At 46.1% G+C, this 72,089-nt stretch overlaps 2 protein-coding genes and 1 non-coding gene across 4 annotated transcripts; 2 read left to right on the top strand and 1 right to left on the bottom strand.

Annotated features, from left to right (window-relative positions):
- The first annotated feature begins 7,251 nt into the window (after nucleotides 1-7,251).
- Nucleotides 7,252-7,443, top strand: LOC134341768 (U2 spliceosomal RNA). Its single transcript, XR_010016855.1, has one exon. It is a non-coding gene; the product is annotated as a U2 spliceosomal RNA (small nuclear RNA).
- A 30,809-nt stretch (nucleotides 7,444-38,252) lies between these two features.
- LOC134341766 (oocyte zinc finger protein XlCOF6-like) lies at nucleotides 38,253-65,333 on the bottom strand. Its single transcript, XM_063039684.1, has 2 exons — nucleotides 64,007-65,333; nucleotides 38,253-40,083 (listed from the first exon to the last, which is right to left on the bottom strand). The coding sequence occupies exons 1-2, from the start codon at nucleotides 65,183-65,185 to the stop codon at nucleotides 39,202-39,204; spliced, it is 2,061 nt and encodes a 686-aa protein (XP_062895754.1). The 5' UTR covers nucleotides 65,186-65,333; the 3' UTR covers nucleotides 38,253-39,201.
- Nucleotides 50,212-71,441, top strand: LOC134341763 (oocyte zinc finger protein XlCOF6-like). 2 transcript variants are annotated; one of them, XM_063039677.1, is made up of 3 exons: nucleotides 50,212-50,569; nucleotides 55,900-57,721; nucleotides 59,693-60,024. In XM_063039677.1, exons 2-3 carry the CDS (start codon nucleotides 56,302-56,304, stop codon nucleotides 59,941-59,943), a joined length of 1,671 nt encoding a protein of 556 aa, XP_062895747.1. In that variant the 5' UTR covers nucleotides 50,212-50,569; nucleotides 55,900-56,301; the 3' UTR covers nucleotides 59,944-60,024. The 2 variants fall into 2 exon arrangements, with proteins under 2 accessions (XP_062895747.1, XP_062895748.1); XM_063039678.1 differs by lacking the exon at nucleotides 59,693-60,024 and adding an exon at nucleotides 69,014-71,441 and having other exon boundaries at nucleotides 50,213-50,569.
- The last annotated feature ends 648 nt before the right edge of the window (nucleotides 71,442-72,089 follow it).

The raw sequence follows: 72,089 nt of genomic DNA, 5'->3' as shown, positions 1-72,089 counted from the left end.
CTGCAGGAGGCTGTGGAGTCTGTGGCCTTTTCGTTGTACAGACCGGCATAGAAGGACCTGCAGATCCTCAGTGAGTCAGTCTGCGAGGATGCGACGGAGCCGTCCTCTTCCATAAGGCTGTGGATCACAGAGCACCCCCTGTGCACCTTTTGGAAGAAGCGTGAGCACGTCTCGTCCTGCTCCACGGTTCGGACCCTTGATCGGAAGATGATCTTGGAGGATTCGGTGGCAAGGTGCTGGGCTTGCCGGCCCTTCACCTCTCGCAATTCCTCCCTGACATCCACCCCCTTCGACTGCAGAAGGAGAAGTTGCTGCAACTCTGTCTGGAGTTTACGCAGTTCCATATAACCATATAACAATTACAGCACAGAAACAGGCCATCTTGGACCTTCTAGTCCATGCTGAACTCTTACTCTCACCTAGTCACACCGACCTGCACTCAGCCCATAACCCTCCATTCCTTTCCTGTCCATATAGCTATCCAATTTAACTTTAAATGACAACATCGAACCTGCCTCAACCAGTTCCCTCTGCTCCTGGCTTGCTTTCTGGATACCCTTGCGTATGAAGAACTTCTTGATGTTCTCCTTGGTGGCTTCCCACCAGAGAACTGGGGAATCAAAGGTTTTCAAGGTTCTCCAACCCGTGTACTCCTTCTCTAGTCCTACCAACATGGAATATGAGGTGTTAATCCCCTAATCTGTGTCCAGCCTCAACTTCTCAGTACAGAAAGCCATGGGCAGCATGTCAGTATGTGAATGGGGAATGGTGACTGGCCACCAAGATATACTGGTTATTGTAGCAGAAAGAGTGAAGGTGTATCAATTAGTCAGCCAGACAGCATCTCTAGGGAGAGGTACAGTCAACGTTTCAGGCCAAGACACTTCTTTCAGTTAGTCCTGACGAAGGGTCTCGGCCTGAAACGTTGACTGTACCTCTTCCTAGAGATGCTGCCTGGCCTGCTGCGTTCACCAGCAACTTTGATGTGTGTTGCTTGAATTTCCAGCATCTGCAGAATTCCTCGTGTTTGTGCATCAATTAGTGATCCCCAAACTGAGTTGGGTCTCACTGATGTAGAGGAGGCTACACTGGGAGGAAGAGTGATTAAGGAAGAGGTGTAGGGATAGATGTAACACTTATTGTGGTTGCAGGGTGTTTGGCGGACGAGAGTCACAGTGAGAGTGATCCCTGTGATAAATGGAGACGGACGTGGAGAGGAAGATGTGCCTCGTGGTGAGATCCTGGTGGAGTTAGTGGAAATTGCAGAGAATATGTTGAATGCAGAGACTCAGTGAATGTCAGATGCAGAAAAGGTAATCCTATCCTTATTATGTCGTGGAGGGGACATGGGGAGAGGGCAGATGTGCAGGAAATGGAGGAGTTACGGGTGAGTTCTGTATTGATTGCAGTGGGCAGGAAACCCCTTTATTGATTGAAAAAAGATTTCTTGGATGTCCTAGCATGAAAAACCTCCTCATAAAATCAGATGCAGCAGAGACAGAGAAACTGAGAGAAGGGAATAGTATCCTTGAAAGTGACAGTGCGAGCAGAGTTTCCATAGGTCCATTTAATGTCAGAAAGTAACTGTTGTGGACAAGGTAACTGTGGGAGTCAGTAGGTTTGTTAAAGAGGCCAGAAGGTAATCTGTTTCTGGAGACAGAGAGAGACAGATCAGGAAAGGGGAGTGAGATCATGAAAATGGACCAAGCAAATTTGAGAGAGGGGGTTTATGTTGGTGGGAAAGTTGATAAATCTGACGACAACATGAGGAAATCTGCAGATGCTGGAATTTTAAGCAACACTCAAAGTTGCTGGTGAACGCAGCAGGCCAGGCAGCATCTCTAGGAAGAGGTACAGTCGACGTTTTGGGCTGAGACCCTTTGTCAGGGCTCACTCCACACTAAATCTGACGAGCTCCACACGGAAGCTGGAAACAGCATCAATGTGGTGGAGAAAGTTTTACCTGTCTACCTTTTAACGCTCCAAAAACAGCCCAAAATTTTAAAACAACACCAAATTACTTCACTATACTCAATGCTGCACTAGCCAAACGGCAGATTCCAAATCATTTCCTTACTCAATGAGAAAGGTTCAATCTTCTTCCATGGTGTCAGGTAGTTTCTTTTCATCCCAATTGCAGTACTCTTGGCAACTCACAGCAGGCTGGTCCCAGGGTAACTCTGTAACCCAAAATCATAGTCATACTTTATTGATCCTGGGGGAAATTGGTTTTCATTACAGTTGCACCATAAATAATATAGTAATAAAACCATAAATAGTTAAATAGTAATATGTAAATTATGCCAGGAATTAAGTCCAGGACCAGCCCATTGGTTCAGGGTGTCTGACCCTCCAGGGGAAGAGTTGTAAAATTTGATGGCCACAGGCAGGAATGACTTCCTATGACCCTCTGTGCTGCATCTCGGAGGAATGAGTCTCTGGCTGAATGTACTCCTGTGCCCACCCAGTACATTATGTAGTGGATGGGAGACATTGTCCAAGATGGCATGCAACTTAGACAGCATCCTCTTTTCAGACACCACCGTCAGAGAGTCCAGTTCCATCCCCACAACATCACTGGCCTTACGGATGAGTTTGTTGATTCTGTTCACACAAAATAATCTGCAGATGCTGGGGTTGTTGATTCTGTCGGTGTCTGCTACCCTCAGCCTGTTACCTCAGAACACAACAGCAAACATGATAGCACTGGCCACCGTAGACTCGTAGAACATGCATCATAAAGACCTGTGGCTAGTACATTCTACCCAGGAGATGTGCCCTGGCACTGAAGAGCAATCTCCCCATTCAATCACAGCTACACTACCATTTAAAAGAAAACAATTAAAATAAATTTGAGAAACTTTAGCCTTGAAAACAGCCAAGCTTTAAAGTTTCCAAACCACAGGGGGAAAAAAAGCAAAGAAGTCAGAATGTTACAGTGCAGGTTATTTAACATTCTGTAATCTACAACTTAGTATTCTTCTATCACACCAATGAATAGCGTTCACTGCACAGGGTTATTGAAACACTAATCTGCGGCTGGTCCTGCAAAAACAACACATTGCTCCCCAGGGATGGACGAAAGGAGCTGGGAGAATAATATAATGACGGAATGGCAACCTTTTCAAATAAAATAAGTGCTGGGAATACTTGGCACTTCAGTCAGCATTTTGCAGAGAAACAGAGCAAATGTATCAGGTTAATGGCTCTTAGAACTGATGAAAGATCACTGCCATGATTAAGAATCACATCACATCTGCTTCTTTCTCTACAGAATGCTGCATTACCACCAAATCCTTTTCAGCATTTTATGCCTCTTTTCCCCAGATTTCCACCTTTTTTTTTCTCCTTGGAGACGTAGTAAGTGATACAAGCGATAGGTTGGAGAATGTTGTTAAATGCTGGATGGAGCTGCACAAATTTAGGCAAATGTGGAATATTCACAATTACTTCCAGTATTTGGCTAGTAGGATACGGCAGAAAGGCCTTCGGATGTCAGGAAAGTAGTAGTCACTGCAGTGTACCCACATTCTCCCCTGATTATCGCCGATTTTTTAATGGAACTAGTTCTGGTCAACAAGCTTTCGTTTAACAATGAAGTCCAGCCGGACGTTGAGATTATTTTCGGTGGAAATAATCCATTGGCTGCAATGCCGTTATTTGCCACATGCCAGCTCACACTTAAATATTGTCCGAGTTGCAACCCTACCCCCTCCCTTTCGTCCGACTCTATCCCGTCCCTCTCCCCCGACCAACTCAACTACCCATCGTCCCCCATCAAACGGCCTCACTTACCCCATTTACAACCCTCCCCTTCTTCGCACTCCCCAGCCATCGCTTCCACCCGATGGTCCTAGCCACCCTCCTCCCCAATCACCTGCCCCACCAGGCTCGCCGAACGACCCGGCCCCAACTTTGCTTCTCTAGCTGCAATGCCTTCCGTAAACGTCATCACGCTTGCAATGACATCAGACGCTAGAGAGGGCGGGCAGAGCAGTTCGACAGGACTATCAGCTGAGAGGAGGAGTATGCATGCAAACCAGGGCCGCCTCTCTCATTTGGTTGGCGGAATATCCGCTATTTTACATGATCAGCTGTATTCTGAAAGAGATTTCGCAACAAGGGGGAAAAATACAACTTATGTCAAAGACTGTGCGAAATTACACCAAACCTACTTCAAAAGTTGAAGAGAGGTAGGATAAATCGGTGTCCTGTAGACAGTCGGTCCAACTTAATAGAGGGAAGACTAGCAGGATCCGAAAGGGTCCGGACAATTAGGGTATCGCTTTTCGGCCTTTTGGCTAAGATCAAGTGTAGTATCCAGACCAAACCTGTGCTGTACCAGGCAGGAAGATCTCAGACAGCCTCGCGCTGCTGAGGGACACCATCGCCTACGTGCAGGACAGGAGGGTGGACGCCTGCCTGGTCAGCTTGGACCAGGAGAAAGCCTTCGACAGGATATCGCACACGTACATGGCGGACGTGCTCTCCAAAATGGGATTTGGGGAGGGAATCCGGAATTGGATCAGACTGCTCTACACAGACATCCGTAGTGCAGTCCAGGTCAACGGGTGGGAAACAGACAGCTTCCCCATCAGGTCTGGAGTCAGGCAGGGCTGTCCCCTCTCCCCTGTCTTGTTTGTCTGCTGCATAGAACCCTTTGCGGAAGCCATTAGGAGGGATGAGGGCATAAGAGGGGTGACGCTGCCAGGCAGTGGAGGGACCCAAGTGAAAACCTCCCTGTACATGGACGACGTCACCGTCTTCTGCTCTGATCCGAGGTCAGTTCGCAGGTTGATTGGCACCTGCGAACAGTTTGAGCTAGCGTCGGGGGCCAGGGTCAACCGCACGAAGAGCGAAGCCATGCTCTTCGGCAACTGGCCCGACCGATCCAGCGTCCCCTTCAACATCAGGTCTGACCACGTGAAGGTGTTGGGGATATGGTTCGGAGGGGCGGAGGCGTGCAACAAGAACTGGCAGGAGCGGACTGCCAAGGTGAAACAGAAACTGGGACTGTGGGGAGGGCGCTCCCTGTCGATAACGGGCAAGAACCTGGTCATCAGGTGTGAGGTGCTCTCAGGGCTGCTGTACTTGGCGCAGGTCTGGCCCGTCCCCCGCTCCTACAGCTCGGAAATCACCCGGGCTGTCTTCAGATTCGTCTGGGGATCCAAGATGGAGCGGGTGGGACGGACCGCCATGCACAAGTCCCTGGACAACGGGGGCAAGAACGTCCCGTAACTTGATGATCTACCAGCACATGGAGATGTCCGTGGGAGAATGCTGCCGACTGGCACATTCTCGACTGCAGGAGTACGTGCTGAGGGACGCACTGAAACTTGGTGCAGCCACCGCAAGGGCCCGGTGGGGAAGGACCACAGTATAGGTTTCTCCACCCGTGGGAGTGGGAGGGGTCGGAGGGCGGGGAGTATACCCCTCAACAATGAAATGATGTGGTATAAATACGGATATGTACTGTGTATAATGCAAACGTATGTAAAGGATGAAAAGTTATTGAATGGTTTATTGTATATATTTATTTTTGAATAAAGTATATTTTGAAATAAAAAAAAAATCTGTATAATGCAAACGTATGTAAAGGATGAAAAGTTATTGAATGGTTTATTGTATATATTTATTTTTGAATAAAGTATATTTTGAAATTTTTAAAAAAAAATCTGTTCTTCAATACCAACCTCCGGTGCTGCTGGCAGATCATCAACTCGGTGAAAGATGCTATTTGGTCGGCCCGAAACTTGATGATCTACCAGCACATGGAGATGTCCGTGGGAGAATGCTGCCGGCTGGCACATTCTCGGCTGCAGGAGTACGTGCTGAGGGACACACTGTAACTCGGTGCAGCCACCGCAAGGGCCCGGTGGGGAAGGACCACAGTATAGGTTTCTCCACCCGTGGGAGTGAGAGGGGTCGGAGGGCGGGAAGTATACCCCTCAACAATGAAATGATATGGTAAGCTGAACTACTGGAGTGCCACGTGGGTGGCTATAAATACGGATATGTACTGTGTATAATGCAAACGTATGTAAAGGATGAAAAGTTATTGAATGGTTTATTGTATATATTTATTTTTGAATAAAGTATATTTTGAAATAAAAAAAATCTGTTCTTCAATCACCCGGGCTGTCTTCAGATTCGTCTGGGGATCCAAGATGGAGCGGGTGAGACGGACCGCCATGCACAAATCCCTGGACAATGGGGGCAAGAATGTCCCCAATGTCGCCCTCACCCTGATGGCCAGCTTCGTGTGTGGCTGCATCAGGTTGTGTGTAGAGCCCAGGTATGTGGGCACCAAGTACCACTATGTGCCCAGGTTCTACTTGTCGCCCTGGCTACGAACGATGGGTCTGGCCCCACTCCCTCGCAACGCCCCAGTCAGCTGGTCATTGCCGGCATACCTGTCCTACGTAGCAAAGTTCTTCCAGGAGAACGCCTTTGACCACAGGGCCATCAGGCAGTGGTCGGCACGTAGTGTCCTGCAGGCACTGCAGGAGAAGGACGTGATGGACACAGTGGGGTGGTTCCCTGAGCAGACTGTCCAGTTCATCTGGCAAAATGCCTCATCGCCAGATCTAACCAACAGGCACCAAGACCTCGCCTGGCTGGCGGTGAGAGAGGCCCTCCCAGTCAGAGCCCTCCTGTACACCCGGGACGTCGTCTCCACACACCACTGCCCACGGGAGGACTGCGGGGAGGAGGAGTCTGTGACCCACCTCTTTGCACACTGCCAGTTCGCAAAGAGGGTGTGGAGGAGGATGGACGGGCTAGTGTCACGTTTTATTCCCAGCAGCTGCGTAACAGAGGACTCTCTGATCTACGGGCTGTTCCCGGGGACACACACGGAGACCAACATCCGGTGCTGCTGGCAGATCATCAACTCGGTGAAAGACGCTCTTTGGTCGGCCCGAAACTTGATGATCTACCAGCACATGGAGATGTCCGTGGGAGAATGCTGCCGACTGGCACATTCTCGGCTGCAGGAGTACGTGCTGAGGGACGCACTGAAACTCGGTGCAGCCACCGCAAGGGCCCGGTGGGGAAGGACCACGGTATAGGTTTCTCCACCCGTGGGAGTGGGAGGGGTCGGAGGGCGGGGAGTATACCCCTCAACAATGAAATGATATGGTAAGCTGAACTACTGGAGTGCCACGTGGGTGGCTATAAATACGGATATGTACCGAGTATAATGCAAACGTATGTAAAGGATGAAAAGTTATTGAATGGTTTATTGTATATATTTATTTTTGAATAAAGCGTATTTTGAAATTAAAAAAATCTGTTCTTATCAGTTTAATATCTGATACGTCCCCTATCTGGGGACCATATATTAAATTGATTTTTGGAACAGGGAGATGGAATAGGGGCTTGTTCCGTCCACTCTGTGCATCGACCCAGTATTGCAGTGCCTCCGGGATCGGTGCACCTCCCCTCGGGGAGACTAACAACAAATAAAGAATAGAATCCGGTTGTCCGCATGTACCAGCTATGCTTCTTCTCTCTGCCTCATACTTTTCGCAGGTTATGTTTGTTTTTAATGAGGGGACACAGCAGTTCATAGGCAACCATGGGAAAATGGCAACAAAAACAACACGCACACAATTTACAGCAGTCGTGGATAAAGTCGGGTCGGCAGTAAAACACAGGCAATTAATAACGAACGTGGGAATAAAGTACACACACACACATCCAAGGGAAAAGTCAATACGATGCTCGAGCCCCTTCACGGTACAGGCACGGCTCAATGCTATCAGGGACAATCACCAACCCTATTCAATGCACAGCTTACCAACAATTTTCTCCAGCGCTGTTCCACGGTTCTCAGCCTGGAAGGAAGCAGAGTGGTCCCTCGGAAATGGCAAATAGCGCGTCCAGCCCCTTTACTGCAGGAAGGCTGAAGTGCCCGGCCCAGGTAATTCACAGGAACGCTAACGGCTCGGTGCCGGCAGGGTTCAGCTGATTACAAAGGCCATGTACAAGGCTAATTAAAGAGGCCGGTGGTTGGGTGTGCAGTGATGGGCGAGGAGGGGTCAATCCTTGATTGGCAGGGGGCGTGTCTTCTGACCAGGAGTGGGCAGGACAGTCCACCCCTCGGTAGCCACGCCACTCGCCAAGCGTTACCACAGTGAAAAGGAAAGGAATACATCTTAATGGAAGTCTTACACTATTTATAAGGTGAACGCTATATGTGACTATACAGAACTAAAGAAAGACAGACGTGCTCTTAATAATTTGTCAGACGACATAATATACACACAGCGATGATAAATAACGAGAATGAGTGCAATCGCCCACCACCCCACCGCCCCAAAGCTCCTTCCACAGGGTGTAGAGGTCAGGGTTGGGGATCCATGTCCATGTACAGCTGCCTGCGCGTAAATCGGGGAGGGGTTGTCTCCAGCCCTTGCCTCTGCCCCCACTGCATCTATTCAAACCCTTCCAGGAGGGGGATAACATCCCGCACGGTCCTCCCGTTAGCTGGTGTCATGAGGGGCAGGATCACTGACTATATCGGGGGCGCGGTGGTGACCAGGTATCCTGTTAGGGTACCGGTCACCCGGGTGTTTTATAAAAAATTACGGTCGGAGGCTCCCTGGTAGATGCCGTTAACCAGCGCCCACTCTCTAACAACCCGGGTGCCCTCACTGACCGTAACCCACTGCGGGCGCCGCTGTAGATCCCACTCCAGGAGGACCCTCACAGCGGTCACCACCCGATCCCACAGGGTAGAGCCTACCCGGATCTCCGGCTGCGGCGCCCGTGGGGCGTTGTTGATCAGACAGGCTCCCCGGGGCGCTCGCCTCTTGATGAGAGAGGCTCATGTTGGGGCCCCCCTCATCCCACAGTCGGAGCAGCCCCGCGGCCAGGTGCTCGCAACGTGGGGCCAGCTGCTCGGGCCAGTCCACCGGTTTACCGTGGTCCGCCAGGCCTCAAATCCCTCTGTCGTCGGTCCAGCCGGGAATCCTATGCTCGGTGTCTGTACTGGCCTTTTTGCCCCTGTTCCAGAGCACTTTCCCCACGCAGCGCCAGTTGTTGTAAGTGAGGAAACAGATTCTGCAGGTCTCAAAGTCAAGGGCTCTGGGCTCACAGTCTGGGTAGTGAAGGGTTTTATTTACAGAAGGCAAACGGAAGCAACACGCGCACAATTTACAGTAGTCGGATCAGCAATAAATCACATTAAATCGCGTGGGGACAAAGTGCACACAGACACACACAACCACCCTTGACTTTGTGCAGGCACGTCTCTTCTGCTTAGGGACAATATCCACACTCCCAACCCTATTCAAAGCACAACTCACAGACAGCAGGGTGGTCCCTCGGAGGGAGCAAAAAAGAGAGAGGGGCGAGTACACGTGGACTCCTTTATAGGTCTGGAAGGTCCAGCCCCGGTGATTCACAGGGAAGCCAATGGCTCGGTGCCAGCAGGTTTAAACTGATTACAAAGGCCAATTACCCGAGGCCAAGTACAAGGCTAATTAAAGAGGCCAATGGTGAGGTGGGCATTGATGGGCGAGGAAGGGTCAAACCTTGATTGGCAGGTGACGTGTCTTCCGACCAGGTAAATAGGACGGTCCCGACCCCTCCAGTCCAGATGCCAACTGCGTTTCATTGGCTTTGTATCTGTAGTCGGCACAATGACAAAGTTGCATCTAGTCTGATCTAATCACTCAATTCAGACCCAAACAGGAAATGTGTAGGTTTCATTTAAATCCGTCCGTGTGTATAAACACTAATTTCTATTCACATTCCTCCAGCCTCACTGGACACGAACACTGAAACATCAAGTGAGAAACAGCAGGAGGTGGCCATTCAGCCCCTCTAACCATCAAGATGACGGCTGCTCTCCCATCTCAGCCACATGTTTCTGCCCGATCCTCATTTCCTCGATCCCTTCGGTCTCCACACATCTGCCGGCCTCTGTTTTATGTGAGGACGATCACTGAGTCTTCACCGCCCTCTGTGGTGGGGATTTACAGACATTCACCACCCTCGGAGTGGAGACATTTCCCCTCATCTCAGTCCCGGACAGTCCACCCCCTTTTTCAGAGACTGGGATCCCTGGTTCAACCGGTAATGATGTTGTGCATTTCAATGTGTTCACCTCTCAGTCCTCGATTCTCTAAATGAAAGGGTTATCGCATTTGATCTTTCTTCATATGATGACCCCACCACTCCAGGGATCAGTCTGGTGAATCTTCATTGCACTCTCCATAACAAATACTCTCTAATCTCTTTGTTAATCCTCTATGGAATTAATTTCCATCTTCTGCAGCCCCGTGTTGCCCCAACCACTCACCTCCCACCCCCGTCACTATTTCCACCTTCCCACCTCCCCCTCACCTGGATCCACCTCTCACTCCCCAGCTCTTGCCCCATCCCCACCCCTCACCTCTTTTCTCTGACTATTTCCCGTCCACTCTCAGTCCAGAGGGAGGGTCTCGGCCCGAAATGTTGACGGTCCATTTCCCTCCACAGATGCTGCCCGACCCACTGAGTTCCTCCGGCAGTTTGTTCTTTGGTCTGTATGACCCGTGTTAGTGTGGGGAGCGGGATTTTACACCATATTCCAGGTACAGTCTCAACAAAACACAAATAATTGTCACTTTGCCCGGACCATTGGCCCCGCTTGCAGGGCAACAGTCTGCCGGTGTTTGCCCCCCAATGTGGTGAATCCCTCTGCTCGCCACCACCGTGGGCTCAGACATTTCCACAGATGAGCCCCTCCTGTCCCCACCGGGACAAACATCCTGTCCGCCCCCTCTCTCACCGTCTTCATCCTTTCAATAAAATCCCCCTCTCCCTCCCCGGGGAACCGGCATCAAACCGACGGGCCGAGCGGTCTCCTCCTACCTCTCAGCGACACATCAGACTCCGGCCGCAGGAGACGCTTCACAAACGCCCCAACTTCCCTCGGAGGGAAATGGAAATAAATCAGAAAGCGGACATTTACTTTGGGATTTGCTCCGTTTTGACTCGGGAACAAAGATCAACGGCGAATCGGAAGACGGAACCAGCGGGGGTACCGCCCTCTTCGCTGGGCCGCTTCTGCTATTGGGTGTAACCAGTGATTGACATTCCAGCCCACCATTGGCAATAGCGCAGCCCCTGACGCCTTGGTTTTCAGCGGCGGAGGCGGGGGGCGGGGAGTGGTGGTCACGCGATTAGCAGTTCAGCCGTTTAACCGACCAAGCTCGAGGTGCGGGGAAACCCATGTGTGACGTCAGGCGCGTTGGGGGGGCTGTGTGACGTCACCTGTGAGAGAGTATTTAAAAGCACCTTAAATCAAATCAAATCTATACTTTATTGTCGCCAAACTATTGATACTAGAACGTACAATCATCACAGCGATATTTGATTCCGCGCTTCCCGCTCCCTGGATTACAAATCGATAGTAAATATATTTTAAAAATATTAAAAATTTGTGAATATTAAACATTTAAATTATAAATCATAAATAGAAAATAGAAAAATGGAAAGTAAAGTAGTGCAAAAAAAAACCAAGAGGCAAAATATTTGGAGGGTACGGCCCAAATCCGGGTCAGGATCCGTTCAGCAGTCTTATCACAGTTGGAAAGAAGCTGGTCCCAAATCTGGCCATACCAGTCTTCAAGCTCCTGAACCTTCTTCCGGAGGGAAGAGGGACAAAAAGTGTGTTGGCTGGGTGGGTCGTGTCCTTGATTATCCTGGCAGCACTGCCTCGACAGCGTACGGTGTAAAGTGAGTCCACAGACGGAAGATCGGTTTGTGTGATGTGCTGCGCCGTGTTCACGATCTTCTGCAGCTTTTTTCGGTCTTGGACAGGACAACTTCCATACCAGGTTGTGATGCACCCTAGACAAATGCTTTCTATGGTGCATCTATAAAAATTAGTGAGGGTTTTAGGGGACAGGCCAAATTTCTTTAGTTTTCTCTGCAAGTAAAGGCGCTGGTGGGCCTTCTTGGCAGTGAACTCTGCTTGGTTGGACCAAGTCAGGTCATTTGTGATAAAGTTTCTTGAATCTTTGAATCTTTAAGTACAGCTAAATCAATCATCAAGAAATGAAAAGAATATGCAAAAGCTATAAATCTGCCTACAGCAGGCTGTCCTCAAAAACTGAGTGACCATGCAAGATGGGGACTAGTGAGGGAGGCTACCAAGAGACCTATGCCAAGCTTCATTGGCTGAGATGGGAGAAGCTGCACATACAACAACTCTTGCCCCGGTGCTTCACTCGTCACAGCTTTATGGGAGAGAGGCAAAGAGAAAGCCATTATTGAAAAAAAACTCACATAAAATCTCGGCTAGAGTTTGCTAGAAGGCAAGTGGGAGACTCTGAAGACAGCTGGAAGAAGGTTCTATGGTCTGATGAAACCAAAATTCATTTTTTTTGGCCATCAGACTAAACGCTGTTTGGCATTAGCCAAACGCTGCACATCATCAGAAAAGCACCATCCCTGCATGGTGGTGGCTGCATCATGCTGTGGGGATGCAGCTGGCCCTGGAGGGCTTCTGAAGGTAGAAGGCAAAATGAATGCAGCAAACTACAAGAAATCCTGGAGGAAAACCTGATGCAGTCTGCAAGAAAACTATGACCTGGGAGAAGATTTGTTTTCCAGCGAAACAACAACCCCGAGCACAATGCCCAATCTGCAGAGGAATGGCTTAAAAACAACAAAGTTAATATCCTGGAGCAGCCAAGTACTGCTGCCTGCTGCTGCTGCAACATTACAGATTTCATGACATATGCCAGTGATATTAAAACTTCTTCTGTTTCTGATTCAACTTACTATCCTGCTCAACCATGCATTCATCAAGGGCAAGAAATCTCAGTTTCTTCTGGAGGCTAAAGAAATCTTGCATGTCCCATCTCACCATCTCTAGATTTTATTGATACACCACAGAAGGCATCCTTTCCAGAAGTATCACAGGCTGGCGGTGGCAACTGCTCTCCCCATAATCAGCAGAAAATGCAGAGTTGTGAACAAAGTTTAGCACAGTACAAAAACCAGTGTCCTCTCCATGAACAATGTCTACACTTTATGCTGCCTTGACAAAGAAGCCAGTATAATCTAAGGCCACACCAACCTCAGAGCTCCTCTCTTCTCTGTCATCCCAAGTTCAAGAACAGCTTCTGTCCTGCTGTTAGAGGAGAACTGAATGGTCCCATAATAAGATGAGGTGATCGCTTGACCTCAATCTACTTCCTCAGTGCAGTGCAGGTTAACAATTTATAGGTAACTGTAACACTGTTCTGCATTTGTCATTGTTCTACCATGTACTACCTCAAAGCACTGTTGTAATAAAATTATTTGTGTGGATCGAACACAGGACATGTTTTTTTCACTCTATCTCAGTACATGTGACAATATTAAATTGATTAACGATTCTTACAACAGGTCCCTTGGGTTTCGGGCCTTAAAGGAGCAACACAGAAGCAGAGCAGCTGCAGCTGGGAGTGTGGGCTGCACTGGCTGGAGAGGACAGGATGTATGGACTGCTGACGGGGGAGTATTCGAGCAAGATGTCCTGGATGGTATGGAGCTTCTTTAATGCTGATGGAGATGCCCTCATTCAGGCAAGCGGGGAGTATTCTATCTTTGGAAGATGGTTAAGTTTTTAAGTGAGTCACTTGCCATTGCATAGCCAGAGTCTGACCAGCTCTTTTATCAAAGTAGTTCTGCAGCTGATCCAGTTTGGTACTTGGTCTGTGGTGACTCCCGGGATGTTGATGGTAGGACTCAATGATAGTGGTCTTGAATACAAGGAAAAATCTGCATGGCATCTTGTTGGAGATCCCTGCCACCAGGCACTTTGGTGATGTTAATGTTACCGGCTACTTATTGCAGAATGTTTTGTGGAGCTTGTTGTATCAAGGCATGGGCTATTTCATTTACTGAGTAGAAAACGTATTTCAGCATTGTACTAGCAGTAGAGAGCACCCTCACATCTGACAATCAAAAACACTTGCAAATGCTGGAAATCTCATAAACAGAATGCTGGAATTACTCAATGGCTCAGGCTGTAAGAAGAAATCTCACATATGTGACCTGTGTCCTGATTCCCTGAGTATTTCCAAATTCTCTGAATTAAATTGGGAAATTAGCATATTGTTGTGTGTTTTATCCCATATCTGACAGTCTGACCAGTCCTTTGAAACTTTGCAGTACACCTTCAGAACTAGTATGTCTTTTTTTAGAAAGCAATGAAACCAAAATTATGCACTCAACATTTCCCATTCTCACACCATTTAAAAATACTCAGCATTCATGTCTTTTTTTAAATCAAAGGGGACAATTTTCCACATGTCAAATTGTTGCCCGCTCACCCAGATTTACCTTATCAAAAGTCTATTGAAAATCCCATGCACAAACAGACAGACATATTTGCTTAGTTCCTCTGGCATTTCATTATTCCCCTTTAGAAATTCTCATATCTTTTTTCATGGAGAATGTACATTGGTCTTGCCATTTTTTTTTCATTCCATCTGCAGCAAGTTTGTGAATGCCTGTGGTTTGCTTCACTATTGAATGGGCACACTAAAAGAAATAGAGCTTTGTCCATATACATCCATTTACCAGATTCAAAGATCTTCCCACTGACAGTTCAAAATGCTATTAGTTACGCAGTGGGAACTAATAGCAGAATCAGCAGGCAGAAGGACCCCAGGGAGCATGAAGTGCACATTACTGTTGTAGTCCAATATTTTTTAATATAATGTTGACTTAAGTTATTGATGTAATTTCGCCCTCAGTTTTCCATCAATACACATATGCATAGAATTCAAGTTATAATAGATATGGATTTGATTTCAACGTCAGAAACATTAATTTCCGAAAAGTAAGAACATTATTTATCAAAACAGCATAACAGGGAAAAGGAAGCATAAATGTTGAACTTCGATTAACAAGACGAGAGTTCTACAGAGTTATTATTGAGCAAAATTGGAGAATTTTTGTATACATTGGATAAGCAGAAGGGAGGCTCAGACAAACAGATGTTTAGTAGGTGTTTATCTTAACTCTCGAACACAGGATGGTGGCTGCCCACTTTTGGAAAGTGTGCCCAACCTATCAAGCATTCAGCCTATCACAATCCAGTTTTAGTCTGAGTTGAGCCCTATTGCAGCCTACAAAAGTGAAGTCAAAACTCCACATCAACACAGCTTTCTTGTGCAAGTACTGAGAGTGAGAGCTTAACAACCAAAATGGTGAAATTAACAGATAAACAGGAACAATACATCAAGATTACATGGGCTCATTTGGATAAGAAAAAGATAACTGCTCAAGCTTTGGCAAGGTATGATGAAAATGTATTTTCTAATTTATATTTAATTCATGCATTATATTTTCAACTATAGTTATAGGGTAAGTACTTTAACTTTCTATGCTTGCCTTGGTATTGTGGTAGGGTGAGGCAACTACAATGGCATGCAAACGTTTGGGCACCCCGGTCAAAATTTCTGTTGCTCTGAATAGTTAAGTGCGTAGCAGATGACCTGATCTCCAAAAGTCATAAAGTTAAAGATGAAACATTCTTTTCAACATTTTAAGCAAGATAAGTGTATTATTTTTGTTTTGTACAATTTTAGAGTGGAAAAAAAAGGAAAGGAGCACCATGCAAAGGTTTGAGCACCCCAAAAGATTTGAGCTCTCACATAACTTTTACCAAGATCTCAGACCTTAATTAGCTTGTTAGGGCTATGGCTCATTCGCAATCATCGTTATGAAAGGCCAGGTTATGCAAATTTCAAAGCCTTATAAATACCCTGACTCCTCAAACCTTGTCCCAACATCAGCAGCCATGGGCTCCTCTAAGCAGTTGCCTAGAAATCTGAAAAACAAAGCAGGAGAAGGCTATAAGAAGATAGCAAAGCGTTTTCAGGTAGCCATTTCCTCAGATCGTAATGTAATTAAGAAATGGCAGGTAACAGGAACGGTACAGGTCACGTTGAGGTCTGGAAGACCAAGAAAACTTTCCAAGAGAACTGCTCGTAGGATTGCTATAAAGGCAAATCAAAACCCAGGTTTAACTGCAAAAGACCTTCGGGAAGACTTAGCAGACTCTGGAGCAGTGGTGCACAGTTCTACTGTACAGCGGCAGCTGCAGAAGAAAAACCTTCCTGCGTCCTCACAATAAAATTCAGCGTCAGAAATTTACAAAGGAACATCTGAAGAACCCTGATTCATTTTGGAAACAAGTCCTGTGGACTGATGAAGTTAATCTAGAACAGTTTGGCCGCAATGAGCAAAGGTATGTTTGGAGGGGAAAAGGGTGAGAATTTCATGAAAAGAACACCTCTTCAACTGTTAAGCATGGGGATGGATCGATCATGCTTTGGGCTTGTGTTGCAGCCAGTGACACGGGGAGCATTTCACTGGTAGAGGGAAGACTGAATTCAATTAAATACCAGCAAATTCTGGAAGCATACATGACACCGTCTGTAAAAAGCTGAAGATGAAAAGAGGATGGCTTCTACAACAGGATAATGATCCTAAACACACCTCAAAATCCACAATGGACTACCTCAAGAGGAGCAAGTTGAAGATTTTGCCATGGCCCTCTCAGTACGGAACTAGAAGCCATTTTCAAGGAAGAATGAGCGAATATTCCACAAGCAAGAATTGAAAGACTCTTAGCTGGCTACAAAAAGCGTTTACAAGCTGTAATACTTGCCAAAGGGGGTGTTACTAAGTGCTGACCGTGCAGGGTGCCTAGACTTTTGCTTCGGGCCCTTTTCATTTCTTGTTATTAAAAAACTGTAAAAGATGGAAATTTAAAAAAAGTAATCTTGCTTAAAATATTCAAGAAATGTGTCATCTTTCACTTTATACCTTTTGGAAATCAGTTCATATTTTACTCGCTTAGCTATTCACAATAACAGAAATTTTGGCCAGGGGTGCCCAAACTTTTGCATGCCACTATAGTATTAAATTCTGCACTGAAGTTCTAGTCAAACCCTCAGATCTCAACTCTACTTGAGAAAAAAATTCTTCAATGACAAGCTTTAAGAAATACTTAAATTCAAGAATATCACAAAATAAACTGGACATTTTGTTTTCTCTGTTTCTAGGGTATTCGCAGTCTATCCCTGGACTACCAGGCTGTTTAAAAATTTCAATGGCTGTTATGGAGCCTCTGACCCTGGTGTTCTGGTTCATGCAGAGAAGGTGCAATTGGCTCTGAGAGCAGCAGTTGTGGATTTGAGGAGGGTCGAAATTTCTTTCAACAACCTCAGCCGTCGACATCAAGAAATCGGAGTGGACACTGAAAACTTCAAGGTAGAACCAATCTTTTAAGGATGTGTGCATTCTCATTGAAAGGGTGCTATAAATATTACCAATTTTCAGAATCAGCACGAACACAACAGCCAAGCTGAGTGGACTGAAACTGCAGGAAAAGGGAGGACATATGGTTGCTGTAGAAAAGGCAGACCCACTCTAATTTTCCTGGAAGTTAGACCTGAACAATTCAGAAAGTTTAAGCACTTTAATAAGAGCTATTTGCACAGGATGTTCACTCAAGAATTTATGCATTAGATTAAGAACACAAGTTGATTCCAAGTTTCTTTATTCACCATCTAACAGTGGCAGAATTTTCTTTTCTGGATCACTGGACAGGAGAAAAAGTGGGGCTGATTTCTTTTGCACCACTGGGAATAGACATCAACTCATAGGACAAAATGGACTTCTGGGTTATTCCGGTCAGTGGAGGTTTGAGTTTTTGCTTTCCAGTTTTGTTTCAATGTTGCATAACTATTGTTTTTCTTCACAGCTTTTTGGCCAGGCGTTCATTATTGAACTGGCTCTTCATGCTAAAAAGGCATTTGGGCCAGAGGAACATGAAGCTGCCTACAAGTTTTTTCAATTGGTGACAGAAGCTCTCTCCAGCAACTATCATTAGATCGATAACCTGTATTCTTCACCCCCTTCAGAAATGCAATAAAACATGTATTATCAGCATCTACAATGCGTTGTTTGCTTAAAGGACCTGTGTAACATCAAGTTCAAGTCATGCTAACGTAAAGCTGGTATAATATTCCTCTTTACATCATCATTTTTCCTCATTCTTTGGAAAATGGACGAATTCCATTTTCTTCGACAAAGAAACAATATGTCTCTCACAACTGCAGGTAAATCCTTTATTTCAAAATAATGAAAATCAAAAGACTTAGCCAATGGTGTGATCGCCAATAGTTCGTTATTAAAAACATATATATTACTGTAGGTCATTTCACTGTACTAGATGGGCAAAAGAATTTTTCATTTCTTTCACAAACAATAGAAAATATGCAGATACTGGAAATCCAAGTAACACACAAAAAATGCTGGAGGAACTCAGCTGACCAGGCAGCATTTATGGAAAAGAATATAGAAACATAGAAAATAGGTGCAGGAGTAGGCCATTCGGCCCTTCGAGCCTGCACCGCCATTTATTATGATCATGGCTGATCATCCAACTCAGAACCCAGCCTTCCCTCCATACCCCCTGACCCCCGTAGCCACAAGGGCCATATCTAACTCCCTCTTAAACATAGCCAATGAACTGGCCTCAACAGTTTGCTGTGGCAGAGAATTCCACAGATTCACCACTCTCTGCGTGAAGAAGTTTTTCCTAATCTCGGTCCTAAAAGTCTTCTCCTCTATCCTCAAACTGTGACCCCTCGTTCTGGACCTCCCCAACATCGGGAACAATCTTCCCGCATCTAGCCTGTCCAATCCCTTTAGGATCTTATACGTTTCAATCAGATCCCCCCTCAATCTTCTAAATTCCAACGAGTACAAGCCCAGTTCATCCAGTCTTTCTTCATATGAAAGACCTGCCATCCCAGGAATCAATCTGGTGAACCTTCTTTGTACTCCCTCTATGGCAAAGATGTCTTTCCTCAGATTAGGAGACCAAAACTGCACACAATACTCCAGGTGTGGTCTCACCAAGGCCTTGTACAACTGCAGTAGCACCTCCCTGCTCCTGTACTCGAATCCTCTCGCTATAAATGCCAGCATACCGTTCGCCTTTTTCACCGTCTGCTGTACCTGCATGCCCACTTTCAATGACTGGTGTATAATGACATCCAGGTCTCGTTGCACCTCCCCTTTTCCTAATCGGCCACCATTCAGATAATAATATGTTTTCCTATTTTTGCCACCAAAGTGGATAACTTCACATTTATCCACATTAAATTGCATCTGCCATGAGTTTGCCCACTCACCCAACCTATCCATGTCACCCTGCATCCTCTTAGCATCCTCCTCACTGCTAACACTGCCACCCAGCTTCGTGTCATCCGCAAACTTGGAGATGCTGCATTTAATTCCCTCATCCAAGTCATTAATATATATTGTAAACAACTGGGGTCCCAGCACTGAGCCTTGCGGTACCCCACTAGTCACCGCCTGCCATTCTGAAAAGGTCCCGTTTATTCCCACTCTTTGCTTCCTGTCTGCTAACCAATTCTCCACCCACACCAATACCTTACCCCCAATACCGTGTGCTTTAAGTTTGCCCACTAATCTCCTGTGTGGGACCTTGTCAAAAGCCTTTTGAAAATCCAAATATACCACATCCACTGGTTCTCCCCTATCCACTCTACTAGTTACATCCTCAAAAAATTCTATGAGATTCGTCAGACATGTATAGTGAACGTTTTGGGACAAGATCCTTCAGCAGGACCAAAGGAAAAAGAAAGATGAGGAGTAGAGTTAAAAAGTGGGGGGAGGAAAGCGAGAAACACAAGGTGGTAGGTGATACCCTGAGAGAGAGAGTGCTGAAGTAAAGGACTGGGAAGTTGATTGGTAGAGAGTTACAGCGCTGGAGAAGAGAAAATCTAATAGGAGAAGACAGAAGGCCATGGAAGAAAGAAAAGGGTGGAGGGGCACCAGATGGAGGTGATGGGCAGGCAAGGAGATAAGGTGAGAAAGGGAAAAGGGGATGCGGAATGGTGAAGGGGGTGGGGGCATTACCTGAAGATTGAGAAATCGATGTTCCTGCCATCAGGTTGGAGGATACTCAGAGGAAGATAAGGTGTTCCTCCTCCAACCTGAGTATGGCCTCATCATGACAGTAGAGAAGGCCACGCATGGACGTATTGGAATGGGTATGGGAAGTAGAATTAAAATGGGTGGCCATTGGGAGATCCCGCTTCTTCTGGTGGATGGAATGTAGATGCTCGACGAAGCAGTCTCCCAATCTACTCCGGGTCTCATGGATATACAGGAGGCTACACTGGGAGCACCGGACACAGTATATGACTTCAACAGGCTCACAGGTGAAGTTTCACCTCTCCTGGAAGGAATGTTTGGGACTATTTCACAAACGTCTCCTCTCAACCCATCTTCCCACCACTCTATCAGGGATAGAGTTCCTTTTCCCCTCACCTACCAACCCACCAGCCTCCACGGCCAGCACATATTCTCCGCAACTTCTGCCATCTCCAAAGGGATCGCACCACCAAGTGCTGTACATGAATTGAATTGACTTTATTTCTTACATCGTTCACGTACAGGATGAGTAAAAATCTTTATGCTACTTCTCCATCTAAATATGCAATATGCAATCATAGTAATTTATAATAAATAGAACAGTCAATATAACATAGAAATACACTCAGATCAGCGTGAGTTAATCAGTCTGATGGCCTGGTGGAAGAAGCTGTCCGGGAGCCTGTTGGTCCTGGCTTTTAACTGCGGTACCGCTTCCCGGATGGTAGCAGCTAGAATAAATTGTGGTGGGGTGACTCGGACACCCGATTATCCTTTGAGGCCTGTTTTCTCATCTATCGATGTTAATGTCCTGAATCATGGGAAGTTCACAACTACAGATGCGCTGGACTGTCTGCACCACTCTCTGCAGATTCCTGCGATTGAGGGAGGTACAGTTCCCATACCAGGCAGTGATGCAGCCAGTCAGGATGCTCTCACTTGTGCCCCTGTAGAAAGTTCTTAGGATTTCGGGGCTCCACCCCAAACTTCCTCAGCCACGTGAGCTGTAAATGCGCTGGTGTGCCTTTTTCACCACACAGATAGTGTGCACAGACCATGTGACGTCCTCAGTGATGTTTACCCTCTCAATCCCACATCCCTCTCCCGCCCCCCCATTTTCTGCTTTCCACAGGGATCGCTCCCTATGCAACCCCCCTATCCATTTCCCCTCCCCACTGATCTCCCTCCCCCCCCACACTTATCATTGAAAACTGAACAACTGCTACTCCTGCCCCTACACGTCCTCCCTTACAACCACTGAGTGCCCCGAACAGTCCTTCCAAGTGAGGCGGCACTTCACCTGTGAGTTGTTGGGGGTCAAATATTATGCCCAGTGCTCGCGATTTGGCCTCCTGGATATCGGTTAAACTTGAAGTAGATTTGGAGACTACTTTGACGAGCACCTACGCTCCATCCGCCCGTGGCCAACCATTGCAATTCCACTTCCCTTTCCGATATGTCTATGCATGGCCCCCTCTACTGTCTTGATAAGCCGCACTCAGGTTTGAGGAAAAACACCTTATATTCCATCAGATTAGCCCCCAACCTGATGGCACGAACATCGATTTCTCAGGCTTCTGGTAATGGTCTCCTCCCCTTCCCTATTCCCCACCCCGCTGTTACCCCTCTCAACTTATTTTCTTGCCTGACCATCTTCTCCCTCTGGTACTCCTCCTGCTTTAATTTTTCCAATTTTCTTCTGTCCTCTGCTATCAGATTTTCCCTTCTCCAGTCCTGTATCTCTTTCACCAATTAACTTCCCAGTTCTTTACTTCACCCCTCCCCCTCCTGGTTTCACTTACACCTTGTGTTTTTCCCTCCCCACCTTTTACCTTCACTCCTCATCTTTTCTCTCCAGTCCTGCTGAAGTGTCTCGGCCCGAAATGTCGACTGCACTCTTTTCCATAGATGCTGCCTGGACTTCCGAGTTCTTCCAGCATCTTGTGTTTTCTGCTTTCACTTCTTTCAAGTAGTTCAGAAATAAATTAACTGCTGTACTTTAGGGAAAAGCAGCAGCAAACTTCTCATAAATTTCATATCAAGATATGAGGCCCTTCAACCCATTGACACACCACCAGCTCTCAGAGCAATTGCAAACCTCGACTTATTTCCCTGTAACACATCCACTCACACAAGTCCATTAACACCTCCCTGATTCTCCTATCACCATCCCATTTGAGGACATTTACACCCGTCAGTTTCTATATAGCAGTAATAAGATGTTTCAAAGAGGTTGTCTACACTGAACTATAAATTATTGATCAGCAGCCGTCTTTAAAAGAGTTTTGATGTCGAGGGTAACATCTTTACTTTTGCTTAAATAATGTATTACAGCATGTAGAATGCACGAGACTACAGCACAAGAACAGGACCTTTGGCCCACAATGTCGATGCTTACCATGATGTTGATTTAAACTAATCCCATCTGCCTGCACATGCTTTATTTCTTCCCATTCTCTTCCTGTTCAAATACCTGTCTAAATGCCCTTTTGACTTTGCTGTAGTACAATGCCATGCAAAGGTTTGGGCACCCCTGCTCAAACTGTGAATAGTTAAGTGAGTAGAAGATGACCTGATCTCCAAAAGTCATGGTGTTAAAGATGAAACATTCTTTTCAACATTTTAAGCAAGATTAGTGTATTATTTTTGTTTTGTACAATTCTGGAGTGGAAAAAAAGGAAAGGAGCACCATGCAAATGTTTGGGCACCCCAAGAAATTTGAGCTCTCACGTGACTTTTACCAAGGTCTCAGAACTTAATTAGCTTGATAGGGCTATGGTTTGTTCACAATCATCGTTAGGAAAGGCCAGGTTATGCAAATTTCTGAGTTTTATAAATACCCTGACTCCTTAAACCTTGTCCCAACAATCAGCAGCCATGGGCTCCTCTAAGCAGCTGCCTAGCACTCTGAAAATTAAAATAACTGATGCCCACAAAGCAGGAGAAGGCTATAAGAAGATAGCAAAGCCTTTTTCAGGTAGCCGTTTCTCCTGTTCGTAATGTAATTAAGAAATGGCAGTTAACAGGAACTTTGGAGGTCAAGTTGAGGTCTGGAAGACCAAGAAAACTTTCCGAGAGAATTGCTTGTAGGATTGCTAGAAAGGCAAATCAAAACCCAGGTTTGACTGCAAAAGACCTTCAGGAAGATTTAGCAGACTCTGGAGCGGTGGTGCACAGTTCTATTGTGCAGTGACACCTGCAGAAGAAAAACTTTCTTATATTATCACCACAAAATTCAATGTCAGAAGTTTGCAAAAGAATATCTAAAGAACCCTGATGCATTTTGGAATCAAGTCCTGTGGACTGATGAATTTAAAATAGAACTGTTTGGCCGCAATGAGCAAAGGTATGTTTTAATCCTAGCCGAATTGTGGGGCGATTTACAATGACTTATTAACCCATCAACTAGTACAATTTTAGACTGTGGGAGGAAACCAGAATACCTGGAAGAAAGTCATGTGGTTCCGAGGAAAACGTACAAACTCCTTACAGGCAACAGCGGGAATTGAACCCGGGTCACCTGTACTGTAAAGCGTTGTGCTAACCACTACGACACCGTGTCGCCTCTTCCTTATGGAGAAATTCTAGTTGGCAGCTCCCTACCTTCCTGTTTCTTTTAATGATATTTGAGCAAACACCGAGTGAGATATAAATGGAAGATAACCTCCCGACATGTTCTGTAGTTTGTGAACTTTACCATGCACTTTAAAATATTATGAACTAAACTATAAAAACAAATTAACACTTAACATTTATTATACTTCTAGCACTTGAAGAAAAATAAAGAATCTCTGTGGAACACAGGGCTCATCAAAGAGTTTACGTTATCTGAAGTTCTCAGGATTTTGGCGTTGCAGAGTTTAAAAAGTATGGTACGTTGATTATCAAATTTAATTTTCTCGGAAAATAATATACAGTAGCTCAAAATCTTGGCCAGTCATACACTTTGTGCATACAGCTGATTATATGATTCAGCTGAGTCACCAGGCTCAAATAATTCATATGTATCTTGAGCTGTTTATTGTCAATCAACATGAATTTTATAGCAGAAACCGCACCCCATTTTAGTACATCTGTATGCGCCTGATCAAAAATGATCTGGCCTGGGCCCAACATATTGATGCAGCTTCAAAGAAGGCCTGACAGCAGCTATATTTCATTAGGAGCTTGAGGAGATTTGGTATGTCACCAAAATACTCGCAAATTTCTATAGATGTATCATGGAAAGCATTCTAACTGGCTGCATAACCATTCGGTATGGGTGGGTGCGGGGGAACTGCTACTGCATAGGATCGAAATAAGCTGCAGAGAGTTGTAAACTCAGTCAGCTTCTTCATTGGCACTACCCTCCGTAGTATCCAGGACATCTTCAAGAAGTGATTCCTCAGAAAGGCAGCATCCGTCATTAATAGGCAATAGACAATAGGTGCAGAAGTAGACCATTCGGCCCTTCGAGCCTGCACCGCCATTCTGAGATCATGGCTGATCATCTACTATCAATACCCGGTTCCTGTCTTGTCCCCATAACCCTTGATTCCCCTATCCATAAGATACCTATCTAGCTCCTTCTTGAAAGCATCCAGAGAATTGGCCTCCACTGCTGGGAGAAGAAGTTCCTCCTCAACTCTGTCCTAAATGACCTACCCCTTATTCTTAAACCATGCCCTCTGGTACTGGACTCTCCCAGCATCTGCAACATATTTCCTGCCTCTATCTTGTCCAATCCCTTAATAATCTTATATGTCTCAATCAGATCCCCCCTCAATCTCCTTAATTCCAGCGTGTGGAAGCCCAGTCTCTCTAACCTCTCTGCGTAAGACAGTCCAGACATCCCAGGAATTAACCTAGTGAACCTACGCTGCACCTCCTCCACAGCCAAGATGTCCTTCCTTAACCCTGGAGACCAAAACTGCACACAATACTCCAAGTGTGGTCTCACCAGGGCCCTGTACAAATGCAAAAGGATTTCCTTGCTCTTGTACTCAATTTCCTTTGTAATAAAGGCCAACATTCCATTAGCCTTCTTCACTGCCTGCTGCACTTGCTCATTCACCTTCAGAGACTGATGAACAAGTACTCCTAGATCTCTTTGTATTTGTCCCTTACCTAACTCCACACTGTTCAGATAATAATCTGCCTTCCTGTTTTTGCTCCCAAAGTGAATAACCTCACATTTATTCACATTAAACGCCATCTGCCAAGTTTCTGCCCACTCACCCAGCCTATCCAAGTCACCTTGAATTCTAACATCCTCATCACATGTCACACCGCCACCCAGCTTAGTATCATTAGCAAACTTGCTGATGTTATTCACAATGCCTTCCTCTAAATCATTGATGTAAATTGTAAACAGCTGTGGTCCCAATACCGAGCCCTGTGGCACCCCACTAGTCACCACCTGCCATTCCGAGAAACACCCATTCACTGTTACCCTTTGCTTTCTATCTGCCAACCAGTTTTCTATCCATCTCAATATCCTCCCCCTAATGCCATGAGCTCTGATTTTACCCACCAATCTCCTTTGTGGTACCTTATCAAATGCCTTCTGAAAGTCAAGGTACACCACATCCACTGGATCTCCCGCATCTATCTTCCTGGTTACATCCTCGAAAAACTCCAATAGATTAGTCAAGCATGATTTGCCCTTGGTAAATCCATGCTGGCTCGGCTCAATCTTATCACTGCTATCAAGATATGCCGCTATTTCATCTTTAATAATGGACTCTAGCATCTTCCCCACTACTGATGTTAGGCTAACAGAGCGATAGTTCTCTGTTTCTCCCTCCCTCCTTTCTTAAAATGTGGGATAACATTAGCCATTCGCCAACCCTCAGGAACTGATCCTGAATCTAATGAACATTGGAAAATGATCACCAATGCATCCGCAATTTCCAGAGCCACCTCCTTAAGTACCCTAGGATGCAGACCATCTGGACCTGGAGAATTGTTAGCCTTCAGTCCCATCAGTCTATTCATCACCGTTTCCTTCCTATTGTCAATCTATTTCACTTCCTCTGTTGCCCTATGTCCTTGGCCCATCCATACATCTGGGAGATTGCTTGTGTCTTCCCTAGTGAAGACAGATCCAAAGTACTTATTAAATTCATCTGCCATTTCTCTGTTTCGCATAACAATTTCTCCCAATTCATTCTTCAAGGGCCCAACATTGTTCTTAACTATCTTCCTTCTCTTCACATACCTAAAAAAAACTTTTGCTATCCTCCTTTATATTCCTAGCTAGCTTGCGTTCATACCTCATTTTTTCTCCCCGTATGGCCTTTTTAGTTAAGTTCTGTTGCTCCTTAAAAATTTCCCAATCATCTGTCTTCCCACTCACCTTAGCTCTGTTATACTTTTTTAATGCTGTGCTATCTCTGACTTCCTTTGTCAACCACTGACATAGAAGTGTGAAATAAGCTGTTAGGAAATGATTAGGGTTGGTGACAGAAGTTAGTGATCATGATGCCATGAAATTCAAAATATAGATGGAAAAAGAGAGGTCTGGATCATGGGTTGAGATTCTAAATTGGAGAAAGGTCAATTCTGAAGGTGTCAGAAAGGATCTGACAAGTGTGGTTTGGGACAGGCTGTTTTCTGGCAAAGGAGTACTTGGTAAGTGGGAGGCTTTCAGAAGTGAAATTTTGAGGGTGTAGAGTTTGTATGTGCCTGCAAAATAGAAGTTGAAAGATAACTGGTGCAGGGAACCTTGGCTTTCAGGAGATATTGAGGCCCCAGATATTTTGTTCCTCTAAATGCCTCAGACTGTTGGGTGCTACCAAGACTCACTAATGACTGACTCATTATTCATCATTCCACACCCTGAGCTCATCTGACTTTTTTTTTTAGTCGTCTTCTGTTCGTTTCTAAAAGCTTCCCAATAGTTTTTGCTCTTTTGTTTGCCCTCTCTTTGGATTTTATGTTGGCTTTGCCTTCTCATTTCATCCACAGTTGAGTCCTCCTGCCTTTCCAATGCTTCCACTTCTTTGGGATGTATCGATCACTCAGCTCCCGAATTGCTCCCAGAAACTCCAGCCATTGCTGCTTCATTGTCTCTCCTACCAGTTTTCCTTTTCGAACAAGTTTGGCCATCTTCTCTGTCATAGAAACATGGAGAGGTTCAGTACGGAAACAGGCTATTTGGCCCATCTAGTCAATGCTGAAAAAACATTTAATCTGTCTAATGCAACTACCAACACCGGGACCATCGCCCTCCATACCCCTATGAACCAGCCTCCCATTTGAACTTCTTTTAAATGGCAAAACCGAGCTCATATTCACCACTTGTGCTGGCATCACATTCCACACTCTCACGACCATTTCAGTAAAGAGCTTTTCCAAATGTTCCCATTAAAATTTTCACCTTCCCCACTTACCCATGACCTCTGGTTATCATCCCACCCAACCTCAGTGGAAAAAGATGCTTGCATTTACCCTATCTATACCCTCATAATTTTGTGGACTTCTAACAAATCCTCAAAACAATGTATAATTTCCTTGTATTTGTTTAGAGCCTTTTTTAAATGTACAAGATGATGAGGGGCATTGATCGTGTAAACAGACAGAGGTTTTTTCCCAGGGCTGAAATGGCTAACAACAGGGGGCATGGTTTTAAGGTGCTTGGAAATAGATACCGAGGGGATGTCAGGGGTAAGTTTTTTACACAGAGAGTGGTGGATGCATGGAATGCACTGCCGGCTATTTGTGTGAGAGTGTTTCAGTTACTGTGGGGACAGGAACCCATGCAGCTCAGTGGGAACAGGGAATAATACCAATGGAGAGAGTCAAACTGAGCCAGGTCACAGATTGGAGACAGCAGAAATACCCCATTCTTATAGAGACAGGAAGAGCATCAGAGAATTTGTTGGTCATTCCAGGTACCAGCTCTGTGTCCAGTTAGAAGATGATTTCTCTCTCCAACTTGGGTTGAACTTCACTGTAACAGTGTGATGCCAGATCACACCTTGACAACTCAAGGGATCTCATCTGAAATATTGTCTGATACCCACTGATGGATTTTGTAAATCTTTTTACAGGTTAGAAATGACAAGGAATTTATCTACAGGAATCTCGACCACAACGCATCAGCTTTGCTGTCTCAGTCCAGATATTTATGAAGTAGAGCAAGGGATTCAGTCAATCATCCTTCCGGCTCAGACTGCGGGGAGGGAATCACTCGATCATCTGACCGACTGCCATGCCCATCATTTTACACAGGGGAGAGGCCATTCACCTGCTCAGACTACAGGGATAGATTCACTGAGTCATCTCAGCTGAAGGTACATCAGCAATTTCACACTGGACAAGGCCATTCACCTGTTCTGTGTGTAAGAAGGGATTCAGTCGGTCTTCCAACCTGTGGACACACCAGTCAGTTCACCCTGGGCAGAGGCTGGTCGTCTGCTGAATTTGTGCGGAGGGATTCACTAAGTCATCTGATGTAATGGCTCACCAGCGAGTTCACACCGGGGAGCGGCCGTTCACCTGCTCAGACTGTGGGAAAGGATTCACTTTATTATCTCAAATACGGCGACACCAGTCAGTTCACACTGGGGAGAGGCCGTTCACCTGCTCAGACTGTGGGAAGGGATTCATTAAATCATCTAAACTGAAGATACATCAGCGAGTTCACACTGGAGAGAGGCCGTTCACCTGCTCAGACTGTGGAAAGGGATTCACTCAATCATCCAGCCTACTGATACACCAGCAATTTCACACTGGGGAGAGACCATTTACCTGCTCAGTCTGTGGGAATGGATTCACTTTATTATCTCACCTACGGAGACACCAGTCGGTTCACACTGGGGAGAAGCCATTCACCTGCTCAGACTGTGGGAAGGGATTCATTCAGTCATCCCAACATCAGCGAGTTCACACTGGGGAGTGGCCATTCACCTGCTCAGACTGTGGGAAGGGATTCACTCGATCATCCACCCTAATAGCACACCAGCGAGTTCACACTGGAGAGAGACCGTTCACCTGCTCAGTCTGTGGGAAGGGATTCGCTCGATCAGCCGACCTTCATAGACACCACCAATTTCACACTGGGGAGAAGCTGTTCACCTGCCCAGACTGTGGGAAAGGATTTACTTTATTATTTCACCTACGGAGACATCAGTCAGTTCACACCAGGGAGAGGCCGTTCACCTGCTCAGTGTGTGGGAAGGCATTCGCTCAGTCATCTCATCTGCTGAGGCACCAGCAAGTTCACACCGGGGAGAGGCCGTTCACCTGCTCAGACATTGGGAAGAGTTTCTCTCAGCCATTTCCACCAAATGTGCATCATTGAGTTCACCCTGGGGAGAGGCTGTTCACCTGCTGTAAATGTGGGGAAGGATTCTCTCAGTATTCTAACCTTGTGACACATTACCGGGTTCACCTGAGGAGAAAGTTTCAACGAGCTGCATGCTGGATATTTGTCCATCACTGTTGCTGAATGCAATTTCGAGAGTGACTGTTGGTGCTGAACTCTGCAATTATTGCTGCTGCTCACCACACCCAGTTCTGCACCCTGGTCACTGGGCATGGGAGGAGTTTCTTCTGCTACACATTCACCCTTAATGGGACTGGGGTTTAATATTCTGGATCTGAGACAAATAAATCAGTTCTATTTTAAACTCTGTCTTCAGTACTTAGTGAATTTATAACACACCGAGTGTACAGTAGAGCGTCAAGTCAGGCTGGCTGGACCCAGCCAGTGATTCTGTTCCACGACAGTCCTTTTAAATCCTCCCCTATTGTTCATCTCTCGTTTTCCTTGTGGTGATGGGTTCCAAAAGTCACCACTCTGTGGGTGAAGAGGTTTCCCTTGAATTACCTGCAGACTGAAGAAGTTGAGCTGACTGCAGTTCTGTTTGAGATGTTCTTTGCCCCTCTAATCTCTGGGCTGAGGAAGAATGACATTGGGAGTTAACATCCTTAATCACGACTCATTTCCACATTATGGGTCATTTTCCCTGCTTCTAAAGGGTTGTCCACTGTCCTCTAAAGACTGAAAGCAGAATGGGAAACCATCAGTTAGATGTTCAACGAAGCAGGGTCAGAATCCAGAGGCGGGTCCGCACAGGGCAGAGTTTGGGGCTCTGGACGATGGTCGGGGTAAGAACGTACGATGAGGAGAAGGGAACCAGCAGCAGGGTGTGGCAACGAATGACAGAGTAGCAATATTTTGAAGCTGATTGACAGAGAAAATAATTTGGTTGTCTGACTGATGATACAAACAATGCCTGTGGTGAGGTGCTCCACTGGTCAAGGATCATGTGTGTGTGGGGAATGGTTTTATCTATTGAGGGAGTTGTTCCTGCTTGTTTATCCTGTTATATTATATCTGGATGGTTATTGATTGTCCTGTTAGTAGTAATGTAGTGATTATAATATAATTTGTAAGATTTTGGCTCTGAAACTGAATCAGGCTTGAATTTATGGTGCTTCAATGAAGTTATGGTGGTCATTCATGAGTTTATATTTTGAAGTAAGATTTTGGTGAATGATATTTGCCACTTGATTGTACCTTTGTAAGTAATCAGATTGAGTTAAACTGCTGCAGGATCCTGGAATGTGTTGGATCGGGTCTGGTTTCTCTTGGCATTTTCTGCACTTCCTGCGTTGTTTGTATTTCATGTATTTTCAATTTTGTTTTTCCTTTTGTTAACCACCTTGTCCTGCATTTCTGCAAGGAACCCCTCTGTTTATGGGAAGAGGTATCCAACTCTCAGTCAATTGCTCGATGCTTCCTTGTCACCATCTCGTCTGCTCAGATCATTGGGATGTCTCCCATGGAGGGTCATACTCATTCCACTGGTTAATGTTTTCCACAGTTATGATTCATTTTTTTCTGAGTTAGCATCTCATTTAAGTTTCTGGGCTGCATTTCTTATCACAATTGCATATACACACAGGGAGTGCTGAATCCTGTTCATATTTGATGAAAAAATATACTTTCAAGTTTTAACTGACTGTTGTGTGATTTTTTTTTCATGTGCATTATTTCTCTTCCTCCTTCTGTCCAAGGTAATGTTAATCTAAGTGAGTTTGAGTGTAAATAGTCTTTTCTAAAGTTATCATTTCAGTTCTTATTTATCTTTGTAAATTTTTTTGATTGAAATTTAATCACGATATTTTCTTTAAAATAAAGTCAATGTCGGTATTGATGAAATTGTTTATTGCTGTTGTTGTATTTGTTAACTATTGATCTCTGTTTGGCAGTTTTTTTTTAAGCCTTGAACTATATTTTGTCAAAGGTTTTCCCTATTTCGCACTACTTTTTATTTTCTTTGCTTGTTGCTATTCCAGATACATGGGTATCAAGAGTCCCGATGAAGGGTTTTGGCGCGAAATGTTGATTCCCATCCATAGATGCTGCCTGACAGGCTGAGCTCCCCCAGCACTTTGTGTGTAGTTCTCTAGATTTCTAGCATCTGCAGGTCCTCTTGTTTCCCAGATACTTATATGTTTCTTGAAAGAACAAGCCAAGAACAAGCTGTTAGTGGGGTTGTGTGGCTCTGTTGGTAAAATATTAAATAAAATCATTAGAAAGAGGTGGCATAGGGTTGGAAGGTGTAGAATCTGTGAGTAGAATTAAGGAACAGCAAATGTAAAAAAAATCCCCGATGGGAATTGTATGGAGACCTCCAAACAGTCGTAAGTATGTGGTCCACAATTTACAATGGGAGATTAAAAATGCGTGCCAAAAGGGCAATGTTACAATAGTCATGCAGGATTGTCATGCAGATGAAAAGGAAAATTAGTGTATTGTTCTCAACTGAAGGAATTCCTAGAATGCCTACAGGTTGCTTTTTTAGAGCAGCTCATGGTTGACCCACTTGGGGATCAGCTATCTGGATTGGGTGTCGTAATGAGCCAGAATGAATTAGGTCACTTAGGTTCAAAGAACCCTTAGGGGCAAGTGATCTAAATATGATCAAATTCACCCTGCCATTAGAGAAGGAGAAGCTAAAGTCAGATGTGGAATAAATGTGAGGCTGTTTAACAAGATCACAGCTCGTGGAATTACAGGAAACATACTTCTCTGGATTGAAGATTGGCTGACTGATGGGAGAAAATGTCGGCAATTCTGTTTTGCTGTCAGTAACTAATGGTGTTCTGTGCGGGTCAGTTTTGAGACAGCATCATTTCATGTTAAATATGAATGATATGGATGACGGAATTGATACCTGGGTGAGGAACTTTGCAACTGATACAAATATAGGTACAGGACAGATAGTTTAGAGCAAAGCGAGAGTCTGCAGAAAGAATTTTTTGAGGATGTAACTAGCAGAGTGGATAGGGGAGACCCAGTGGATGTGGTATATTTGGATTTTCAAAAGGCTTTTGACAAGGTCCCACACAGGAGATTAGTGGGCAAACTTAAAGCACACGGTATTGGGGGTAAGGTATTGGTGTGGGTGGAGAATTGGTTAGCAGACAGGAAGCAAAGAGTGGGAATAAACTGGACCTTTTCAGAATGGCAGGCGGTAACTAGTGGGGTACCGCAAGGCTCAGTGCTGGGACCCCAGTTGTTTACAATATATATTAAAGACTTGGATGAGGGAATTAAATGCAGCATCTCCAAGTTTGCGGATGACACGAAGCTGGGTGGCAGTGTTAGCAGTGAGGAGGATGCTAAGAGGATGCAGGGTGACTTGGATAGGTTGGGTGAGTGGGCAAACTCATGGCAGATGCAATTTAATGTGGATAAATGTGAAGTTATCCACTTTGGTGGCAAAAATAGGAAAACAGATTATTATGTGAATGGTGGCCGATTAGGAAAAGGGGAGGTGCAACGAGACCTGGGTGTCATTATACACCAGTCATTGAAAGTGGGCATGCAGGTACAGCAGGCGGTGAAAAAGGCGAACGGTATGCTGGCATTTATAGCGAGAGGATTCGAGTACAGGAGCAGGGAGGTACTACTGCAGTTGTACAAGGCCTTGGTGAGACCACACCTGGAGTATTGTGTGCAGTTTTGGTCCCCTAATCTGAGGAAAGACATCTTTGCCATAGAGGGAGTACAAAGAAGGTTCACCAGATTGATTCCTGGGATGGCAGGTCATTCATATGAAGAAAGACTGGATGAACTGGGTTTGTACTCGTTGGAATTTAGAAGATTGAGGGGGGGATCTGATTGAAACGTATAAGATCCTAAAGGGATTGGACAGGCTAGATGCGGGAAGATTGTTCCCGATGTTGGGGAGGTCCAGAACGAGGGGTCACAGTTTGAGGATAGAGGGGAAGTCTTTTAGGACTGAGATTAGGAAAAACTTCTTCACACAGAGAGTGGTGAATCTGTGGAATTCTCTGCCACAGCAAACTGTTGAGGCTAGTTCATTGGCTATGTTTAAGAGGGAGTTAGATATGGCCCTTGTGGCTACAGGGGTCAGGGGGTATGGAGGGAAGGCTGGGGTGGGGTTCTGAGTTGGATGATCAGCCATGATCATAATAAATGGCGGTGCAGGCTCGTAGGGCCGAATGGCCTACTCCTGCACCTATTTTCTATGTTTCTATGTTTCTATTACAATAGGTTTGGATAACAGGCAATGAAGTAGCAGATGAAATACATTGTATGCGGTATATTGGGTGCAGTGGGGATATACAAGGATGTTGCCTGGATTGGGGAGCATACCTTATGAGAATAGGTTGAGTGAACTCGGCCTTTTCTCCTTGGAGCGATGAAGGACGAGAGGTGACCTGATAGAGGTGTATAAGATGGTGAGAGGCATTGATCGTGTGAATAGTCAGAGGCTTTTCCCAGGGCTGAAATGGCTAATACGAGAGGGCACAGTTTTAAGGTGCTTGGGAGTAGGTACAGAGGAGATATCAGGGGTAAGTTTTTTACGCAGTGAGTAGTGAGTGCATGGAATGGGCTGCCAGCGGTGGTGGTTGAGGTGGAAACAATAGGGTCTTTTAAGAGTCTCCTGCATAGGTACATGGAGCTTAGAAAACTGGAGGACGATAGGTAAGCCTAGGTAGTTCTAGGGTAAGAACATGTTCGGCTGAGCTTTGTGGGCTGAAGGGCCTGTATTGTGTTGTAGGTTTTCTATGTTTCTAAGGCGCTGCACATGAGGCTGCTGAACAAGATGACAGCTCATGGAATTACAGGAAAGATGCTTGTATGGGTCGAAGATTGGCTGACTGACAAGGGAGTAAGAGTCAGAATAATGTGGAGAATTCTGTTTTGCTGTCGCTCACTAATGGTGTTCCATAGGGGTCAGTATTCAGACAGCATATTTTCATATTAAATCTGAATGATATGGATGACTGAATTGATACCTTGGTGATGAACTTTGCAGTTGATACAAAGATAGGTACGGGACAGGTAGTTTGGAGCAAAGCCGGAGTCTGCAGAAGGACTTCGATAGGTTTGGATAACAGGTAATGAAGTAGCAGATGAAATACATTGTCTGAGGTATATTGGGTGCAGGCGGGATATACAAAGACGTTGCCTGGATTGGGGAGCATACCTTATGAGAATAGGTTGAGCGAACTCGGCATTTTCTCCTTGGAGCGATGGAGGATAAGAGGTGACCTGATAGAGGTGTATAAGATGGTGAGAGGCATTAATCATGTGGATGGTCAGAGGCTTCTTCCCAGGGCTGAAATGGCTAATATGAGAGGGCACAGTTTTAAGGTGCTTGGGAGTAGGTACAGAGGAGATATCAGTGGTAACTTTTTACGCAGTGAGTAGTGAGTACATGGAATGGGCTGCCAGCGGTGGTGGTTGAGGTGGAAATGATAGGGTCTTTTAAGAGTCTCCTGGATAGGTACATGGAGCTCAGAAAAATGGAGGACAATAGGTAAGCCTAGGTAGTTCTAGGGTAAGAACATGTTCGGCTGAGCTTCGTGGGCTGCAGGGCCTGTATTGTGTTGCAGGTTTTCTATGTTTCTAAGGAGCTGCACGTGAGGCTACTTAGCAAGATCACAGCTCATGGAATTACAGGAAAGATGCTTGTATGGGTCGAAGATTGGCTGACTGACAAGGGAGAAAGAGTCAGAATAATGTGGGCAATTCTGTTCTGCTGTCAGTAACTAATGGTGTTCCGTGGGGGTCAGTATTGAGACTGCATCTTTTCATGTTAAATCTGAATGATACGGATAACGGAATTGATACCTGGGTGATGAATTTTACAGCTGATACAAAGCTAGGTACGGGACAGGTAGTTTAGAGCAAAGCCAGAGTCTGCAGAAGGACTTTGATAGGGTTGGAGAACAGACAACGAAGTAGCAGATGAAATACAGTGTATGCAAGTGTCCGGTCATGTACAATTGGTAGAAAGAATAAAGACGGAGAGAGAAAAATAAATGGGAGAAAATACAAAAATCAGAAATAGGTACTTGGGAGTCCTTGAGCAGGAGTCCCTTAAGGTTTGCTTGCAGATTGAGTTGATTAAGGATGACAGCTGTAATGTTAGCATACAAGAGCAAGGATGTGACACTGTAGCTTTATAATGTATTGGTCAGATTGCTGTTGGTGTATTGTGAGGAGTTTCCGACCTCCTATCTGAGAAAAAGATGTGCTGGTATTGGAGCGCGTCCGGAGAAGGTTCACAAGAATGATTCCAGGAATGAAAGGGTTAACGTATGAGGAGCGTTAGACGGCTTTGACCCGCTGGTCTAGAAGAAAGAGAGGGGATCTCATTGAAACCTATCGAATATTGAAAGGCCTCGACAGAGTGGCTATGAAGAAGATGCACCCTACACTGTGTGAGTCTGGGACCAGAGGCCACGGCCTCAATGTATAGGGCATTCACTGACAGCAGAGAATTTCTGTTGTCAGGGAGTGGTTAATCTTTGGAATTCATTGCCACAGACGGAGTAGAGGCCAAGTCAGTGAGTGTATCATAAATGGATGTTCAAGGATTATGGGGAGAAGGCAGGAGAATAGTGTTGAGAGGGATAATGAATTGGACATGAAGGAATGGTGGAGCAGACTCGATTAACTGAGCAGCCTCTGTCTCATATCTCATGGCTCATGGTCTGAAGAAGAGGCTAGTGAGGTTGCATTAGGGTTAGGGTATTGTTAGGGTATCCACGCCTGGACTATTGTATTCAGTTTTGGTCGTTCTGTTGTAGGAGTGAGGACGTCAAGCTGGAATGAGTGCAGGGGAGATTTACGAGAATGCTGCCGGTACTCGAGGGACTGAGTTCTGGAGAGAGGCTGGGCAGGTTGGGACTTCACACCTTGAAGTGCAGGAGATTGAGTCTGACATGATGCAGGTGTTCCAAACCCTGAGTGTACAGAAATGGGGAACGTGCGCAGTCCTTTTCCCCGCTTTTGTGGAATCAACAACCAGAGGGCACCGGTTCAAAGTGAGAGAGGATTGATTTAATAGGAATGCCAGGGGAAAATTATTAATCCACTCTCCCTACCGGTTCATTGTTTAACTAACTCGATGAGTCCACTTGCAGGTTAAAGGAGCAACACCTCATATTACATCCGGGTAGTTTACAACCCGATGGCATGAACATCGACATCTTTAACTTCTACCTCTTCCTTTTCTTTTCATCAACCCACACATCCGTCTCCTCCATTCTGTCTCCCCACTTCTCTCTTCTCCACGGCAGATCATCTCCCCCGGTTCCTCTTTTACTTCCTCTTTTCCCCATGGTCCGCTCTCCTATCCTAACAGATTCCTTCTTTTCAGCCCTTTGCATTTTCCACCTCCCACCTCACAGCGTCTCACTTCATCGCCCACCTCCCCCACCCACTCACCTTCACTCTGATCTGACTTCACCTATCATCTACCAGCTTGGACTCTTTCCACTCCCCGCACCATCTTGTTCCAGCTTCTCCCTACTTCCAGTCCTGATGCAGGGTCTTGGCAGGAAATCTCTGTTTTGATTTATCCCCCTGTATAGAAGCTACCTGACCTCCTGACTTCCTCCAACATTTTGTGTATGTTACTCTGCATCTCCAACACCTGCAGAATCTCATCGGGACAGAGTGCAGAATGCAGAGACTACATCGGGTCTCACTAATATCGAGGAGGCCACACCTGGAAAACTGGAAACAGGAGATAACCCCAACAGGCATGATGTTGAAAAGTTGTCTCATATGGAAGGACTGTTTGGAACCCTGACTGGTGGTGGGGAGAGTGGTTTGGGGCAGGACTGGCACTTCATCCACTTGCAGAGTTGGCTTCCAGCCCCCTACACCTCTCCTTATCGCTGTAAACCTCTCCCTTTTGTGGACAACACTGCAGCTTGGTGATTTGCCATAATAACAGGAGCCCCTGATTTGTGGACTCCATTGTCACCGGGTGGCACTCTGCCACAAAAACGCTGCAGAGTGCTGAAATGTTTATTCAAGGTTGTTTAACTCCATTTCCAGCAGACACATGTAAACAGGACTGAAATAACTATTACTCCGGCTCCAATGCAACACAACAGCACAATAGTAAAAACATATAACCACAGCTTATATACTGTGCACGGATTGATTGGATGTCCATAAAGTGACACTCGGCAGAGGATATCTGCAAATAAGATGAGAGACAGGAAATTATAAAATAGAGGTGTTTGGTGGTGTGGAAGGGTGGGTTAGTGGGTAGAGACATTTATTAGCCTTACTGCTTGGGGAAAGTAGCTGTCCCAGAGGCTGGCAGTCCGGGTGAGGATGCTGCATAGTCTACCCAGATGGGAGTGGGACAAACAGTCCATGAGTGGGATGAGTGGAGGTTGATTATGAAAATCAGGTGGGTGTTTGATCTCAAGAGAGGGAATTTGGAAAATACCAATGGGATGCCTTTTTGAACAGCTTGTAATTGTGCCCATTAGGGAAAAGTTCATTTTGGATTGGGTGTTGTGTAATGAACCAGATTTGATTACGAAGCTTATGGTAAAGGAAACGTGGACTTGGTGATCATAACATGTTAGAATTCACACTGCACTTTGAGAGGGGAAAGGTACAAGAAGATGCATCATTATTAGTGGAGTGAGGGGAACTACGGAGGCATGGGAGAAGAGCTCACCAAAGTTGATTGGAAGGGGACACTAGCATGGATGATGGCAGAATAGTAATGTCTTTTTTCCTGCCTCTCTAGCCTCAACCTGCCTCTGCCTTTCCACAGCCACCATCTTTAATTTTTCTAACTTGTACAGGAGCTCAACCTCACTAGGTTTACTTCCAGGAAACACCTCCAACTCCTCCACTTTAAACACACCCTCAGATACATAATGTTCAGCTATTATCCTCTGCATCTGTGACCTCCTCATTGTCAATTTCACCTTAGCAAGTCTTAACCTTTTAGCAATAATCAACAACTCAATCCTTCTGGTGTCCTTTAGTGCCTCAGAGGTTGATGCTTCCAGATGTTTATCAACATCCATTGCTGCTGATTTTCCACACACAAATAAATCAAAAGGGATTTCCCCAATGAAATCAATAATTAATCAACACGCTTCCAAATCTGTTCATATCCCGGATGCAGGCCCAAATTTTGTTATGAACCCTAACGCTTTAGAAATGAGTCAGCAGCAATAGACTACACCTGGAGTCTGGTTTTGATGTTAAATCCACTATCTTTATTAGTATCTACTAACAATATAGTATTTTAAGCAAGATAAACAAAAGTTAACAGTGTTATGTGTACGTGTGTAAATATAACTCCCAAACTATTGAGCTCAGGGGAAACAAGGCTTGGAGTCTTGAGATGGTAAACTATGAAAGTTCAGTTCAACCACAGAATAGTTGAGGAGAGAGAGATATTTGTAATCCAGGGTAAATGTCGAGAGAAGGCAATTATGTTGAATTCCACAGTTTCCACAGTGGTAAAACAAAAGAACAGTCGCTGTAGATTTTATCCGTCGTCGTTCCAAATCCACATACAAATTATCACCGAAGGTGACTTGTCAGAAGGGGTATCGTCTTCAAGTGAATTTCCACACCACACCCAGGCAAGGGTTAACACATAAGTGGTCTTCACAGGAGACCCCAAATCCGATCCACTCCTATGGATCAAACGAGGTGACAACCACACATTCGATGTTCGCTGAATCGATAATTAACCCACCCTTGTGGGCATAGGAAAGTTCTAAACAGTGACCCTTGGCCACTAGTTCCCTTGTTTCGATCCTTCCATTTATCCTTCTTCATCTCCGTCTGACTGAGTATCTGTGTCCTTGGTTAAAACTAAACAAGCTGTGAGCGATGAAAACAAGCTGCAAGACAGACTGATTTCCATTCTTAATCTCTCTCTCTCTCAAAATGACAGACCACAGCAAAAGAGATCTAGGGATTCATAACAATGGCCACTCCCCAGTGTTAACTGACTGGTGTGCCAGTAGGTGGGATGACTGAGTGAATCCTTTCCCACATACTGAGCTGGTGAATGGCTTCTCCCCAGTGTGAACTCGCTGATGTCTCTGTAGGTTGGATGACTGACTGAATCTCTTCCCACAGACTGAGCAGGTGAACGGTTTCTCCCCAGTGTGAACTCGCAGATGTGTCAGTAGGGTGGACGATTGAGTGAATCCTTTCCCACATTCTGAGCAGGTAAACGGCCACTCCCCAGTGTGAACTGACTGGTGTGCCAGTAGTTGGGATGACCGAGTGAATACATTCCCACATTCTGAGCAGGTGAATGGCTTCTCCCCAGTGTGAACTCGCTGATGACTCTGTAGGGTGGATGAATCAGTGAATCTCTTCCCACAGACTGAGCAGGTGAACGGCTTCTCCCCTGTGTGAACTAACTGGTGTCTCTGTAGGTTGGATGAATCAGTGAATCTCTTCCCACAGACTGAGCAGGTGAACGGCTTCTCCCCAGTGTGAACTCGTTGATGTCTCTGCAGGGTGGATAACTGAGTGAATCCCTTCCCACATTCTGAGCAGGTGAATGGCTTCTCCCCAGTGTGAACTCGCTGATGAATCTGTAGTTTGGATGACTGAGTGAATCCCTTCCCACATTCTGAACAGGTGAACGGCTTCTCCCCAGTGTGAACTCGCTGATGACTCTGTACGGTGGATGAATCAGTGAATCTTTTCCCACAGACTGAGCAGGTGAACGGCTTCTCCCCAGTGTGAACTCGCTGATGTCTCTGTAGGTTGGATGAATCAGTGAATCTCCTCCCACAGACTGAGCAGGTGAATGGCTTCTGCTCAGTGTGAACTCGCTGATGACTCTGTAGTGTGGATAACCAAGTGAATCTCTTCCCACAGACTGAGCACGTGAATGGCTTCTCCCCAGTGTGAACTCGCTGATGTGCCATTAGGTTGGATGACTCAGTAAATTCCTTCCCACAGTCTGAGCAGGTGAACGGCCGCTCCCCGGTGTAAACACACTGGTGAGCCATTGTGTCAGATGACTGAGTGAATCCTTTCCCACAAATTCAGCAGATGACCAGCCTCTGCTCGATGTGAACTGACTGGTGTGTCCACAGGTGGGAAGACCGACTGAATCCTTTCTCACACACAGAATAGATGAATGGCCTTGTCCCGGTGTGAACTTGCTGATGTACCTTCAGTTGAGATGACCGAGTAAATCCATTCCCACTGTCCGAGCACGTGATCGGCCTCTCCCCTGTGTAAACTAATGGGCGTGCCAATTGGTCAAATGAACGAGTGAATCCCTCCCCACTGTCTGAGCAGGAAGGATGGCCGATTGAATCCCTTGCTCCTTTTCTTAAATATCTAGACAGAGACGGCAAAACTGGCGTGTCGTGTCTGAGATTCCTGGAGACAAATTCCTTCTCGTTTTTAATCTGTAAAAAGAATAACAAAATCCATCAGTGGGAGTAGGACAACATTTCAGATGAGATTGCTTGAGTTGCCAGGGTTTGATCTGGTATCACACAGTAACAGTGAGATTCAACCCAAGATGGACAGAGAAATCATCTTCTAACTGGGCACAGTGCTGGTATCTGGAGTGACCATCAAATTCTCTGATGCTCTTCCTGTCTCTATAAGAATGGGGCATTTCTGCCATCTCCAATCTGTGACCTGGCTCAGTTTTACTCTCTCCATTGGTATTATTCCCTGTTCCTGCTGAGCAGCATGGGTGCCTGGCCCCACAGTAACTGAAACAGTATCACGCAAATAGTCTTTCTTGACATGCATTTGGGATTTTCTTTTACGTATGATTAACTTAAAGTGCCACAGTGTTTGCGCCATATAAAAAAAAATTCCTGCTGAGATGAATGGTTGGTCTGCACGGCTGTGAAAAGGACTTAAAGTGAATTTTTGTATTATTTCAGGTTCTTGGGCCATCTGGTTTGTGCTGAACTATTTAAACTGCCCACTCCCATACCCCTACCATCCAGGTACCTACACAAACCTCTTAAATGTTGAAATCGTGCTTGCATGCACCACTTGTGCTCTTTGCTCATTCCACACCCGGATGATCATCGGTGTGAAGAAGTTTCCCCTCATGTTCCCCTTAACATTTCACCTTTCCCCCTTAACCCATGGCCTCTGGTTGTAGTCCCACACCATCTCAGTGGTAAAATCCAGCTTGCATTTACCCTATCTGTGTCCCTCATAATAGTGGTATACCTCCATCAAATCTCCCCTCAATCTTTTATGTTCCAAGGAATAAAGTCCTGACCTGTTCAATCTTTCCTTATAACCCAAGTCCTACAGACCTGGCAACATCCTTGTGAATTTTCTCTGAACCTCTTTTACATCTTTCCTGTAGGTTGGTAACCAAAACTGCATGCAATATTCCAAATTAGGCTTCACCAGTGTCTTCTACAAGTCAACATAACATCCGTCTATTGTTGTCAGTACTCTAGTTCATGAAGGCCAATGGGCTGAAATCTTTCTTTCTGTCTCTATCTCACTGTGATACCACTTTCAGTGAATTAAGGACTTGTATTCCCAGGACCCTTTCTACTACAACACTCCTCCATGCCTGACCAGTCACTGTGAAAGACCTCCCTTGGTAGGTCAGACCAAAGTGCAATACCTCACACTTGTCTGCATTAAATTACATTTTCCATTTCCCAAACCATTTTCCCAGCTGGTCCAGATCATACTGCAAACCATGATACTCTTCCTCGCTGACGACTGCACCACCAATCTTGGTGTCAGCTACAAATTTGCTGATCCAGTTAACCACCCTATCAACCAGATTACTGATATAGATGACAGACAATAACAGATCCAGCACTGATCCCTGTGGTGCACCACTGGTCACAGGATGCGGTCAAGAGGCAGCCATCTGCTACCACACACTGGCTTCTCCCAAAGACAGTGTCTCATCCAATTTACTATCTCATCTTCAATGCTGAGTGACTGAACCTTCTTGATCCACCTCCCATATTCCACCTCTGTAATCTGTACAGGGTCTAGGAATTTGATGCTGCTTTGCCTCACCTCTATAGACTCTGTGTCCATCTCCTGAGCAAAAAATATCTCCCACATCTATTTTGTCTCCTCATATGGATTACCATTCTGATCTTGCAGAGGATTAATATTTTTCCATTGCAATCTTTTCACTCTTAACATATCTGCAGAATCCATGAGGATTCTCCTTCACCTTGTCTGCCGGGGCAAACTCATACCTTCTTTTATTTCTTTCATGAGTGTTCACTTGAATTTCCTGTATCTCATAGGTACCCCATTTGTTCCAATCTGCCTGTACCTGGTATGCACCTCCTTCTTATTGATCTGGGAGAGGAAAGCCAAAGGGGTGATAGAGCTGCTTGGTGTGGGGTGGGGGTAAGGGGGGTTAAACTAAAGTTTCAGGGGGAATGGGAACCTGAATAACAGAACAGATAGTGCAGGGTTTGCGGTGACAGTTGTTGTTCAGACCTCAGACAAAGTCAGGAATGAAAAAGTTGAGCATGATGCAGTGAATATGCTGAGCCCTGTATATTTCAATACAAGGAGCAGCGTAGGAAAGGCGGATGTGTTCAGGGCATGGATCAACACCTGGAATTATGACACTAGGATCTGGCAACTGTGGCCTGGGACAGGCTGCTTTATGGCAAAGGTGTGCTTGGTAAATTGAGGCCTTCAAAGTGAAATTTTGAAAGTACAAAGCGGGTATGTGCTTGTCAGCATAAAAGGTAAAGATAGAAACTGTAGGGAACCTTAGATTTCAAGAGATATTGAGACCCTGGTGAAGCACAAAATGGAGTTGCATAACAGGGATAGGCAGGCAGGTTGTTATGGAGTATAAGAAATGCAAGAGAACACATAAGAAATAAATCAGGAGGGCTAAAAGAAGGCATGAGATTCCCCTTGCAGAAAAGATAAAGGATAATCCTCAGGGATTCTGGAGATAGATTAAAAGCAAAAGGATTGCAAGGCACAAAGTTGGTCCTCTGGAAGACCATGGCAATCCATGGCTGGAACCAAAGCAGATGGGGGAGATCTTAAATATTTTTTTCATCTCTATTTACTCAGATGGACACAGTGTCAATGAGAGTGTGGAAAAGTGGCATTCAAATCGTGGACCCTGTACAGATTAAAGAAGAGGGTGGATAAATCTCCAGGCCATGACAAGGTGCTCCCTCGGTCCCCATGGGAGGCAAGTGCAGAAATCGTCGGGGCCCCAGCAGAGATAATTAATTCATCCTTAGTGACGGGAAAGTTATCAGAGGATTGTAGGATAGCCAAAGTTATTTCACTGTTCAACATAGAACATAGAAATCTACAGCATATTCCAGGCCATTCAGCCCACAATGTTGTGCCAACCATGAAACTTACTCTGGAAACTGCCTAGAATTTCCCTAGCACATAGACCTCTATGTTTCTAAGCTCCATGTACCTATCAAAGAGGCTGTTAAAAGACCCTATTGTATCTGCCTCGACCACCGCTGCTGGCAGTGCATTCCACGCACCCACCACTCTGTGTAAAAAAACTTACCCCTGACATCCCCTCATTATCTATTTCCAAGCAGCTTAAAACTATGCCCCTCGTGTTAGCCATTTCAGCCCTGGGAAAAGCCTCTGGCTATCCGCACGATCAATGCCCCTCATCATCTTATTCACCTAAAAAAGGATTTGTTGGAAGTGTACAAAATTATGAGGGTATAGATAGGGTAAATGCAAGCAGCTTTTTCCACTGATGTTGGGTGGGGCGACAACCAGAGGTTATGGGTAAGTGACTTCCCCATTTATACAACATAATACAGGCCCTTCGGCCCACAATGCTGTGCCGACCATTACTTACTTCAGAAATTCCCTGGAGTTCCCCATAGCCCTGTATTTTTCTACGCGCCATGTACCTATGCAGGAGCCTCTTAAAAGACCCTATTGTATCCGGCTTCATCACAGCCGCCAGCAGCCCATTCCACGCACTCACCACTCTGTGTAAAAAACTTACCCCTTGTGGTGATATCACGTGTCAGGACGTGACTGGACAGAGTTCCTAACATGAGCAGAAATGAAGAATGATCGGGAAGCATGGCAGTGTAAGACGTGGTTTTACTGCTGTTAAATACAAGTTCAATTCTGTCAGAATATGGTTTGTTATTAGTAACCCACGGTATGTATAAAGAACACAACACCCCTGACATCTCCTACGTACCTGCTTCCAAGCACTTTAAAATTGTGCCCTCTCTGCAGATTTTCTCTTGTTAGTGATTGGAGGCAGAACAAAGGTGATTTTCACAACAGCTGATGTAAAAGATTTACTTCTCTTTCTCCGAATTCCCGATCCTTGCATTTAGACAGCTGGAGCTCAGCTCTGTCTGAGAGATCCATCGGTTCCCATTCCCTCATCAGCCGGAAGCTCCCCGGAGCCCGTGTACGGATGGTGGGGCTGAGAGAGAGGGAAGAGAGCAGGACTGTCCCGGGATTTCGGGTCACGGAGTCCGGAGCTCACAGCAACTGTCCCGAAGGTCGGTGTTGAAACCCCACCCCGCAACAGTCTCCCTGCAGCCAATCTCCTTAAGTTTACCGTGTACTGCGCGCATGCGTGATATTCGGCAACGGAACAACCCTGACGCCAGCGCATTTGATCGGTGTTTCTGCGACGGCGAACTTTGTATCGCAGGGCTTTATGGGTAATCACGGTGCCATTAAAAGTTTCTGCAAGCACCAGTTCCATGTCCATAGCTCAGTTTTTTTTGTGTGTATAGAAAATTCAGCAGCTGTTTTAACGCAGAAAGCGGCTCCCATAAACAGTATACTCAATATCAACGTGTATCTAATTCCAAAGTACAATCCTCTTACAGATGTAGATATAAAACACAAGAGATTCTGGAGTTGCTGGAAATACAGAGACGCGCACACACACACACACACACAAAATGCTGGAGGAACTCTGCAGTTCAGGCAGCGACAAAGCAGAGGAGTACACAGTCTAAGCCTGCTGAAGGGGTTCAGCCTGAATGTTGTCTATTCCTCTCCACATTCGTTGCCTGATCTGCTGATTTCTTCCAGTATTTTGTAGAACCCACTTTTTTTTTTCAAGCTGTTTCAAAATGTTTCTGATCTTTCATTTGTAGTCACATCCTGCAGATCTGATTCCTCCTCCTCATAAACTCTAGACCCCATCTCTCTCTGGAGCCTCAAAGCCCTGACTCAGGCCGGCATCCCATTGGTTTCTGAATCTGCTCCATCGAAGATTCATTCGCTAGTCTGCTGTCAGACTTTAGAGGCGCATTGCAACAACCCAGCTGTCTGAGGCACAGTCCTTTGAAATTAGTGAAAATGATCGAAAATGTTGAAAAGAGCAGGGAAGAAGGAGTTCAGCTAAATTATTTCACAGCACTGAAGAACTTCAAATACACAGGGAGCTCATCGTCTTATTCAGCCTGGAGAAAATCATGCAGGGAATTCATGCAGGTGTATAAGATGATGAGAGATAGTGGTCGTGTGAATAGCCAGAGGCTTTTTCCCAGGGCTGAAATGCCTAACACGAGGGGCATAGTTTTAAGGTGTTTGGAAGCAGGCGCACAGGAGATGTCAAAGAGTGGTGGGTGTGTGGAATGCACAGCCAGAGACATTGGTAGACGTGGATACAATAGGGTCTTTTAAGACACTCTTAGACAATCGACAATAGGTGCAGGAGTAGGCCATACAGCCCTTTGAGTCAGAACCACCTTTCACTGTGATCATGGCTGATCATCCACAATCAGTATCCAGTTCCTGCCTTCTCCCCGAAACCTTTGATTCCACTATCTTTAAGAGCTCTATCCATCTCTTTCTTGAAAGCATCCAGAGACTTGGCCTCCACAGCCTTCTGGGGCAGAGCATTCCATATATCCACCACTCTCTGGGTGAAAAAGCTTTTCCTCAACTCCGTTCTAAATAGCCTGCCCCTTATTCTTAAACTGTGGCCTCTGGTTCTGGACTCACCCATCAGCGGGAACATGCTTCCTGCCTCCAGCGTGTCCAATCCCTTAATAATCTTATGTTTCAATAAGATCCCCTCTAATCCCTCTAAATTCCAGAGTATACAAGCCCAATCACTCCAATCTTTCAACATATGACAGTCCCGCCATCCCGGGAATTAATCTTGTGAACCTACTCTGCACTCCCTCAATAGCATGAATATCCTTCCTCAAATTTGGAGACCAAAATTGCACATAGTACTCCAGGTGTGGTCTCACCAGGGCCCTGTACAACTGCAGAAGGACCTCTTTGCTCTAATACTCAATTCCTCTTGTTATGAAGGCCAGCATGCCATTAGCTTGCTTCACTGCCTGCTGTACCTGCATGCTTGCTTTCAGTGACTGATGTACAAGAACACCTAGATCTCGTTGTACTTCCCCTTTTCCTAACTTGACACCATTTAGATAGTAATCTGCCTTCCTGTTCTTGCCAGCAAAGTGGATAACCTCACATTTATTCACATTAAATGGCATCTGCCATGCATCCGCCCATTCACCCAGCCTGTCCAAGTCACCCTGCATTCTCATACGTCCTGCTCACATTTCACACTGCCACCCAGCTTTGTGTCATCAGAAAACTTGGTGATGTTACTTTTAATCCCTTCATCCAAATCATTAATATATATTGTAAACAGCTGTGGTCCCAGCACAGAACCCTGCGGTACCCCACTGGTCATCGCCTGCTGTTCTGCTATTAATCCCTACTGTTTGTTTCCTGTCTACCAACCAATTTTCTATCCATGTCAGTACCCTACCCCCAATACCATTTGCTCTAATTTTGCACACTAACCTCCTATGTGGGACCTTATTAAAGGCTTTCTGAAAGTCCAGGTACATTACATCCACTGGCTTTCCCATGTCCATTTCCATAGTTATGTTCTCAAAAAATTCCAGAAGATTAGTCAAGCATCATTTCCCCATCGCAAATCCATGCTGACTCGGACTTATTCTGCCACTGCTATCCAAATGTGCCACTATTACATCTTTTACAATTGATTCCAGCATCTTCCCCACAACTGATGTCAGACTAACTGGTCTATAATTGCCTGTTTTCTCTCTCCCTCCTTTCTTCAAAAGTGGGATTGCATTAGCTACCCTCCAATCCACAGGAACTGACCCTGAATCTATAGAACATTGGAAAATGATTACCAATAGACAGGTATATGGAGCTTAGGAAAATAGAGGGCAATGCGGTCGGGAAATTCCAGGCAGTTTCTGGAGTAGGTTACATGGTGGCACAACATTGTGAGCCGAAGGGCCTGCAATCTGCTCTAGATTTCTGATTCTATGAAATTCAAGGGAAACCTCTTCTCCTGCAGAGTAGTGACGAGTTGCAACCTGTCATCACGGGGAGAGTGAGAGGTGAAGTGAACAACAGGGCTAGACTTTAAAATACTGATATGGAACAGAAACATGGGCAGGGACCAGACGGACTGAGTGGCCTCTCTATTGTACATTGTAAGTTCGGCAGAGACAGTAAGTATCTGTGACATGAGTTTTGAAACAGAACTGATTTATCTTTTACAGATCCACAATATTAAACATCAGTCTAGTTTAAGGCGAACATCAGAAGAACATTGGATTTGATAAGGTACACCATGCAAGGCTTATTGAGAAAGTAAGGAGGCCTGGGTTCCAAGGGGAGATTGCTTTGTGGATCAAGAGCTGGCTTGCCCACAGAAGGCAAAGAGTGGTTGTAGACAGGTCATATTCTTCATGGAGGTCGGTGACCAGCTGTGTGCCTCAGGGATCTGTTCTGGGACCCCTACTCTTCATGATTTTTATAAGTGACCTGGATGAGGAAGTGGAGGGATGGGTTAGTAAATTTGCTGATGACACAAAGGTTTGAGGTGTTGCAGATAGTGTGGAGGGCTGTCAGAGGTTACAGCAGACATGGATAGGATGCAAAACTGGGCTGAGAAGTAGAAAATGGAATTCAACCCAGATAAGTGTGAGGTGGTTCACTTTGGTAGGTCAAATATGATGGCAGAATATAGTATTAATGGTAAGACTCTTGGCAGTGTGGCGGATCAGAGGGATCTTTTGGTCCGAGTCCATAGGTCACTCAAAGCTGCTACGCAGGTTGACTCTGTGGTTAAGAAGGCGTACGGTGCATTGGCCTTAATCAACCCTGGGATTGAGTTTAGGAGCCGAGAGGTAGTGTTACAGCTAAATAGGACCCTGGTCAACCCCACTTGGAGTACTGTGCTCAGTTCTGTTCGCCTCACTACAGGAAGGACGTGGAAACCATAGAAAGGGTGTGGAAGAGATTTACAAGGATGTTCAAGCAACACACATAAAAGTTGCTGGTGAATGCAGCAGGCCAGGCAGCATCTCTAGGAAGAGGTGCAGTCGACGTTTCAGGCTGAGACCCTTCGTCAGGACTACAGGGATGTTGCCTGGATTGGGGAGCATGCCTTATGAGAATAGGTTGAGTGAACATGGCCTTTTCTCCTTGGGGTGATGGAGGATGAGCGGTGACCTGATAGAGGTGTATAGGATGATGAGAGGCATTGATCTTGTGGATAGTCAGAGGCTTTTTCCCAGGGCTGAAATGGTTGCCACAAGAGGACACAGGTTTAAGGTGCTGGGGAGTAGGTGCAGAGGAGATGTCAGGGGTAAGTTTTTTTTTGCAGAGAGAGTGGTGAGTGCGTGGAATGGTCTGCCAGCGATGGTGGTGGAGGCGGATATGATAGGGACTTTGAAGAGTCTCCTGGACATGGAAGTTAGAAAAATAGGGGGCTATGGGTAACCCTAGGTAATTTCTGAGGTAAGGATATATTCGGCACAGCATTGTGGCTGAGGGGCCTATGTTCTGCTGTAGTTTTTCTATGTTTCTAGTTTCTATTCACATTCCTCCTGCCTCACTGGACAGGAACACTGAAACATCAAGTGAGAAACAGCAGGAAGTGGCCATTCAGCCCCTCTAACCATCAACAGAATGGTGGCTGCTCTCCCATCTCAGCCACATGTTTCTGCCCGATCCTCATTTCCTCAATCCCTCTGGTCTCCACACATCTGCCGGCCTCTGTTTTATGTGAGGACGATCACTGAGTCTTCACCGGCCTCTGTGGTGGGGATTTACAGACATTCACCACCCTCAGAGTAGAGATATTTCCCCTCATCTCAGTCCCGGACAGTCCACCCCCTTTTTCAGAGACTGGGATCCCTGGTTCAACCGGTAATGATGTTGTGTATTTCAATGTGGTCACCTCTCAGTCCTCGATTCTCTAAATGAAAGGGTTATCACATTTGATCTTTCTTCATACAATGACCCCACCACTCCAGGGATCAGTCTGGTGAATCTTCATTGCACTCTCCATAACAAATACTCTCCAACCTCTTTGTTAATCCTCTATGGAATTAATTTCCATCTTGTGCAGCCCCGTGTTGCCCCAACCACTCACCTCCCACCCCCGTCACTATTTCCACCTTCCCACCTCCCCCTCACCTGGATCCACCTCTCACTCCCCAGCTCTTGCCCCATCCCCACCCCTCACCTCTTTTCTCTGACTATTTCCCGTCCACTCTCAGTCCGGAGGGAGGGTCTCGGCCCGAAATGTTGACGGTCCATTTCCCCCCACAGATGCTGCCCGACCCACTGAGTTCCTCCGGCAGTTTGTTCTTTGGCCTGTATGACCCGTGTTAGTGTGGGGAGCGGGATTTTACACCATATTCCAGGTACAGTCTCAACAAAACACAAATAATTGTCACTTTGCCCGGACCATTGGCCCCGCTTGCAGGGCAACAGTCTGCCGGTGTTTGCCCCCCAATGTGGTGAATCCCTCTGCTCGCCACCACCGTGGGCTCAGACATTTCCACAGATGAGCCCCTCCTGTCCCCACCGGGACAAACATCCTGTCCGCCCCCTCTCTCACCGTCTTCATCCTTTCAATAAAATCCCCCTCTCCCTCCCCGGGGAACCGGCGTCAAACCGACGGGCCGAGCGGTCTCCTCCTACCTCTCAGCGACACATCAGACTCCGGCCGCAGGAGACGCTTCACAAACGCCCCAACTTCCCTCGGAGGGAAATGGAAATAAATCAGAAAGCGGACATTTACTTTGACGGTTGTCCCGCCGTGACGGAAAGTTCGGGAGACGGTGTCAGCGGGGGTAACGCCCTCTCGGCTGGTCCGCCTCGGGTATTGGCTGAAAGCAGTGATTGACATCGCTTCGCACCAATGGGAATAGCGCAGCGCGTGACTCCTCTGTTGACGGCGGTGGGGGAGGGGCTGCTCACGTGATTAGTAGCCCAGCCGTTAAACCGACCAAGCTCGAGCTCACCAGCGCGCGGTGCACAAAAGGCCCCGGATGATCGGTTGAGGTAAGAAGGGATCTCCGGGTTGGGGGTCTCACCGGGCGGGCGTTTTCAACACCGACTTCGGGTAGTTGCTGTGAGCTCCGGACTCCGTGACCCGCAATCCCGGGACAGTCCTGCTCTCTTCCCTCTCTCTCAGCCCCACCATCCGTACACGGGCCCCGGGGAGCTTCCGGCTGATGAGGGAATGGGAACCGATGGATCTCTCAGACAGAGCTGAGCTCCAGCTGTCTAAATGCAAGGATCGGGAACTCGGAGAAAGGGAACAAAATCTTTTACATCAGCTGTTGAGAAAATCACCTTTGTTCTGCCTCCAGTCACAAACAAGAGAAAATCTGCAGATGCTGGAAATCCAAGCAACACACACAAATTGCTGGAGGAACTCAGCATTAGTACTCTTTTCCATAGATGCTGCCTGGCCTGCTGAGTTCCTCCAGCATTTTGTGTCTGTTGCTTGTTCTACCCCCTCTTGTTCTGGACTTTTCTACCCGTGAGAACATGTTTTGTCCCACTCTCTCTGGGTACATAATGATATCAAACACCTTTGCCCTGGGCAACAAGTAGCTTTCACATCACAAATGTGCCAGACTCCAATGAGACAGACAACTGCCCTTCCCTTCATATTCATTGGCATTGCCATCACTGAGTTCACCACCGTCAGTCACCTGGGGGAGGGTTCAGGGGAAATATTTATGTACAAAACAGAAACTGTTGTTACCTGTGTGTATTGTGGTGATGCAAAAGTTACTGGAGAATTTGCAAGTGGGAAGAAGTGGAGTGATAGCTTGAAATCTGAGTTTTTAAAGCATCATTTAGCAAGCAAATCAGATATGGACGGAATGGCTCTCTAAAGTTCACTCTGCCCACGTTGTCACTGGGTAAAAAAAAGCTTATGTGCACACTGATCATTACAAATTAGAGGGGACATAGGTGGGAAGACATCTAGTGTCCCCGATGCCCTCACCTACAAGATGTACATCCAGCTGCAGCTTGTAACCCTGCACTTTAAGGAGTTGGAACTTGAAATGGAAGAATTCTGGATCATCCAGGAGCTGGAGGGGGTGATAGATATGACATGAAGAGAGGTGAGTTACACCCAAGGTGCAGGACACATGAAACTGGGTGAGAGTCAGGAAGGGGAATGAGGTTAAATAACCATCGCAGAGTATTCTTGTGTCCATCCCACACAACAACAGGTGGATCCACTTTAGAAACTGTTACAAATTAGGGGACTTTGGTCGGAAGGTGCGAAGACATCCAGTGTCCCCGATTAATTCAGCATGAATTAATCAGTCTGATGGCCTGGTAGAAGATGATGTCCCGGTAGAAGATGATGTCCTGGAGCCTGTTGGTCCTTTTGCTGTGGTACAGTTTCCTGGATGGTAGCAGCAGGAACAGTTCGTGGTTGTGGTGAATTGGGTCCCCAATATCCTTTGGGCCCCTTTTTACACACTTGTCTCTGTAAATGTCCTGAATAGTGGGAAGTTCACATCTACAGATGCGCTGGGCTGTCCGCACCACTCTCTGCAGGTTCCTGTGATTAAGGGAAGTACAGTTCCCATACCAGGCAGTGATGCAGCGGGTCAGGATGCTCTCAATTGTGTCCCTGCAGAAAGTTCTTAGGATTTGGGGCCCAACCCAAACTTCTTCAACCGTCTGAGCTGAAAGAGGTGCTTTTTTCACAACACAGCTGGTGTAGATAGAAACTACAGCACAGAAACAGGCCTTTTGGCCCTTCTTGGCTGTGCCGAACCATTTTCTGCCTAGTCCCACTGACCTGCACACAGATCATATCCCTCCATACACCTCCCATCCATGTATCTGTCCAATTTATTCTTAAATGTTAAAAAAGAACCCGCATTTACCACCTCTTCTGGCAGCTCATTCCATACGCCCACCACTCTCTGTGTGAAGAAGCCCTCCCTCATGTTCCCATTAAACTTTCCCCTTTCACCCTTAACCCATGTCCTCTGGTTTTTTTCTCCCCTTGCCTCAGTGGAAAAAGCCTGCTTGCATTCACTCTATCTATACCCATCATAATTTTATATACCTCTATCAAATCTCCCCTTATTCTTCTACACTCCAGGGAATAAAGTCCTAACCTATTCAACCTTTCTCTGTAACTGAGCTTCTCAAGTCCTGGCAACATCCTTGTAAACCTTCTCTGCACTCTTTCAACCTTATTTATATCCTTCCTGTAATTTGGTGACCAAAACTGAACACAGTATTCCAGATTCGGCCTCACCAATGCCTTATACAACCTCATCATGACATTCCAGCTCTTATACTCAATACTTCGATTAATAAAGGCCAATGTACCAAAAGCTCTCTTTACGACCCTATCTACCTGTGATGACACTTTTAGGGAATTTTGTATCTGTATTCCCAGATCCCTCTGTTCCACTGCACTCCTCAGTGCCTTACCATTAACCCGGTATGTTCTACGTTGGTTTGTCCTTCCAATGTGCAATACCTCACACTTCTCAGTATTAAATTCCATCTGCCATTTTTCAGCCCATTTTTCCAGATGGTCGAAGTCCCTCTGCAGGCTCTGAAAATCTTCCTCACTGTCTACTACACCTCCAATCTTTGTATCATCAGCAAACTTGCTGATCCAATTTACCACATTATCATCCAGATCATTGATATAGATGACAAATAACAATGGACCCAGCACTGATCCCTGTGGCACACCACTAGTCACAGGCCTCCACTCAGAGAAGCAATTCTCTACCATCACTCTGTGGCTTCTTCCATCGAGCCAATGTCTAATCCAATTTACCACCTCTCCATGTATACCTAGCGACTGAATTTTCCTAACTAACCTCCCATGCGGGACCTTGTCAAAGGCCTTACTGCAGTCCATGTAGACAATATTGACTGCCTTCCCTTCATCCACTTTCCTGGTAACCTCCTCGAAAAACTCTAACAGATTGGTCAAACATGACCTACCACGCACAAAGCCATGTTGACTCTCCTTAATAAGCCCCTGTCTATCCAAATGCTTGTAGATTCTGTCTCTTAGTACTCCCTCCAATAACTTACCTACTACTGACGTTAAACTCACTGGCCTATAATTTCCCGGATTACTTTTCAATCCTTTTTTAAACAACGGAACAACATGAGCCACTCTCCAATCCTCCGGCACTTCACCCGTAGACAGCGACATTTTAAATATTTCTGCCAAAGTGAGACAATTTCAGACAATGTGAGATCCTTGGTAATGTTGATGCCAAGGAATTTAAAGCTGTTCACCGTGATCAATTGATGGCAATATGGGTTAGCCTGTCTCCATTCCTCCTGTCATCCACAATCAGCCCCTTTGTTTTTGTAACAATGAGTGAGAGTTTGTTTTCTTGACACCAGTCAGATGTTGTTCAGACCTCAGAGTCAGCAATCAAATAGTTGAGCATGGTGTGAATTTGCTGAGCTGTGTATATCACAATGCAAGAAGCATCGTAGGAAAGCCAGGTGAGCTCAGGACAGGAATTATGATACTGTAGCCATTATTGGGACATGTTTGCACCCAACTGTCTGAGGGATTTAGAGGAACAAATTTGTAGAGAGATCACAGACCATGTCAAGAAACAAAGGTTGATTCAGTGAGTGATTTTAACTTTCCTTATATTGATTGGGACTCCCATACTGTAAAAGGACTAGATGGGGTAGAGTTTGTTAAATGTGCCCTGAATCAGTACATAGAATTCCTGATGTAGAAGTGTGCGATGAGCTGTCAGGAAATGATTCAGGGCTGGTGACAGAAATTAGTGATCATAATGCCATGAGATTCAAAGTAAATATGGCAAAAGGGAGGTCTGCACCACAGGTTGAGATTCTAAATTGGAGAAAGGTCAATTTTTGTGGTATCAGAAAGGATCTGACAAGTGTTGTTTGGGACAGGCTGTTTTCTGGCAAAGGAGTACTTGGTAAGTGGGAGGCCTTCAGAAGTGAGATTTCGAGGGTGTAAAGTTTGTATGTGCCTGCCAAAATAAAAGTTGAAAGGTAACTGGTGCAGGGAACCTTGGTTTTCAAGAGATATTGAGGACCCGGATATTTTGTTCCTCTAAATGCCTCAGACTGTTGGGTGCTACCAAGACTCACTAATGACTACAATATCATAATTCCACCCCCGAGCTCATCCGACTTTTTTTTTAGTCGTCTTCTGTTGGTTTCTAAAAGATTCACAATCGTTTTTGCTCTTTTGTTTGCCCTCTCCTTGGCTTTTATGTTGGCTTTGGCTTCTCATTTCAGCCACAGTTGTGTCCTCCTGCCTTTCCAATGCTTCCACTTCTTTGCGATGCATCGATCACTTAGCTCCCGAATTGATCCCAGAAACTCCAGCCATCGCTGCTCCGTTGTCACTCCTACCTTTTCCCTTCCAGACAAGTTTGACCAGCTTCTCTGTCATAGAAACATGGGGAAGTTCAGTACGGAAACAGGCTATTTGGCCCATCTGGTCAACGCTGAAAAAACATTCAAGCTGTCTAATGCAACTACCAGCACCGGGACCATCGCCCTCCATACCCCTACCATCCAGGCTCCCATCCAAACTTCTTTTAAATGGTGAAACCGAGCTCATATTCATCACTTGTGCTGACATCTCATTCCACTCTCTGATGACCATTTCAGTAAAGAGCTTTTCCAAATGTTCCTGTTAAATTTTCACCTTCTCCACTTACCCATGACCTCTGGTTGTCATCCCACCCAACCTCAGTGGAAAAAGCTGCTTTCATTTATCTATACCCTCATAATTTTGTATACTTCTACCAAATCCTCAAAGCAATGTATAATTTCTTTGTTTATGTTTAGAGCCTTTTTTAGATGTATAAGATGATGAGGGGCATTGATCGTGTGGGTAGCCAGAGGATTCTTTCCCAGGGCTGAAATGGCTAACATGAGGGGGCATAGTTTTAAGGTGCTTGGAAACAGATACCGAGGGGATGTCAGGGGTAAGTTTTTTTACACAGAGAGTGGTGGGTGCATGGAATGCACTGTCGGCTATTTGTGTGAGAGTGTTTCAGTTACTGTGGGGCCAGGAACCCATGCAGCTCAGTGGGAACAGGGAATAATACCAATGGAGAGAGTCAAACTGAGCCAGGTCACAGATTGGAGACGGCAGAAATGCCCCATTCTTATAGAGACAGGAAGAGCATCAGAGAATTTGATGGTCACTCCAGATACCAGCACTGTGCCCAGTTAGAAGATGATTTCTATCGCCAACTTGTGTTGAACTTCACTGTAACAGTGTGATACCAGATCACGCGTTGACAACTCAAGGGATCTCATCTGAAATGTTGTCCTACACCCATTGATGGATTTTGTAAATCTTTTTACAGGTTAAAAATGACAAGGAATTTGTCTACTGGAATCTCGCACAGACAGTGGGGAGGGATTCACTCGATCATCAGACCGACTGGCATTCCCGTAATTTTGCACAGGGGGGAACCCATTCATCTGCTCAGACAGTGGGAATGGATTCACTCAGTCATCTCAACTGAAGGTACATCAGCAAGTTCACACTGGGCAAGGCCTTTCACCTGTGGACACACCAGTCAGTTCACACTGTGCAGAGGCTGGCCATCTGCTGAATATGTGGGGAAGGATTCACTCAGCCATCTGAACTAATGGGTCACCAGCGAGTTCACAGTGGGGAGCGGCCATGAACCTGCTCAGAACATGGGAAGGGATTCACTTCGTCGTCTCATCTGAAGGCACATCAGCGAGTTCACACCGGAGAAATGCCATTCACCTGCCCAGACTGTGGGAAGGGATTCACTCGGTCATCTGACCTAATGGCACACCAGCCAGTTCACACCGGGGAATGGCCGTTCACCTGCTTGGACTGTGGGAAGGGATTCACTTGGTCATCTGAACTGAAGGTACATCAGAGAATTCACACTGGGGAGAGGCCATTCACCTGCTCAGTCTGTGGCAAGGGATTCACTCAGTCATCTCATCTAATGGTACATCAGCGAGTTCACACTGGGGAGAGGCCATTCACCTGCTCAGAGTGTGGGAAAGGATTCACTCAGTCATCTCATCTGAAGCTACATGAGCGAGTTCACACGGCGGAATGGCCGTTCACCTGCTCGGATTGTGGGAAGGGATTCACTCGGTCATCTGAACTGAACGTACATCAGAGAGTTCACACTGGGGAGAGGCCGTTCACCTGCTCAGACTGTGGGAAGGGATTCACTCAGTCATCTCATCTGAAGGTACATCAGCGAGTTCACACTGGGGAGAGGCCGTTCACCTGCTCAGTCTGTGGGAAGGGATTCACTTCGTCATCGACAGTGAAGGTACATCAGCGAGTTCACACTGGAGAGAGGCCGTTCACCTGTTCAGAGTGTGGGAAGGGATTCACTCAGTTAGGCCACCTACAAGTACACTGGTCAGTTCACAGTGGAGAGAGGCCTTTCACCTGCTCAGACTGTGGGAAGGGATTCACTCAGTTATCCACCCTAATGACCCACCGGGAAGTTCACACCAGGAAGAGGCCATTTACCTGCTCAGTCTGTGGGAAGGGATTCACTTTGTCAAATCAGTTACTGAGACACCAGTTCGTTCACACTGGACAGTGGCCGTTCACCTGCTCAGACTGTGGGAAGGGATTCACTCGCTCATCCCACCTACAAACACACCAGTCATTTCACACAGGGGAGCGGCCGTTCACCTGCTCAGACTGTGGGAAAGGATTCACTCGCTCATCCCACCTACAAACACACCAGTCATTTCACACAGGGGAGCGGCCGTTCACCTGCTCAGACTGTGGGAAAGGATTCACTCAGTCATCAGAGCTACAGAGACATCAGCGAATTCACACTGGGGAAAGACCGTTCACCTGCTCAGTGTGGGAAAGGATTCACTCGCTCATCCCACCTACAAACACACCAGTCATTTCACACAGGGGAGCGGCCGTTCACCTGCTCAGACTGTGGGAAAGGATTCACTCGCTCATCCCACCTACAAACACACCAGTCATTTCACACAGGGGAGCGGCCGTTCACCTGCTCAGACTGTGGGAAAGGATTCACTCAGTCATCAGAGCTACAGAGACATCAGCGAATTCACACTGGGGAAAGACCGTTCACCTGCTCAGTGTGGGAAAGGATTCACTCAGTCATCCCACCTACAGAGACACCAGCAAATTCACACTAGGTAGAGGCCGTTCACTTGCTTAGGGTGTGGGAAGGGATTCACTCGGTCATCTCAACTGCAGAGACGCCAGCAAGTTCACACGGGGTAGAGGCCAATCTCCTGCTTGGACTTTGGGAAGAGAATCTCTCAGCCACCTCAACCAGATTTGCATCATTGAGTTCACACTGGGGAAACCCTTTCACCCGCTGTGAATGTGGGAAGCGATCCACTCAGTCATCTAACCTTGCAACTCTTGCTTCGGCTGGCAGTTTAATGTAGGGGATGATAGCTCCCGGCCCAGCCAAACTTAAGAAGTCTCATTTGGGTGGATGCTGCACAATGTGTCCCCTGTTACAAATCAGTACCCCAAAATAACAAGCAGTACAGAATATGTGATTAAATGATTGAGATTTATAATTTTTACTTTGACTATAGGGTTAGTAAAGAAAACAAAAAAAAAAGAAAAAGGGCCCACTCCATTTGCGTCTTCTCATCTCTCCCTGGCAAAAGAACATGAAAATATCTCTTCCAGACTCACAAGGAAGAATATTTCTGACACTAGATCGTCCCGCACTCCAAAACCCTGTTATCTCTAGTCGTAACCTAAACACTGCTGCTACAGAGAAACCATTACCTCAGCAGTGAAACATTACAGAGAGGCCATTACGTGAGCAGTGAAACCTTACAGCATGTTATACTTGTGACATACTGCCGGGTTCACACTGGGGAGAAAGCTTCAATAAGCTGCATGCTGGATATTTGTCCATCACCGTCGCTGAATGCTATTTTGAGAGTGACTGTCGGTGCTGAACTCTGCAATTATCACCACACCCAGTTCTGCACCCTGGTCACTGGGCATGGGAGGAGTTTCTTCTGCTACATATTCACCTTTAATGGGACTGGAGTTTAATATTCTGCACCTGTGACAAATTAATTAGTTCTATTTTAAACTCTGTCTTTGGTACTTAGAATATTTATAACACAACCAGTGTACTCAGGCCTGCTGGACCCAGCCAGTGATCCAGTTCCATGACAGTCCTTTTACATCCTCCTGTGTTGTTCACATCTGTGAGATGGGTTCCAAACAGTCACCACTCTGTGGGTGATGAGGTTTCCCTGGAATTTTCTGCAGACTGAAGAAGTCGAGCTGACTGCAGTTCTGTCTGAGATGTTCTTTGCCCCTCAAATCTCTGGGGTGAGGAAGAATGACATTGGGAGTTAATCTCCTTATTCACGGCTCATTTCCACATTATCGGTCATTTTCCCTGCTTCTAAAGGCTTGTTAGAAAACACCACTGTCCTCTAAAGACTGAAAGCAGAATGGGAAACCATTAGTTGGATGTTCAACGAAGCGGGGTCAGAAACAAGAGGCAGGTCTGCCCAGGGCAGAGTTTGGGGCTCTGGACGGTGGTCGGGGTAAGAACGTATGATGAGGAGAAGGGAATCAGCAGCGGGGTGTGGCAAGGAATGACAGAGCAGCAACATTTGGAAGCTGATTGACAGGGAAAATAATTCAGTTGTCTGACTGACAATACAAACAATAGCTGTGGTGAGGTGCCCCAATGGTCGAGGTACGTGTGTGTTGAGAATGGTTTTATCTATTGAGGGAGTTGTTCCTGCTTGTTTATCCTGTAATATTATATCTGGATGGTTATTTTAGATTATCCTATCTGTAATAATGTATTGATTATCACATAAATTGTGAGATTCTGTCCCTAACTGGATCAGGCTTGAATTTAAGGTGCCTTAATGAAGTTATGGTGGTCATTCATGAGTGTGTGTTTTAAAGCAAGATTTTGGTGAATGATATTTGCCACTTGATTGTGCCTGCATAAGTAATCAGATTGAGTTAAACTGCTGCAGGATCCTGGAATGTGTTGGATTGGTCTGGTTTCTCTTGGCATTTTCTGCATTTATTGCCTTGTTACTTTGTACGGTTTGTATTTTTGATTTTTTTCTTTTTGTCAACCACCTTGTCCTGTTTTCTGCAAGGAACCCCTCTGTTTCTGGGAAGAGGTCTCCAACTCTCAGTCAGGTGCTCGATACTTCCTTGTCAACATCTCGTCTGCTCAGATCATTGGGATGTCTCCCATGGAGGGTCATACTTATTCCACTGGTTAATGTTTTCTTCCATATTGATGATTCATTTTTCTGAGTTAGCCTCTCATTTAAGTTTCCTGGTCTGTATTTCTTATCAGAATTTCATATACACACATGAAGCATTGAATCCTGTTCATTTTTGATGAAAATATATACTTAGAAGTTTTATCTGACTGTTGTGTGATTTTTTTTTTTCATGTGTGTTATTCCTCTTTCTCCTTCTGTCCAAGGTAGTATTAATCTGAGGCTACGTCCACACCAGACCGGACAATTTTGAAAATGACGGTTTTGAGTAAAAACGACAGGCATCCACACCAGGCATTTTTCAAAATATCTCTGTCCACACTAAATTGGATATTTGGGCGAATCTCCTCCTGGGCATGCACAGACACATCTACAGAAAACAAGCAAAGAGGAAACGGTATAATATTTACGTTTCCGTGGCGGCGTTGTGCTATTTCCATTGGTCAAAAACAAGAGAACCTACAACAAGTGAAAGAAAGTTTTCAAAAATGTCTTCGAGGAATACAAAGAAAATCTCCACTGGGAAAAGCAGACAGACTTCTTCGTTTAGACAGACAATGAAGTCGAGCTGTTTCGGCGAGTTACAAACGACTACAAAGTCAGCAAAGCAGTGGAGAACGTTGGAGGGAGATGTTTAACTCCAAAAAAGCTATTAACGTAGAGAATAAAGTAAACTACACATGCATGAAGCCGTCCTCTACGCAAGATCAACAAGAGAGTGGAATCTGCTGCCGCCAGACCTGCACAGTATTTCTGACATTAATATTTTTAAAGATAGACTCAAATCAAATCAATTTATGGGATCTGGTCAAAAAAGCTCAGTTTACGATTTAACTCTCACGCCGTTCACACCGACTGCGCGTTATAACAGCCGTCCGGCAGCGCTTGCACAGTACCAAGCAGAAGCAAAAAAAACTTTGTTGTTGTGGTGTTGTCATGACAGTGTTTTTAAATATCTCCATTTACCCCGTCCACACTTCAATGCGAAGCAATTGTTTTCAAATTTACACACTCTGGAGAGTGTTTTCAAAAATCTCCATTTTCAAGGGAGGGAAACGCCATTTCAGTGTCGACGGAGGGTCAAAACGAAGAGAAAAAGCTTCGTTTTCAAAATTATCCAGTGTAGTGTGGACGTAGCCTAAGTGGGTCTGAGCGTAAATAGACTTTTCTAAAGTTGTCATTTCAGTTCTTATTTATCTTTGCAAATTTTACTTATTAAAATGGGACCAAGATATTTTCATAAAAGAATGTCAATTTCGGTATTGATGAAAGTGTTTACTGCCTTTGTTGTATTTGTTAACTATTGAGCTGTGTTTGGCAGGTTTTTTTAAGCCTTGAACTAAATTTTGTCAAAGGTTTTCCCCATTTTGCACTACTGTAGCGGTGTGCTACACACAGCACTAAAATAACCACACATAGTCGGTGAGTTGGGGTTGCGATGAAAGAGATTTATTCAAACTTCGCGTCCTGCTTTAAAGCCTTCCCGTTCCCGCCCTCCCTGCGCGGGACTGCTGTGGGGAATGCATATTCCCAGACCCTTTCCGCGTGCAAGATTTACCCCCTGTTGGTGAAGATGGCCTGGCGCCCTTTATGGAGCCGACCCTCTGCCTGCGTGTGCTAGAAAGTGGGTCGCCACATAACCCCCTCCCCCCGCAGAACCAGCGATACCTCCCCCAATGTCCACAGTCTGGATCGGCCTCTGTTTGGGAGGTCTGCCCCTGCGCCGCGGTGCCTGAGCCTGGACCGGCTGCGCCAAGTCCACATGGGCCGGTTTGAGTCGATCCACCGTGAAAACCTCCTCTCTCCCCCCAATGTCCAGCACGAACGTGGACCTGTTGTTCCTGATCACCTTAAGCGGTCCCTCGGAGGGCTGCTGTAGCGGTGCCCGGTGTCCACCCCGTTGTACAAAAAGAAACTTACAGTTCTGCAGGTCTTTGGGTACGCAGGTCGGTCTCTGTCCGTGCTGTGAAGTGGGGATGGGGGGGGCCAGGTTACTGAACCTCTCACGTAGTCTGTTCAGGACTGCTGCGGGTTCTTCCTCTTGCCCCCTTGGGGCTGGTATGAACTCTCCTGGGACAACCAGGGGTGCGCCGTACACCAGCTTGGCCGACGAGGTGTGCAGATCCTCCTTGGGCGCCGTGCGGATTCCGAGCAGGACCCAGGGAAGTTCGTCCACCCAGTTAGGCCCCTCCAGGCAGGCCATGAGAGCCGATTTCAGGTGACAGTGGAAGCGCTCCACTAGTCCGTTCGACTGTGGGTGGTAGGCAGTTGTGTGGTGTAGCTGTGATCCTAAAAGGCTGGCCATGGCCGACCACGGGCTGGAGGTGAACTGGGCTCCCCTGTCGGAGGTAATGTGGGCCGGTACCCCAAAGCGGGCTACCCAGGTTGCAATCAGTGCTCGGGCGCAGCATTCGGAGGTGGTGTCGGTGAGCGGGACTGCCTCTGGCCATCTGGTGAACCGGTCTATCATAGTGAGGAGGTACCGCGCTCCTCGTGACACTGGCAGGGGCCCCACGATATCCACATGGATGTGGTCGAACCTCCGGCGGGTGGGTTCGAACCGCTGCGGCGGAGCCTTGGTGTGCCGCTGCACCTTGGCCGTTTGGCACTGCATACACGTTTTGGCCCATTCACTGACCTGTTTACGCAGTCCATGCCACACGGACCTGTTGGCGACCAGCCGGACAGTTGTCCTGATGGAGGGGTGCGCTAAGTTGTGAATGGATTCGAACACCCGCCGGCGCCAGGCTGCTAGGACGACGGGGCAGGGTTGGCCGGTAGCTACGTCACACAGTAGGGTCCTCTCACCTGGGCCTACGGGGAGGTCTTGGAGCTGTAAACCGGAGACTGCAGTCCTGTGACTAGGGATCTCAGCGTCTGCCTGCTGTGCCTCTGCCAGCGCTGTATTGTCCACCCCCTGGGACAGGGCCTGTATGGTAGGTCTGGAAAGTGTGTCCGCCACGACATTGTCCTTTCCCGGACATGCCAGATGTCTGTAGTGTATTCGGAGATGTAGGACAGATGTTGCTGCTGGTGGGAAGACCAGGGGTCGGACACCTTAGTGAACGCAAAGGTAAGCGGTTTGTGGTCCGTGAACGCGGTGAAGGGCCTACCTTCTAAGAAATATCTGAAATGCCGGATTGCCAGGTATAGTGCCAATAGCTCCCGGTTGAAAGCACTGTATTTGAGTTCGGGTGGTCGTAGGTGTTTGCTGAAGAATGCCAGGGGTTGCCAGCGACTCTCGATGAGTTGTTCCAGCACTCCACCGACTGCTGTGTTGGATGCGTCCAACATGAAGGCAGTAGGAACGTTCATTCTGGGGTGTACTAGCATCGCGGCGTTTGCTAAGGCAGAGAGTACAGAGGAGACTTACTAGAATGTTACCTGGGTTTCAGCACTTGAGTTACAGAGAAAGGTTGAACAAGTTAGATCTTTATTCTTTGGAGCATAGAAGGTTGAGGGGGGACTTGATAGAGGTATTTAAAATTATGAGGGGGATAGATAGACTTGACGTGGATAGGCTTTTTCCATTGAGAGTAGGGGAGATTCAAACAACTGGACATTAGTTGAGAGTTAAGGGGCAAAAGTTTAGGGGTAACACGAGGGGGAACTTCTTTACTCAGGGAATGGTAGTTGTGTGGAACGAGCTTCCAGTAGAAGTGGTAGAGGCGGGTTCGATTTTGTCATTTAAAAAAAATTCGATCGGTATATGGACAGGAAAGGAATGGAGGGTAGAGGCAGGTCGATGTGACTACTTGAGAGTAAGCGTTCAGCACGGACTAGAAGGGCCAAGATGGCCTATTTCCATGCTGTAATTGTTATATGGTTATATGAACACGTGGGTGTCTCTGTAGGTTGGACAACTGAGTGACTTCCTTCTCAGACCAAGCAGGTGAATGGCCTCTCCCCAGTGTGAACTGACTGGTGTGCTTGTAGGCTAGCTAACTGTGTGAATCCCTTCCCACAGACTGAGCACGTGAATGGCCTCTCCCCAGTGTGAACTCACTGATGTATCTGTAGATCAGGTGATCGAGTGAATCCCTTCCCACAGACTGAGCAGGTGAATGGCCGCTACGCAGTGTGAACTGACTGGTGTCTCAGTAGGTGAGATGCCTGAGTGAATCCCTTCCCACAGTCTGAGCAGGTGAATGGCCTCTCTCCAGTGTGAACTCTCCGATGCACCTTCAGTTGGGATGACTGAGTGAATCCCTTCCCACAGTCTGAGCAGGTGAACGGCCTCTCCCCAGTGTGAACTTGCTGGTGTCTCTGTAGATCAGATGATCGAGTGAATCCCTTCCCACAGACTGAGCAGGTGAACGGCCTCTCCCCAGTGTGAAATCGCTGGTGTTTCAGTAGGTCGGATGACTGAGTGAATCCCTTCCCACAGTATGTGCAGGTGAACGGCCTCTCTCCAGTGTGAACTCGCTGATGTACCTTCAGATGAGATGATAAATTGAATCCCTTCCCACAGACTGAGCAGGTGAATGGCCTCTCCCCAGTGTGAACTCGCTGATGTACCTTCAGTTTAGATGAGCAAGTGAATCCCTTCCCACAGTCTGAGCAGGTGAATGGCCACTCCCCAGTGTGAACTGACTGGTGTTCTTGTAGGTGAGCTGACTGTGTGAATCCCTTCCCACAGTCTGAGCAGGTGAATGGCCTCTGCCCTGTGTGAACTCGCTGATGTATCTGCAGATGAGATGACTGAGTAAATCCCTTCCTACAAACTGAGCAGGTGAACGGCCTCTCCCCAGTGTGAACTCGCTGATGTATCTGCAGATCAGGTGATCGAGTGAATCCCTTCCCACAGTCTGAGCAGGTGAACGGCCTCTCGCCAGTGTGAAGTCGCTGATGCACCGTCAGTTGAGATGACGAAGTGAATCCGTTCCCACAGTCTGAGCAGATGAATGGCCTCTCCCCAGTGTGAACTCTCTGATGTTCCTTCAGTTGAGATGACGAAGTGAATCCCTTCCCACAGTCTGAGCAGGTGAACGGCCTCTCCCCAGTGTGAACTCGCTGATGTATCTGTAGATCAGATGATCGAGCAAATCCCTTCCCACAGTCTGAGCAGGTGAATGGCCTCTCCCCAGTGTGAACTCGCTGATGTGCTTGTAGGTTACCTAACTGTGTGAATCCCTTCCCACAGTCTGAGCAGGTGAATGGCCTCTCCCCAGTGTGAATTCGCTGATGTACCTTCAGTTGGGATGATCGAGTGAATCCCTTCCCACAGTCCGAGCAGGTGAATGGCCTCTCCCCAGTGTGAACTCTCTGATGTACCTTCAGGTTAGATGACTGAGTGAATCCCTTCCCGCAGTCTGAGCAGGTGAACGGTCGCTCCCTGGTGTGAACTCGCTGGTGAGCCATTAGGTCGAATAACCGCGTGAATCCTTCCCCACAAATTCAGCAGATGACCAGCCTCTGCTCAGTGTGAACAGACTGGTGTATCCACAGGTGGGATGACCAACTGAATCCCGTCTCACACATAGAACATGTGAATGGGCTTGTCTCAGTGTAAACTTGCTGATGTACCTTCAGTTGAGATGATGGAGTGAATCCATTCCCACTTTCTGATCAGGTGAATGGCCTCTCCCCTGTGTAAGATGACGGGCGTGTCAGTCGGTCAGATGATCAAATGAATCTCTCCCCACAGTCTGAGCAGGAAGGATGATCGAGTGAATCCCTTGCTCCACTTCTTAAATATCTGGACAAAGACAGCAAAACATGGATTTGTGAAAGGAAAATCATGTCTGACGAATCTCATAGAATTTTTTGAGGATGTAACTAGTAGAGTGGATAGGGGAGAACCAGTGGATGTGGTATATTTGGATTTTCAAAAGGCTTTTGACAAGGTCCCACATAGGAGATTAGTGTGCAAACTTAAAGCACACGGTATTGGGGGTAAGGTATTGGTGTGGGTGGAGAATTGGTTAGCAGACAGGAAGCAAAGAGTGGGAATAAACGGGACCTTTTCAGAATGGCAGGCGGTGACTAGTGGGGTACCGCAAGGCTCAGTGCTGGGACCCCAGTTGTTTACAATATATATTAATGACTTGGATGAGGGAATTAAATGCAGCATCTCCAAGTTTGCGGATGACACGAAGCTGGGTGGCAGTGTTAGCAGTGAGGAGGATGCTAAGAGGATGCAGGGTGACTTGGATAGGTTGGGTGAGTGGGCAAACTCATGGCAGATGCAATTTAATGTGGATAAATGTGAAGTTATCCACTTTGGTGGCAAAAATAGGAAAACAGATTATTATCTGAATGGTGGCCGATTAGGAAAAGGGGAGGTGCAACGAGACCTGGGTGTCATTATACACCAGTCATTGAAAGTGGGCATGCAGGTACAGCAGGCGGTGAAAAAGGCGAACGGTATGCTGGCATTTATAGCGAGAGGATTCGAGTACAGGAGCAGGGAGGTACTACTGCAGTTGTACAAGGCCTTGGTGAGACCACACCTGGAGTATTGTGTGCAGTTTTGGTCCCCTAATCTGAGGAAAGACATCTTTGCCATAGAGGGAGTACAAAGAAGGTTCACCAGATTGATTCCTGGGATGGCAGGTCTTTCATATGAAGAAAGACTGGATGAACTGGGCTTGTACTCGTTGGAATTTAGAAGATTGAGGGGGGATCTGATTGAAACGTATAAGATCCTAAAGGGATTGGACAGGCTAGATGCAGGAAGATTGTTCCCGATGTTGGGGAGGTCTAGAACGAGGGGTCACAGTTTGAGGATAGAGGGGAAGCCTTTTAGGACCGAGGTTAGGAAAAACTTCTTCACACAGAGAGTGGTGAATCTGTGGAATTCTCTGCCACAGCAAACTGTTGAGGCCAGTTCATTAGCTATGTTTAAAAGGAAGTTAGATATGGCCCTTGTGGCTACAGGGGTCAGGGGGTATGGAGGGAAGGCTGGGTTCTGAGTTGGATGATCAGCCATGATCATAATAAATGGCGGTGCAGGCTCGAAGGGCCGAATGGCCTACTCCTGCACCTATTTTCTATGTTTCTATGTTTCTAAAACTGGCGTGTTGTGTTCGAGATTCCCGTAGACAAATTCCTTGTCATTTTTAATCTGTAAAAAGATTTACAAAATCGATCAATGAGTGACGGACAACATTTCAGATGAGATCACTTGAGTTGCCAAGGTTTGATCTGGCATCACACTGTTACAGTGAGGTTCAACCCAAGTTGGAGAGAGAAATCATCTTCTAACTAGGCACAGTGCTGATATCTGAAATGGCCATCAAATCCTCTGATGCTCTTCCTGTTTCTATAAGAATGGGGTATTTCTGCCATCTCCAATCTGTGACCTGGCTCAGTTTGACTCTCTCCATTGGTATTATTCCCTGTTCCCACTGAGCTGCATGGGTGTCTGGCCCCACAGTAACTGAAACACTCACTCAAATAGCCGGCAGTGCATTCCACGCGCCCACCACTCTCTGTGTAAAAAACTTACCCCTGACATCCCCTCGGTATCTATTTCCAAGCTCCTTAAAACTATGCCCCCTTGTGTTAGCCATTTCAGCCCTGGGAAAAAAAAACCTCTGGCTCTCCACACGATTAATACTCCTCATCATCTTATACATCTAAAAAAGGCTCCAAACATAAACAAGGAAATTATACATTGCTTTGAGGATTTGTTAGAAGTGCTTTGAGGATTTGTTAGAAGTATATAAAATTATGAAGGTATAGATAGGGTAAATGCAAGCAGCTTTTTCCACTGAAGTTGGGTGGGATGACGACCAGAGGTCATGGGTAAGTGGGGAAGGTGAAATTTAATGGGAATATTTGGAAAGGCTCTTTCCTGCAATGGTCGTGAGAGTGTGGAATGAGATGTCAGCACAAGTGGTGAATATCAACTCGGTTTCACCATTTCAAAGAAGTTTGGATGGGAGCCTGGATGATAGGGGTATGGAGGGCGATGGTCTCGGTGCAGGTAATTGTATTAGACCAGCGGTCCCCAACCACCGGGTCGCAAAGCATGTGCTACCGGGCCGCAAGGCAACGATATGATTTGGCGTAATGAGTCAGCGCACCTTTTCTCATTCCCTGTCACGGCCACTGATCAGCCATTACGCATGCGAGGTCGTGACCTGCACGTCATCTGTGTCAGCGCAGGAAGGAGATCAACTCCTCGAGCTTGCAAATGACAGCGGGCTGAAATATACGTTTGACATAACATCTCTGTCGGCATTCTGGATCAAAGTCAAGGCTAAATATCCTGAGATAGCCACGAGAGCACTGAAAACGTTGCTTCCATTTCCAACATTTTTCTGCGAAGCGGAGTTTTCTGCAATGAATGCAACGAAAACTAAATTGCGGAATAGACTGGACAGGAACTCACTTCTAGTATTGCTGTCTCCCATCATCCCTCGATAGGACCGTGTTGTTGGAGGGAAACAAGCCCAGGGCTCCCACTGATTCAGCGATATTGGTGTGTTGCAATGATCTTATATATTCATACGGGGAAAATATGTGCTGTGTGTTTAAAATCCAAATGTTACTTAAAATGTCATGATGCTATTGATTTACTTATATAACCATATAACAATTACAGCATGGAAACAGGTCATCTCTGCCCTACTAGTCCATGCTTAACGCTACTCTCACCTCGTCCCACCGACCTGCAGTCAGCCCATAACTCTCCATTCCTTTCCTGTCCATATACCTATCCAATTTTTCTTTAAATGATAATATCGAACCTGCTTCTGCCACTTCTACTGGAAGTTTGTTCAACACTAACTTCAAGCTCCTCTGATAATTGACTTATCACTATATTCATGCGAGGAAAATATGTGCTGTGTGTTTAATATTAAATTCGTTAGATAAACCCTTTTAGAAACGAAATTGGGTGTATTAGCCATTTATCACCTATATTCCAGTCGTGATTAACACACCCCCCCCGCCACTCCGAAGAGAATCACGAAAAAGGATTTGCAGGAAAAATCGGCAGGTCACGACGCGCATGCGCACTGGTGCCCGTGCAAGGCTTCATGGTCATTGTAGTCTTTCTCTGGGTAAACGCAACGTATTTGACTGCTACACTTGTCCATTGGCAACCCTACCCACCACCCCCCCACCCCTGGGTCGGCCGGTCCGCAAGAATATTGTCAATATTAAACCGGTCCGCAGTGCAAAAAGATGGGCCAAATAGCCTGTTTCCATACTGAACTTCTCCATGTTTCTATGACACAGAAGCCAGCCAAACTTGTTTGGAAGGAAAAAGTTGGGAGTGACAACGGAGCAGCGATGGCTGGAGTTTCTGGGAGCAATTTGGGAGCTCAGTGATCGATACATCCAAAAGATGTGGAAACATTGGAAAGGCAGGAGGACACAACCGTGGTTGAAATGAGAAGCGAAAGCCAACATAAAAGCCAAAGAGAGGGCGAACAAAAGAGCAAAAACAATTGGGAAGCTTTTAGAAACCAACAGAAGACGACTAAAAAAAGAAGTCAGATGAGCTCAGGGTGTGGAATTATGATATTGTAGTCATTAGTGAGTCTTGGGAGCACCCAATGAGGCATTTAGAGGAACAAAATATCCGGGGCCTCAATATCTCTTGAAAACCAAGGTTTCCTGCACCAGTTAACTTTCAACTTTTATTTTGCAGGCACATACAAACTCTACACCCTCAAAATTTCACTTCTGAAGGTCTCCCACTTACCAAGTACTCCTTTGCCAGAAAACAGCCTGTCCCAAACCACACTTGTCAGATCCTTTATGATACTATCAAAATTGACCTTTCTCCAATTTAGAATCTCAACCCATGGTCCAGACCTCTCTTTTTTCCATATTTACTTTGAATCTCATGGCATTATGATCAATCATTTCTGTCACCAGCCCTGGATCATCAGCCTCTACATCACACTTCTACATCAGGAATTCTCCGTACTGATTAAGGGCACATTTGATAAACTTTACCCCATCTAGTGCTTTTACAGTGTGGGAGTCCCAGTCAATACATGGAAAGTTAAAATCACTTACTAAATTAACTTTTGTTTCTTGGCATGGTCTGCGATCTCTTGACAAATTTGTTCCTCTAAATCCCTCAGATTGTTGGGTGCAACCAAGTCCCCAATAATAGCTACAATATCAGAATTCCCTGTCCTGAGCTCATCTGGCTTTCCTACAACGCTTCTTGCATTGTGATATACACAGCTCAGCACATTCATCGCACCATGCTCAACCATTTGATTGCTGACTCTGAGGTCTGAACAACATCTGACTGGTGTCAAGTAAACAAACTCTCCCTCATTGTCACAAAACATGCATCATTACTGTCGCAGTTTACGTTCCACTGGATGCTAATGTTAAAGTAGCCATGAAAGACCTCAGTGCTGCTATTAGCAAGCTGCAGACATTGCATCCAGACGGAGCTTTGATTGTCGCTGGGGACTTTAATCATTGTAACCTGTGTACCGTGCTTCCAAGATTTTACCAAAATGTATTACGCACCACCACGTGTAATAAAACCTTAGATCATGTCTACACAAATGTGGCTGATGCTGACAAACTCACTACCCTCCCCCACCTGGGACAATCTGACCATCTTTCATTGTATCTGTTTCCCAAGTATAGCCCGGTCATTAAACGTGTGAAACCCACAATGAAGACTATTCAGATCTGGCTGGAGGGGGCTGACTCTGCTCTTCAGCACCAATTCCAGCACACAGACTGGAGCACGTTTGCTGCCCATGCCACCACAGACTCTCAGATTAACATTGATTTGTACACCAACTCAGTCCTTGAGCACATCAACAAGTGTGTAGATAGAGTGACATTACAAAAACAAATAAAAGTTTTCCCCAATCGGAAACCGTGGATGAACAGAGAAGTCTGCATCCTGCTCAAAGCCAGAGATTCAGCCTCCATGTCTGGAGACCAGGAGGCTTACAGCTCAGCCAGGGCCAACCTGAGGAGGGGATTCTCTCAGGCTAAACACATAAACAAACAGAGAATCAAGGAGCATTTCAACTCCTGGGACCCCCGGCGCATGTGGCATGGCATACAGGTCATTACAGACTTCAAACCTCCTAGTACTGTGCCCCCTTCCAGCTCTGCTTCCCTCCCTGATCAGCTCAATTACTTCGATGCTCATTGATGAAGTTTCAGGGAATGGGGGATTCTCAGATCCCTGTAAACAATGAATTAAGTACTGACTATGTCTGTGGCTGCAGTGTGTTCGAATAATGTCTCACAGCTGCTTTCTTTGGAGCAAGATAATGTTTAAGGTTCGCCCAGATCCACATGATGGAAATTAGACAGAACATTCCCTTTTATTTAAAGCATAAATTTGACGGATGTTCTTCTCTTTGTAATTAAGTTGTGGCTCCAGCAAACCAGGTAGGACATTCTTTTCTTTAATTAAGGTGGCTGATTGATTGTTCTTTGTATCAGTAGTACATTGACTTGGCCGGAGTGGTTATCAGACTGATTGTCCTTTTGTATCGGTGGCCTTATAACTTCTGACAATTCTGACATCAGGCAGTGAACTTGTTGAACCGCCAGGGAGACGAGAAAGATTTTCTCCCTCATGTCGGGTCCAAGTTCACTCGTCGGCTAAGCTCGAAGAAATAAACGGGTGAAAAATAAGTAACGATCTTATTGTGCTGTCGTTAATTGATTCAGCAAAGTTATGTTTACAGTACTGTGCCCCCTTCCAGCTCTGCTTCCCTCCCTGATGAGCTCAATTACTTCTACACTCGCTTTGACCGAGAGAACAAGGAGGTCACCCTCAAAACGGATCTCCCACCTGGTGAACTGCATCTCTCACTTTCCACCTCCGATGTTAGTGCCACCCTGAGCAGGGTGAATGTACGTAAGTCAGCTGCTCCGGATGGAATACCTGGCCGTGTGCTCAGAGTCTGTGCAGGGCAGTTGGCCGGGGTCTTCACGGACATTTTTAATCTGTCCCTGGCCCAGGGATTTGTCCCCACAAGCTTCAAGATCGCCATCATCATGCCAGTGCCAAAGCATTCCACTGCCACGAGCCTGAATGATTTCTGCTCAGTTGCACTCACTCCCATCATTGCAAAGTGCTTTGAGAGACTGGTTCTATCACATCTGAAATCCTGTCTGCCCACTACCCTGGACCCCCATCAATCTGCCGATCGCACCAACAGGTCAACAGAGGACGCCATCTCCACAGCACTTCACTCTGCCCTGACCCACCTGGACAGCCCCAACTCCTACGTCAGAATGCTGTTCATTGACTTTAGCTCGACATTCAATTCTGTAAGCCCCTTCAAGCTGATCAAACTTCACCAGCTTG

Source organism: Mobula hypostoma, unplaced genomic scaffold (assembly GCF_963921235.1).
Source record: "Mobula hypostoma unplaced genomic scaffold, sMobHyp1.1 scaffold_62, whole genome shotgun sequence".
In the NCBI taxonomy this organism is placed as follows: Eukaryota; Metazoa; Chordata; class Chondrichthyes; order Myliobatiformes; family Myliobatidae; genus Mobula; species Mobula hypostoma.
Note: the sequence above shows the minus strand (reverse complement) of the source record. Positions and strands in the feature narration are given on the sequence as shown.

Coding starts and splice junctions, on each gene's coding strand:
- LOC134341766 (XM_063039684.1), bottom strand. CDS start 65,185: ATGGCTCACCAGCGAGTTCACACCAGGGAGCGACCGTTCACCTGCTCA. Junction 40,084..64,006: donor CTCAGTCATCCCAACTGAAG/GTGCATCGGAGA, acceptor TCCACACTACAG/AGTCATCAGCGAGTTCACAC.
- LOC134341763 (XM_063039677.1), top strand. CDS start 56,302: ATGCCATTCACCTGCCCAGACTGTGGGAAGGGATTCACTCGGTCATCT. Junction 57,722..59,692: donor CACCAGCAAATTCACACTAG/GTAGAGGCCGTT, acceptor GTTTTCTGCAAG/GAACCCCTCTGTTTCTGGGA.